At 40.1% G+C, this 72,089-nt stretch overlaps 1 pseudogene; it reads left to right on the top strand.

The window, feature by feature from the left end:
• The first annotated feature begins 36,754 nt into the window (after window positions 1-36,754).
• Window positions 36,755-38,408, top strand: LOC122886048 (annotated as a pseudogene).
• The last annotated feature ends 33,681 nt before the right edge of the window (window positions 38,409-72,089 follow it).

The following is a 72,089-nucleotide window of genomic DNA, read 5'->3' as shown; positions in this document are numbered from 1 at the left end:
GTTAAAACACATGATGGAGTGAGAAAATATGGAAGGAGAAAGTTCATCTCTGTCCTCAACTACAGCAAAGGTGAATGTGTGTAACTGTTAAGTTTCAGATACAACACAAACCGAGGCAAATGCGTTGCAAAACGTTTAAAACATCTCAACTGGAGTGAAACATTAGCATGATGATTCAAATCACACAGAGATAATGGTGAGACTTTTGGGCCTAGAAGGACTTCCAGTTCAAGTAAGGAATGTTTTTGTTTTTATTTTTTTATTTGTTTAGTTTATTAAAAATTATTATTGTTATCAGTATATTGTTTATCAGGTAACTTTTGGCTCCACCTACTGAATTTAAATTGACCAATGAGATTATTTCTGCCTCCAGAGCAGCTCTGCTTTCCAGAAACCAAGGCTCTATACAAAATCTCTCCCTCGTTCCCTCATTCACTATCTCCTACTACGTGATAAACACCCAATTTACCCTACAGTGAGTAGTAAATAGAGAATTGTGAGTTCTTCATTATTTTACACAATCCCTGTCAGGCGAATTGTAACATAAAGGTAATTTACATATGCATTGTGGGATTTTCAGCAAAAACCAGTGCACATGCTGTTGACATTACATTCAGTCTATCTTTTGGTGGGCACTATAGTCTCTATATATAAGGCATACATTTTACAGCTAAAATTCATACCCTCAAATAAAATAATGTAAAGTAAAAATAGTGCACTAAAGGGAACAGATAATACATTATCTCAGACACATTTTATAATCTGTTGATAAATGATTATATTAAATATGTGAACTATAACCAGATTATTTGCTTGTCTCTGTTTTGGAGTAATTTGAGCCATTGAGTTTATCCCCACAAACCTGTAATTTAATTGATTGATTGATTGGTTGATTGATTTTGCACAATGGAGTTGACTCACTGGAAATTCAAAGACAATATTCCAAGTCCCTAGTTGCCCTGTGCGGCTACACCATTCACACCCATTTTGCAAGAGTTCTGCTTATATAACACCGCTGTCGCCATATTCTGAGCCACATCAAAATCCGGCTGTGACCCACTTCAGGTCTTCACCCACATTTTCACAAACATCGCAACAATCAGGAATCCCAAATAATCAGGAAACTAAAGTCGAATATGGAATCACCTCATAAAACCTGTTACAAGCCAGATGAATGTAATGTTAAACTATATTAGAGCCTTCGTTGATTTCAGTGGCTGAATGTTTGAAATATTCTTCAATAATGGACTCACAGTCATGCAGGGTCGTCTGCGACTCTAGAGTGAACCATGTTGAAATCTGTCATAATATCCCAAGCAGGGAAAGGGTCTGAAATCTTTAAAGAGAGCAGAGTTTCTCTTAAAGGGAGTTAGATTCAGTGTCGAACATGTCAGAATCGCCTTTGAGGCCGAGGAACAGACACATGACGTGGGTAATGTGGCTATTCTCTTTAAAGTTTTTTGTGGGGAAAATCGAGGGTTGAAAAATAGCTGAGAGGGTAACATAGAGCCTGTCAACCCCCTCACCCCCACTTCTAGCACCACTACCACCACCCGGAGACCACCCAGAATGAATAGTGAGCTGTCAGTCATTTCATTTAGGAGGTAAACATTGCAGTATTTTGTTTCTTAGTGACGTATTGCTCTATATTCCTCTTTAACTCATATAAGGGGTACTGATATATTGCTGCGGTGTACACAGATTTTTTTTATATGTCTGTGAGTGCAGGGGTTCACTTTTTGTGGTTGTCAACATTTTTTCTAAAGATCTCGTTCTAGAAACAGTCAACTAAATGCAACTTGAATCCCACAGGCTTTTATAGACTTTTTCTTGTAAAGAGATTACATTTAGATTTAGAGACTTTAGATAAAAAATTCCTTCTGAAGATTTTTTAGGATCCATTTTGATACCATACAGACTGGCCTTTGAAACCTGGCCCAATGCTGAAAAACACCCCTCTGTGCATGTCTATAACATGAATAACAGGCAAATCTTGATATTAAATTCATAGACATGGTGCACATCTCCAGCGGCCTGTTGCAGGAGCGCTACAGATTTATAGGCGATGTAAATCAAAATACAAAGAAGTTCTCAGAATAAAGGGAGATTAATAAACTTGATAAAGACAGCTTTGAAGTGCTGCCCAATCATCACCGTGATAGAAACACACAAATCAGTCAGGCGAGGGCATAGGCGGAGTGTGTCTCCAGGGTGTGTGTTGACTCTCAGGGGCAAGTTGTCTGTCAGCGCAGAGGCTTGAACTTCGAGCTCCCCGTAATCCCTCTGTCAATAACTGGACCTCATGCCAGTAACACACACACACACACACACACACACACACACACACACACACACACACACACACATAAACCACTGACCAACCAATCGACACACCAACCCAGTCTTTTAGCATCAGTCCAAACATAACCTGCTGCCTCACCCCAGACCGCCACACAGCCTTCTGGCATCTGGCTAATCTAGGCAGATTTAAGAGAAGTCGATGTAAATGGTGTTCCTTTCATGTAATGACAGACAAAGTGATATACGGTTACATATTGAAAAACATGGAGGACCACTCATGATTGAGTTGTGAGACAGGCACTATGTGAAGCTGATAGGCGCTATTGTCAAAGTGGCAGCAGATGCTGAAACCCCTACATGATGCACCATGCTGAAGCGTTATCTGAGCAAATTCAACAAGGAATGGATAAACGGTGCAGCAACAGAAAGTTATGCGGGAGACTGGATGTCCAGTGAAAACACAGCCTCTTCTGGTGCTAAATACAACACATCCAAGATCAACCAGTTTAAAGGACCATAACTGTGGTTTTGTAATCCACAAATCACACACACTTCACATCATCAGCAATTTATCGACAGTATATCATGTCTCTACAAGTTGATTTTCATACTCTACTGACATGAACTAATACCAGTGGCTGCTTGGGAGGTATGAAAAACACATTTATAAGTCTGCAAAACCTTCAGCCCTAAAGTCTGCATGGATTGTAGCTAATGGACTAAAACATTCAAAACCACTGGTATGGTACTTTTAAGAGACGTTAGCAGATCATGCTTGCAGTTACCTGTGACCTTATAACTCAACTTCTAGTGGTTAGAAATTTTGTAACTATATAGTCCTGGTGAGAAATTGCTGAAATTCTGCAATTTGATACTGAAATATGCACACGAAAGGGAAAAAACTGAGCTAAAGGACCCAATAATATTATGTGTGTGAGGTGTAAGCAGAGGTGCACTCAGCAGGATCACAGTAATAGATGTAAAACACTTGGTTTTGATACTGTATTTATGGCAGATTTATGTATTTCTGGCTAGAAATGTACTACTCAGTTTGTACCTTTTCTGATTCCAATCAGGCAGTGAGACTGTATATAATACATCCCACAGAGTGCTAAGTTACTTGGCCACAAATATGTGGACATGTAACATGTGATCATGCGTAAGTGATTGTTAAACATCTAATTCCAAAGTTTTCAATTCAGTTTTATTTATATAGCATCAATTCATGACAGAAGGTTTCTCATTGCACTTTTCCTATAGAACAGGTCTAGACCGTATTCTTTATAATATTAGTAATGGGCATTATTGTGCTGCTATAACAGCCTTCAGTCTTCTGGAAGGGCTTTCCACAAAATTGTGTAACATGGATGCAGGGACTTGTTCTCATTCAGCCACAAGACTATTAGTGAGGTATAACACTGATGGTTGGAGATAAGTTCTGGCTCACAGTTGGAGTTCCACTTCATCCTAAAAGGTGTTGGAGGGGTTGAGGTCAGGGTTCTGCACAGGCCAGTTAAAACTAAAACCGTTTCTTTAAGGACCTTGCTTTGTGCACGGGGGCATTGTGTTATGGTATGATAGCCACCACATGTCCACATACTTTTGGACATATAGTGTGTGTCTTTGTTTATGAGAGAGTCAGCCCCCTCGGAGTTTCACAGTCAATGTATAATCGGTTTTAAGCCGAAGTGAAAATGTCAAATATCAAAAATATGTTTAAAAAAAAAATTCCTCATAAAACACATTTTCTTGACTTAAGGGCTCAGCTACACACAAACACACACACACACACACACACACACACACACACACACACACACACACACACACACACACACACACAACCCTGTGGCCTCTGACTAATCCTATCAGGCTAATGCTATCAAAACACACGCTCCCACACCGTGCCACAAGCGCACACACACACACACACACACACACACACTAATCTTTCTATCCTCATCTAATAACACCTCTGACTTGGCCAGTATTGGAGACTCCAGGGGGGTCCAAGCTCACTGACTGCTTCATATTAGTGTTTAATTAAGTTAAAACCGCTCTCGCTCTGCAGTCCAATAACTCAATTGAAGTTGTCTATTCTTTCATGGCTCTGAGCTGGCGTTCCTGCAGCTTGGGATCACAGGCCATAAAAAGCAGATTGTGGCATCACCGCTGCAGCCCTAACAGACGCCTCTGGCCAAAGCTGATGTCTCACTCATGTGATTAACTCAATAAAACTATTACACAGACCTCCCTCTATCCACAAATCTTTGTCTCACTTTGTCTTTGGTGCCCCTTCTTTTTGTTTTCTTTTCATACTACCTGCTCTCATCTCCGATCAGCCCTCTCTTCTCAAGTGTCCAAACCCGACTTTCTAAGGTTCAGGTTTTACCCTCCGGCCAAAAGTTCAGCTTCACTGCTGCCAAGACAAGCAGGTAGGACTCTTTTATCTCTACTGCCCTCCTAAATATTGAAGGAGCAAGCAGGCAGCCAGAAAATCTGATTTGTTTTTCAAATCGGATCTTTAAGGCTGACTGTCCAAATTTTAACATAGAGAACAATATACAGTGGAATATCTGGCAGTTATTTCATAGGCCATAGCTATCTTTAGCTGTTCAGCAGCTGACAAAAAAATCATGCATGACACAATGGGTTTGATATGAACATTTTTTCAAGATAGTCAAGATAATACTGACACTGATACTGAGTTTTTTACTCTGATGTGTTCATCACTTAAAACAATGTAAGCTATGGCAACAGCTGCTATTTGCCAGGCAGGGCTATACATGCAAGATAGCTCCTTAGTGGCATTCAAAGTTTGATTAAACAGAGGCTTTGCTTTCATGTATATTCACAAAGAGTTTAATGTTTCCCAGTCAGGCACACTTATGTCAAGGAATTAACCATTTATAGCAAATGCTTATACAGTTAGATTGGTGGAAAGGCTCTGCTGTTTAAGGAGCTCTCACAGAGCTAATCCCCCTTAATAAACATACATGAACAGAAATCTTTTACATATCAGTCATGCAAAATACCACATTAGGAGGACGTTGGGGTGGTGGAAGCAGCTGTGGCATTGGCATCAGTGGAGATTGTCCCACCAGAACTATCCTTTTGTTTTGTCAAACTATGAAGAAGTAGCTTATCGATGCTATTGGCTGTCTCCGTCAGGTGTGACCCTCATTTTGCACATCAGTCCGTCGAGAGTCTGCTACTCAGTGGTCAGAGTGAGATGAATCACTTTTTCAAGTTCAAAGCTACATTTCCATCCTTTCACTCCTCTCCTCACCTCACTCCCATGTTTTCCCACCTCCTCTTCCTCTAATTCACTGTGTCTTTTTCACCACCTATCTGCTCCTTTTTCTGCACCATCACTCCCTCCCTTTTCCTCCCGCTCATCAGCTCTTTCCTCCCCATCCTCCTCCACAATGACAGATCTCTGCTTAGCACCTTCATAAATTGCAGATAACCTTTTCTAGGGCCGAATAAACACGGCCAGGCCTCGTCTCCAGAGGCTGCCGCTGGAGTTCCGATCGGATGTCAGGGACGGATAGAAAAACAGACGAAATCTCTTTGAAAAAGCCTCTCTTCCATCCTCCCTTACACACTTGTTTTATCAGCCGTAGGAGAAGAGAGGAGAAGGCTTTTCAGCTGCTGCAGAGATAAGATAAGCTGCATGTGTGAGAGATCATTAGATAGGAAAGCTAGAGATTTGTTTTGGTTCCACTTTCTCTCTTTACCTCAATCCCTTTCTCTGTCATTTTATACCACTTTATGCATCAACATCTTTCAGTCTCGCTATCACACTCCCAGCCGTTTTGAGTCCTGTGTTCATTATTAAACACCTACAGCAGGGGTTTTAACTTCTCTCAAGTAACATTTTATCTGGCCAACATGCTGTTATATGGGCGATAAATCTTCCCCCGTGCTCACAGCGACTCCCACAGTTTGATTACACCGCGTTGGCAGCACGTTTTATTTCATATCCCCAAATTGACAAACGTGTCAAAAAAATCTATGAAGCTGTATAAATCCTTCATTCATCACACTACTGTTAAAGTCCAGTGAAAGTCCATGTTGATTCAAGCCCTCAGTATTTCATCCCTGGCCTTAGCTGAAAAAGCAAAAAGAGCCGACAATATAACTGCTATGTTGAGGGTTATGTTTAGCCTCAGATAAATCAAAGCTTTGGAAATGAAGCGATTTGAGATGAGGCTGCTCCTGAATTCTGGCAGCATGGGGTGTTGAGAGGGTTAAGGACCACTATCCGCTGGTGGTAGAGGTGGTGGGGGTCTCCCGGGCAGAGTGCCATCGACCAGCGGGGGGGCCTCGCACTGAATCTGCCTCATTCCCTGTTTGAATAGAATATAAATTTACACCCGGGGAGATTAACCACCCATATCGCATGAGAGCGTCGTGTGTCCGAATTGTAAAAATAAAGTGCGTGTGACACCACCGCTGCTTTCACTTCCTCTCACTGCACACTTGTGGCACATTTTTGGTAGGTTGGGTAAGAGTATCTTGTTCAGTGCCCCAGAGATACTGGCAATGGATACATCTACTGGTTGCACAAATGGGACGGGAGGCAGGAGGGAGGGAAAGAAAGAGAGAGGGAGAGGCAGAAGGTGAGAGATGGGGATGTCCTAACGAGAGGCAATAACTAATGTCAGGGAAGAGAGCTGTGAGTTATGACCTTTTAAGCCATGGTGGGGGTTAAGTGTTTTCATTCCCAAACCAGCTGACACTCGACCTAAGGAGTGCGTAGACAGCTTGATGTGTCTGCAGCACAATTTACGGCCATGATCATTGTCTTTGTTATTTTTGCCTTCTGACCTCCTCGTTACCGCGAGCCTGCCTTCCACCTCATCTCCAAACTGTGCATTTCTGTCTTGCTGGTCTGTAACTTGATAGTCTCGGATTTTCCTTGATGTGTTCTGGTGTCAGGCAAGAAGTTTAGGTGGCAGGATGAGAGGAGACGGGCAGAGATGGAACTGGAACGACCCAGGCCCTTGGCTGACATTTGGGATTTTAATTAGCCTAAGAGTGACCCTTTGACACTGGAACCCTCATCTGCAGGAGTGGGTTTCGCTTTGACGTAATGAACCGAGTAGTTTGGTTGTTTTTGATTTGACTGATAACACGCTCATGTGTTGCTTGTGAAGCTATTTTTTTATTTCCCTCATCCATCTCCGGCACAGTCAGTCGCACTCCCTGGCTGGGCTTCAGCCATTTGCTTGAGCGACACTTTTTCCATGAGCTGTCAATGTGGCTCGACACTCAGCCAGGACATCCAACTTTCCGCCAGGCTCTCCTACAAAATATTGATCTCATCACCAAGTAAATAAACTTGGTGATGGATGGTAGAGGTAATTTTTTGTGTTGCTTGGACCCTCTACTTTGTGTGAATCCATCTGTCTTTGAAGGCATTATGTGGCAGCTGTCTGACAGACTTGGGCAAAACACAACTTCAAGCCTTTCAAATATGTAGGAAAAACACAAGATTCAGATGATTTGCGCTTAAGTGGCAAGCAGTATTTCCATTAAATGGTGTGGGAGTGGTTGAGATCAAAGATGTTATAGAGGGTAACTCTTTACTGACCTTTTTATTTGTGTCATAAATCTTAAACTTTATATGGTTACCAATGACAGATATTAAATATATTAAGATGACTGGAAAATGTGTATAAAATAATATAATATTTAATATTAATATACAGAAATAATTTTTGGTTTATATTTTTGTCTTTTTTAATGGTGATCCCTGACTGACAGTCATACAGTAGTATACCTACCAATATGCAGTATTCTCCACTGCATCAGTTGCTGCGAAGCTTTGTAACTCACAAACTCACTAATTCCTGTAAAGCAAACTGCAGATTCTATAACTCTCAAAAGTTGTCACAGTTGTGACAATCGCAAGGTAAACTGTAGAAATAAGGTGTTCACATCATGAAGTTATCTACCAGAATGTGCGCTTGCACATATTTGATTAGCCACCCCAGTGTCTTGCCGGATGATGTCACGTTGTGGTCCAGCACCCTTACTGCATTGACGGACTGTCCTCATTGACATGAACTAGGAGGCTACATTTTTTGACACAGGGCTAAAGTTGGTCTGAATGCAGCTTTAGAGCTGCAGTTTCTTTGATTTTTCCTTTTATTTTATATATTTTTGCTGCTTTTTTCTTTCCATGTGTGTTTTGAGGTTTTAAACAAGTGTTCTCATAGCGCTTGTAACTTCTTCATACTCTAATCTACATATTCTTGTTTATTTATTTCCTCTTATCACTCACTCCATCTCTCTCCACCAATTACTGTTCCTCTACATCTCTGTCTCCTCCACTAGCTCCATTCCTCTCTCTCTTCCTACATGTCTTTCTCTGAAGCTCTCTACATCTCAGCAGGAGAGCAGAGATGGTGAGTGCTGAGCTCATAAATTTTGCCTGGTGTGAAACAGAAGATGGCTTCCCAGGACGGCTGGGAGGTTTTTCATCACTGGAGCCTTTTTAGTGCCGTCCACTGCCACCACCACATGTCACCAAACCCATGCTGGGCTACGTGTTTATGTGTATGTATTTGTGACTTGGAGGTCTAAGTGCATGGCAGCGGCGAAGAAGACAGAAGTAAATTGAAGAAGAGAAAAATGCCAGAAAGAAAGGGTGGGATGACGAGGAGTGGAGTGAAGTTCATAAATTTATCAAGTGGTTTAGGTGGTGGTTTGAAAAGAGACAACAACCAAAAATCACAGGGTAATTTACACAAGATTAATATGCAGTTGATGGGAAGGTTTTCACGACAGGGTGCCAACAAATAAACACAATTCAGAGTTGACATCTCCCCCGTGGGGTGGGCACGGCGGAGGGACAGCACCATTCCCCAAATTCCTCACGGGTGATCTGGTGTCAGATGGTCCCAGCCATTCTGTCTTGGCCCCCAAGGGACGGAAAGGTTATCCCGTTCTGCGAGAAACACGAATATGGAGGCACGGTAAGGTTCTCTGGGACAGCTGTGGCCTAATTTCAAATCCACACCAGCCGTTACACGGCGCTGGCAGATCACAGACAGTTATCTGATAGCAGTGTGAAAATGAGACAACTCGTTTTAAGATACATACAAATTGATTTGCTTGCATTTGTGGTGCCTGATTACATCTATCAGGCTTTACAATCTGATTGAACAACAGAAAGAACCTGCAGATGGAAATATCGTATCAAACAACTAACCGACTGCAAAATGAAGCACAAGTGCATGCTTGATAAAATCTTTAATAGAAATGTCTCAAATTCATTCTCCAATGGTGTAAATCAAAATTGTGTTTCATCAAATATATGTTTCCTCATCATGCAGAGAACTTTTTTGATATGAGACATCACTTTATGTTGATAGCGAGATGCCACTGGATTGGGGTGAAAGTGGTTACAGTTAAAAAGCTCTGAACACTCTCATGCCTCTATCCCAGTTCATTTCTGATACTGCCTGCTTATGGGATCCATGTATATAAAGTTGTATAAACCCAGAAGAAAAACCAAAAGGGGGGGGGGGCATTTGTCTGTTTTTTCAGGGAACTGCTAGGCATTCTGGTCCTCCTGATAAAATGCAATACTGACCGCCAAAAAACCCAGTATCAGTATCACAACACCCAGAACACCCTGACAGACCCAGTCTTGCTGGTGCCAATAAAAAGTTCCAATCTCAGGCAGACATAATGCATTGTGCTTTCCGAATTAAATACCACTGGTACCATAAACAAATGTTCCATTTGCACCATCTTCTTTCCTTTCTTTTCAAGTTTGTCTCAAAACAAAGCTCACGAGCCTATATAAGAGTTACTGGCTGCTGTTCATACTGGCCCTGAAAAGATCCTACAGAGTTTTCTGTGTAAGTGATGGATGACAAAATCCACAGTCCTGGTTCTGTGCAAAAATACATTCTAAAGCTCAGCTGATGCTAATATGAGGCTTCAGCAGCCTGAGGTATACAAATCAAGTGGTTCAAGTGGATCTGCCAAAGTTGGTGATTTGGTCTAACACAGACTGTTAGCCTCACATTAGCTTCTGCTGTACTTTGCAATGCATTTTTGCACAGAAAGCAGTGGATTTTGTCCCCCATCACTTCCATTGAAATTGCTTTAGGAATGGATCTCTTCAGGGCCAAAGACAGGAGGAATGATTACAGCCACAGATAACTCTTTCTATATACATATGGCCATACGAGTATTTATGAAGATAGACTCAAAAAAATGTGAAAAATGCAACCTGCAAATGCAAAAAATGAATGCATCTTATCTACAAAGTGTTCATGTGGACAAGACGCAACCAAAAACACTAAGTGAACATAGCACTCAGGTTGGGAACTGTAGATGTTTTCCCTTCACATCTGACTAAATTTAATGAAGGTCAATAATGAACTTTCACCCTGTAGGAAATGTTGTGTCCATTTCCCATAGTCTTCTAATCCTCTTTTGGCTCACATTACAATCCACCAAATGAAAGCTGCATTCCAAAGTTGTGCTTATTTCACATACTATGTATTGCTTTTTCACATATGGAAAACGAGATATTTAAAGCGTGGCCTCCAAAAGCAACTGAAGGCACTAATTCGAGAAACAAGAGGAAGCAGAACTTGATGCAGGCGAAGCTATGATCCCTCCCCAGAGATATAAAGTGTCTCGCTTCATCAGCTTGTTCTGTCCTGCGCCAAGCTAAATCTTTACCCTCTCTTGTCTCGTCTGTTACCATCTCAGCATGCTCTAGGCTTACTAGGTGACTGTGATGGAAATAACGTGCAAGAACAGATGGCGTAAGCACTAGGCACATACTAAGGACTGTATAACAAATGGTTAAGATCCAACTCAGCAAATGTCGAAATCCCTCCCTGTATTTTTTTCATCATGAATGAACTTTGGGACTGGAGGCAGGTGTGCAATTCAACCATTAGCCTCACAAGTCCTCAAGAGACGCTCAACACTATATCATAAAGCCACTCAAACACCCACTTAGCATTTGTGTACATGTGAGTAGGAGTAAAAGATGGACAGAGAGTGAGAGGAGACACAGAGGGAGAAATGCAAACAGACAACTATGGAGAAGAGACAGAAACTAATACCAGCCTGCCACCCCAAGGTGTCTGTGTGAGTCTGTATACGCCAAGTGATTTATGTGTGACTTGACATGTGGGCAGCAGCTGGGGACATAGAGGGTAGAGTCAAGATCCCCGCTGATCCATGAAGGAACGATGAAGTCCATGAGACTGTCACTTCCTGTGGCTTCCTGCACGTTTATGGTCAAATTCACACTGAAATTAAAAGTGTCTTGACTTTCTCATCAATGCGAATGGCAAAAAGCTACATGGATTCACAATTCTGATCTGGGAGGTAGCATGGATGTGCTACAATGTCACAGTCAGATGTGTTACCCCTCAAGTCACCTGTATTCAAACAAATTGTAGTATTGTCAGTTGTATTGTTTCCCTGAACATTACTAAGAGTTAGATATTATAATTATGGTATCTTGACTAACATAAAAGGAATCCAGACACAACAGTGGACAAATAGAGGACAAAGCACTTAGTAAATAAAGTAGCAGATGAGATAAAAACATGCACACGTTTTCATATATTAAGTTCCATAATGTTTGAGAGGATGGACTGTGTACCATCTAAGAGCCAATTCATGGTTGCTGCATCTGCGTGGGTCAGCGTGATATAAATCTGCTCACATTTCAGAACCCTCATAGGGAAAGGATGGTCATATGCATACAGACACACAAGAATGCAGGGTATAGCAGTGACAGGTCTAGGACAGCACACCCAATCATCAGATTTAAATTTATCCGAGAGGCTGAGGGAGTACACAAGGCCTGAAGCTGTCAGAGTTGTCACCGTCCTCCTGCCCTTCGCCCTATCTCTTCTTCATTCCCCTCCTCACTCCTTCCACTCTTCCAATCTTTCAGCAACGTCCGAGTGCCTCCTCCACCTCCTCTTCATCTCCTCACATAGCGATTTCTCTTCTTGTCACATGTGGCATTTGGTGGATACTTTTATCCCAAGTTCCTTGCAGTATCATGGCTGTGTACATTTTTAGCATGGTTTTCCTCAGTAGGAAATGGACCAGTGGGAACATGAGTGCGATGCAAGCATCCTCCTAATTCCAAACCAACCACTAAATCTGAGGTTAGTGTCACACTCTTCTTTACCCTACTGAGATTTAGATTAGCACTGACATTATACCCTTAGCATGTCTCTCCTGCTTCCATCTATTCACGCTTTTGCTACAATAATTTACTAAATAAATAAAAAAACTCTGAAGAACAATTTGTATAATTTCAACCACTTATCATTGAGAATATCTATATTCCAAGATAAAGGAGTGCTGATTATCTACGGCAACACTGTCTATTAGAATTTGAACCCTTTGAATAAAGTTAAGCCACAAAAAACAGAAATGTTTTTAAAATGTATGATCTGTCTTGGCAAACAGAGCGAACAGCACCACATACTGTTGTGCGTAGTTATGTTGTAGGGTCTGACTTTTAGTAATTTGCTTTATTACAAGTGTCAGTATGATTTTGAATTAGGTTTTCTTTCTTCTGGAACTGTAGCCGTAAGTTCTGCTTTCACATCGGCTCTCTATTGCCAACCAATGTTTTGCTGCTGTGGGTGTCCTGCGTGACAGGCTGATGCCGACAGCCTGTCTTCATCAGGGCTTTCGCTGTGAGCAGTCAGGAACAGTGGTACTTCCTGTGCCAAGAACACACCGAGCATGCTGGGAGACATAAATGATCTGCCGCTCAACCTGTCTGCTCTTTGACCTGTGCCCAATAACCCCAAGCAGGCCGCCGCCGACCCCATGACCTCAGCAAACGCTGACATGCATGTACTGAATACAAGTTAATTCAAACTCACACTTTTTAACACACAGGCAGGTGCACTGACGTGTTTATGCTAACATATGCATGTGAGTTAACATACAGACATACAGTATGATTCAGAAACCCATTTAGCTAATTTTGAGCTGGCACATAATATGTTTCAGTAAAAGTGTTTAAGTCTAGTCTCTTTTTCTCTCTCTCTCTCACATACACTCACTCACACACACACACACACATACACACACCCACACACACCTGCTAGTGCAGCAAACCGCTAACAGCCAAGGATCACAGAGTCCTTTTGTCAAACAGGGAAATTAGCACTGACTCTCACTCGTTAGAGACCCATTGTAGCATTAGCACATTGTCATGGCCACTGAGCCTCTTGACTTTAGCACTGTGGCACTTCAGCTCAAGCATTTTTCCCTTGAGAGGAAGCACATTTGAATATAAAATGGAATCTCCAAAAGGCTGTGTGAATTTTTCTTGACTGAATTTCAATGTTTTGGGAAGACTGTTAATAATAAGTAGCCTTCTGCTCTCTGTCATCAACTGAATATTAAGAAAGGAGCGCCACCTATGGAAAATGCATTAACAGAACATCCAGAGTAGAGAAGAACAACGTGACAGTACCATGTGCACCTATAGAGGGTTTCTCACATTAGTCTTTTTCAAAAGCAGAAACATTCTGTGGTTTTCTGTCCATGTTTAAAAAGACAAATATTTAAATATATTACCCTTTACGTGCTTTATGAACTTAATCTGTTTCTGTTTCTCCAAAATGTACTTCTATTACTGCTACTTGACCTGACGTGACCAAACTAGTTTAGAGAGGGGGCTAGCTTGGGCTCTTCTTCTTCTACTAAGAGTACTGGGAAATACACACAGGGTTAAAACCAGAGTGTATCCATCTTGTGCTGCCATCAGTGTCTTCATGGTCTGGCCACACTGTGTGAACACTTCATGATGCAATACAGCACAGCGGTCCAGTGCAGTCAGGTGTACAACAGAAACCACCTGAATTGTCACACTGGGTGAGGTCAGAAGAGCAGTAGAGGCCAATGCAGAAATTATTTTCCTCTATAGCCTACAATATTTACTTTGGAGTTACTCTTAAATAAGAAAGGAACGTGTGGAACATATTTAATCTTCCCAATGCAGTCCTTTGAGATCTTGAAAAACAGGTTGAACTTTCTTATGTGAACTTTGAACTGCAAAACTCCTGAGAGCTTCGAAATTAGCCGACCTGCAAGCTGGGCTGAACTGGGCTTCACTGAAGTTTTGTTAAGACAGAACTAATTTAAAAACTGCATTTACACACACTGAAGTCAAGGATTTGAACATGTGTTAGCAATGTAAAACCAGTAAAAGGGTCAATAGCCTCTGGCTGAGAATACGAGTTAGCTAACTTTTGTGTATGTGTAGATGTGCATGTGGGAAGGTGTTGAGGATAATGTTCAGCGTTAGTTTCAAGGTCACAGGCCCGGGTACCCCCCACCCACCCAGCCACACACACACACACACACACACACACACACACACAGACGATGGTAATAGCAGTGTTGACAGACATGTGCGACCAGCTGAGCTGGAAGCCTCAGTGGCAGTTGAAAGCTCTGAAAAGGCCGTCCGGACACTTTTAAACATCAGCGACTTAAAGCAGCAAAGAGAGAGACATCTGTAAACAAGAGCTAGAACAGACGAGGGATTACTGGAAATGTCGAGGAGTAGCTGCCTATCCATCTCTCTGCCTGACAAATGACCTGTTTATTAAATTCAGTGTAAATATGAAATATGAATTACTTCATAGAAGAAATATATCTTTTTTACCTGATTATAGTAAATATGTGAATAAATGCAAAATATTACAGTCTTCCTCAATCTTCCTGTGAAATATATGTAACATATAAACACATGGACATATGATGATTCTTAAAGATCTTGATTGATTATAATTTATAGATTAATAGATAAGAAAATTTAGTTCTGTGTTTATTTTTCTATTTTTATTTAATGTTTGGAATGAAGTAACATGTTATCAAACCACTATAATACTAATAATATTACACTATAAGTTTGTTTTGGTCAGGGAATGTGGTAAAACTGCATCTCCCACATTTACAAAAAGCAGATGATCTGATTTTGTTTCATTTATTTTATTTTAATTTTTGACAAATGTACACTATCTTTGTTAAATTAATAAATGAAAATATATAGGAATAAATCATAACTTCAGCATTTTTACAATTTATGCAAATAACAATTTCACAAATGTTCTATTTTTATGAATGTTTCTATGAATGGAATTTATACAAAACATTTTATATTATAGCATAAATGTGATTGAACACAGATGATGATAGTTTAAATGTACAATAAAATCAATTTTGAATACATAATAATTGATTGAGGCGTTTGTGTCATTTATGTAAAATATTATATTAATATACAAAAATGTATGAATGAAATACAGATCAATATATTTGATTTAACAAATACATATATAAATAGATTTTAGAATTTGTATATATATGTATCTGTCTATGTGACCCTCAGGAGACCTCACTGCTTCCTTTCAGCATAAACTAGTGTGTTTGGAGAATCCACAGACTCTGCTGGCTCGCTGTCTCGTACCTTGTAAGACGAGCGTCCGGGTTTGTCACGGTCATGCGCCAAATTCCACCTAACATCCAGCACCTGGCTGTTGACAGTCATTACTCTCCTGCCATTTTAATTGGTGCACACACACACACACACCTACACACACACACACACACACACACACACACACCAAACACACACACAACTTAACACAGATGCACACAAATACACACAAACACTGGCAGGGTGTACACACATTCCTATACAGCATACAAACACACACACATTCTTGTACACACATGCACACACAAAGCCCGTTGTAATGAGAGTATTATCATACATCCGCCATGTCTCATGCTATTCACAGTAGGTATTTATAGTGTTGTTCACCACTAGTAAAGACTTTGATCTGCGTGTGTGTGTGTGTGGACGGGTATTACTAATGTTGTGGGGACATAAATCTGTTTACACAGTCACATTGTGGGGACTTGCCTTCCTTATAGGGACAAAATGCATGTCCCCATAACATAATTCATTAAATTTTAGGGTGAAGACTTGGTTTAAAGTTAGGGGTAAGGTTAGGTTTAGGTGAGGGTTAGGGTTACGTTTAGGGAAGTAGTGGTTATGGTTAGGGTAAGTCTCCAGGGAATGAATGTAAGTCAGTGTCCCTGAAAGTGATGGAAACACAACTGTGTGTGTGTGTGTGTGCGTGTGTGTGCGTGCGTGCGTGCGTATGTGACAGAGAGTGTGAGTGTGAAGCCGACAGGTTTCACCACCTCGCTAATCCACGGTCTCAGCTTGATTCTCTCCTCTGGAGAATCCAGTTTCTGGTCTTCAGTTCCTGTAACTGTCACCTCGAAGACAATGGTAAACAACATTTAGGATGTTTATCACACTGCAAGGATTACTTGCTCATCTGAAACTACACTGAAATTACACTGTTTATCCACCACTTCAGACAGACATGATATTTTTCTGACCTGACCAAAAAACATTTTTACTGCATAAATGATGTCAAACAGGTGCAAGTTGGAGATGAAATTAACTTTAAGTTTATTTGTAGCCCTGTCAGTAACTTTCTATAAACAACTGTTCTTTTCATGAGTATTGCTTGTGATAGTTTAGTTTAATTTAGTCTAATTTTAGTAGAGAACCAGCATCTAATGGCACATATGTTGACTATTGGTGCACTTCTGTCACACTGACTCTTTATGAGTACTTATGACAGAAATTGATGAAAAGACAGAAGCACAGACTGTGCTGGAATGTCTATGTGGAAGTTTTCCATATTTCTGAAAATGACAAAAATTTGTGCCGTTTTAAGACAAAACTAATATTTTCTACATTTAAGGTGAAGTAATTAGTGCTCATCTGCTTCTGTGATTATAGATACCTGGAAACAGTTGGAAAAAGTGTGTAGTAATAAATCAGAACAAGCATTACTGTAAAAGTGTTTCTTAGGCATCTCCAGCTGCACCAAGCACCACAGTTAAAATAATGGTTATTAGACTCAGCTATTTACAGTGTAGCAAAAGATTATTTTCAGCAACATTTTACTTGCATACTGCCATTATTTACTAAAATGTACTAAAATTACATTGTCATAAGCTCCAAGGCTTATCTTCATCTCCAACATGTTACTGATTGATGAATTCAATGCCAAGTTTTATGCTTTTCGAGGCTTTGCAAAAATACTGGACCATCTAACTGCTAAAGCCTGCAGAGGCTCTGTCAAATCATTGGAGGTTTTGTATTTGATCCTAATCACTGACTCACTGACTGACTCATTAATGTCACTTTTGGAGAGTTAGTTAGTTGGCTACTAGCATGATAAATCAGGAACAGATTTTCATGAAATGCAATGGACAGATAGGAGCTAAAGCGGGATTTCTATCAGCGTATGACTGTTTTGTCACCATAGGGCAGCATTCACCTATTACAGAGAATTATCAAGACAACCTCTGTGTTCCCAGATTTTTCTCTAAAAGGTTTAATTCTTTGTACCAGTCCCACTACTGTTACCAACAATAATAATCCTAAAAAAAGACAACCAGAAAAAGCAGGGTAAACAGGGTTTGGGCCCGTCCTGCGGGTCTCCTGGCAGAGAGAGCTGCTTGTTCTGATCCGAGAGCAGCTGGAGAAACACAAGGTCACATGGGATCAGGCTTTCCCTCCAAACAGCTGGCCAAACAAACCCAGCCTGGCCAGACACATACACGCATAGACACACACAGACTTAAGAATACACAACACACATAAACACACATATTGTACCCTCATGAAAGTGTACAAAGGGTGTGAACATACTGTATGTGCACATACTCATGCACAAAAATCGTGTCACTTCTCACCAGTCAGTGCACAAAAACCACGTTAGTACCACAAACACCATGTGAAAAAGTTTCCAGAAGGGTAGAAAATGATAAATGGGCATTCATCACTCTTGCATCTCCCAAATGTTAACTTTTCAGGTGCAGAAAGAAAAGCAACCTCCATGCATTTTTGAGTTTTAGGTTCCAAAAGTCTAATTATGACAGCATATGTATTCCATATAAAAACATGAAAAACACAAAGCTTGCCAGGTTTTTTACACAGCAACAGATTCGCTGCAAAGTTTGGACCAATTTGTGTTTTTTTAAGATGTGGCGTTTTTAAAAGAAACTTGCATATTAAGCTGTACTTTGCTTCTGAAAACATTTGGCTTTACCTGACATTCTCTCTATCTGTTTATTGATCTGTGTATCCAACTCTCTCATCCATACATATATCTCAGTTTCTGTGTAGGGCAAACACAGACACCCAGATACACTCTCCCTTCCTGGTTTCTTTCAACTTCGTCCTTGTTTGTCTTTGTTGTCTGCAGTCTGACTAGACTGAATTGCAGCCCAGGCCAACACTGAAACCCCCTGCAGTTTTGACAAAAAAATGACATCTTGTGTGTGAATAAGATTAATGAATGAGAACAACTCTGAATCACATCCATCAGTTCCAAAAAGTTCTATTTCTCTTTGTCTATAAATATGGACACAAATGAGGCAGAAAGTGAGGCATTAACATTTCAACATAATAACCATACATCAGGCATGCATTATGACTGCTGTTTATAGTAATTACCATAATCAATGTACATTTTTCACCAATACAAACCTGTCCAAAATGCATATAATATACGACAAGTTACTGTTTAGCATAAGAGAACTTCCTACAAGTTCTTATTAACAACTGCATGCTAATGTGTTAGCATGGATTTTACCGTCACTCCACATTACTGTATGCTGAAGTGTTAGCACTGAGCATCAAAAAATCATTACATATTATTGACACATTTGTTATTAACTGACCAACAGGCCAATCTCCTGTTAAACCAATTAACATTTATTAAATAACTGTAGTTTATCTGCTAAGTCCAGTTTTAAAAGGAAAACATTGCGTTAGTGGAATATCTTTAATAGTTTACCAAACAGGGATGAGGGGTGGGGCAGTGGCAGCATTTGTTCAATGGCAAATGTATGTGTAGGTGTGTGCATGTGTGTGTGTGTTTGTTGGGGGCATATTTGCCGGATTTATACATCATGCTTCCTTGGCGGGATCATTAACATGTAACGACACTGTTCACAGCTTATCAGAACATTTACGTCTCACCATGAGATGTCTGCGCCCAGACGGATCACTCTGCCGTCCCTGACAAAGATGAATTGAGCCGAAATGCCAGTAGAGAGGGGGGGAACCGAAGAATGGGTAGGAGTGGTTGTCCCAAATACCCAAACTAAATTTAGAGGGGCACAGGGTGCAGAGTAGATGAGTTGGGGGACAAAGGGTGGGGGTGAGAGGGTCATTGGACGTTTTTTTGCATGTAAGCTCCTAGAGCCCTCGGCTTTATTTCTCTCAACTCTTTCTCTCCACCTGATCTCTTACTGGCAGTACCAACAAAGAAAAAAGCTTTTGCAGATGAATGCTGTCTATGTGTGATGTGAAATGTGTCTCCTTCTACAGATTACAGGAGATAAACTGGTGTTGCAGTTATGCAAACGTCTCCCAGAGGCAAGCTAAACAGTCCCACTGAGAGAGCACTGCAGGTGGACCCAAAGAGTTTTTCTGCTGTGAAGGCTTTTAGCTAATGTTATGAAGATTAGTTCTCTGAAAACGTAGCCATAATACACTAAGTATACCTCAGCATAATTCTCCCTTACATATTCCTCAAATGTCCTTGAAAGTGGTTCTACGAAGTCATAGTGCAAGAAACACATTTGAATGTTAACCACAAACGTGACCAAAACCTAAGCAAAATAATGTACCCTAACCGCAAAAGCCCCTATGTGTAGAATTTGTGTGTGAGTTATATATATCTTAAAAAAATATTCTGATATATGTATTTGTTTGTAAAAAAAGAAGAAAATTTATAATTTTAAATTCCTACACATAAGCGTTTAACAAAACTGGGTTACAGAGGATCACCAACAAGAGAATGGCCCAGATTTACCAGGTCACCTCTATAAAACCCTAGAAAACTTGCCTGGGTATGCCCACTGAGGTTAAACTTAGATGATTTCTTTTACCAGAAATCTGTAATGGGGCAGTTAAGTGTTGGTCAAACAATGTGCAGTTGGCGAACACATGAACAACAACCTTCTCAACCTGTACCAAAAGGTTCAGTGGCATTTTCCCGTACACAGGATCTGATGTAACTAGCGCTGTGCCTGGGGAGAGATTACGCTGGGATCCGCTCCATCTACGGTGAACTGTCTGTGCTGACTGATAGAGCGTTTATGCTGTAAAAAGGAGACCTCAAAGAGAGCAGCATGTCAGCATGGCAAGTCAATTTATAGCAATCTGTCCACCAGCTCTTCAGTTGCAGATTCACTGTGTAACCCTATCTGTTACCCCCCCAACACACACACTCATTGCACATACACACTTTACTCTCTATGGAGGATTTAGTGGCCACTGGACTCTATTTGACACAATGGACACATTTCAAGTAACTGAAACCCAAATCTTATATGGTTGACAATAAATAAATAGAAAATCATATGATCCACACATGTTTAAAGTGCTCTCATGTAACAGAAGTACAGACATAATTCACTTTACATTTCAAACAACAATATCTTTGGCTCATTATTAATTTTTTTAAAGCACCCTAAACATGTGATCTAGCTGATTTCCCCCCAAATCATAAGCTCAGCAGCTCATAATGTTAAGTGAGGAATACAGGCTGATGGAGGCTGGCATATTGTTTGATGGTAATATTTCTTTTTGTTGTTTATACCAATGAAAGAGATTATCGACCTAATTATTAGGATTTGTCAGCCATGTTGACTTAAAACTCAAGATGAAGCTCAACTTTTTCAGTCCTAGACAAGCCCTAAAAATGCTCAGTTTCATTACAGCTGAGCAAACCTTATCTGCTGATGATGACTGTGTGATACGGTCAAAAACTACAGAACACGCAAGTAAGTCGACCTTGAGTGGAGATTGTTTTGACAGCTGCTGTTTCCAAGGTCAAAAAACCAATTGTCAAGCTCAAATATGTGTAAACGACAAATGCCAAAAATGAAAGCAATCCTCCAAAATATTAATAAAAATAGCAATGTATTAATGCATATTTACTTACATACTTGCATTTACATATTCAGTTAAGGTTCAAACTGAATATGTGTAACTGCCTTAAACTGGAAGGCAGCTGAGTAATTATACAGGACGAGAAAATTTAATCAAGCCTACAAAATAATACTTAATAAAACTTGATTTTTAATTAAATATCGGCCCTATATCAGTGTTATTATGCACATATAGGACCAAGATTAAAGAAAAATGTATTGTCCAATTACTACTGATCATTGACAGTGCAGTGATTAGTTGCTAATGTCAGGAAGTGACAGTTTGTGGGGTTTTGTTGAAAATTGTCATGAATGGCAGCTTTCTCTCTGCTGTTTTTGCAGCGTATCCCCCTCCTGCTCCCAGGGGCACCAAGAGCTTTCAGCAAGTTTAAATGATTTACATTTTCATTGACACTGACGTTGTGTTTTCTGTCAGTCTGCGCGTTTAAACGTCCAGCGACACCAGGACATGCTTCCTGGGGCAAAGGTCAAAGAGTTTGCAACCCATTACAAGCTGAAGTTCTGGGTCTCATTTTCTCAAAGAGTCAAACACGAGAAAGAACATGTTGATGTGAAAACACATCTGCTAATTTTTACATTCGGACAAGACACAAAAACAAGGAATGTAAACAATAGAACTGAATGCATTTTATTTTACCATTTTACCATCTATGGACTGGATCAATTTTTAGAAAAATACTGTAGATTAAAAAAACCCTGACATTGTCAATTGCCATTTTGCTTCTCTGGTCTCTCATGAAAGCTTTAAAATTTGCTGTTGTCTTGTTGCTCTGTCTCAGGGACACAGGAAGTAATGTGTTTTGCAAAGGTGGTATAAACAAAGGAAGAACTGAGTAATTAGCATGAGCAGTGATGAGCCCCTAATTAACAAATAAGTATATTTATAATACATGACTTTAATGATCAATTTAAGGCGTCGTTAAGGGGCTCAGAGCCTCATCTTTAATTAATCGTCCCTGAAAACAAACACCCTGACCGTTCACCCATGCCATACACCTTAACTCAAATTGTGGTACGGTCATGAGAGCTTCACTGGCAGGAGTTTATAATTCTATCGAGTGGAAACACCAAGAAGCCTGCAGTTTTAACACACAGCTGCACTGTGACTGAGCCGTGGCTGAACTAAGCGAGCTGAAGGTTACTGTAGATGATGTGAGTTGAGGAGCAGCAGAGTGTGAGCTGTGAAAAGGAGGTGGTCTGCTGGACTCTGACTGAGGGTCACTGCTGGCCTCCAGATGTGCCGCAAAGGGAACGTTTCAGCTCTGGAGCTTCCATCTGAGGAGTGATACAGACCCTGACAGGAACCTGACTCACCACACACACACGCAAATGTATACACACACGTATGCAATTTAAAGAGTGACTTTTACAAATGCACATTTTTGTATTTTCTGTACATCATTCATGTACTTCATCATTGACTTCATTGATTATGCATTTACCTTTATTTATTTGCTGCATTACCAAACTACTAATGCATTACTTGCATCACTGCAAATTTACTTCATTATCCGTCCGTAAGAACCATCAACTTCTAAAATGTCTTTGCAGGAAAAACAGCCTTGTTTAAGGCTTGGTGATAATGCATTAAGGGTTTTAAATGTGGTTTATCAGAAAAGCACTCATGCAACATGTGAGACAAGTTCAATAAATTATAATGACTAGACAGTATGCAACAAGAGCAGTTAGATTGAGTGTGGATGTGTGGATGGAGGCAGTTTTTTTTCTGTGAAAAAACAGCAATCAGATGACACAAATCTAACCAAAAAGGGAATATCAGTGATTCAGAAAGTGACTTTTTGATGCCAGATAATTTTAGGGTAATACATAAATTTGTATGCAACTGTTGCATGAAAATTTAACCGTAGCTATGTTATGAAAGTATTCCTAATTATTCCAAATGAAAAAAACTCCCACTGTTTATCAGCAAAATCTCTGGTTTCTATTCAGACTATATCTTTGGTAGAAAGCAGTTTGAGGAAAAACTGTTCATGGTGAGGTCACTGGATTATCTAGGAAACAGGGCACTGTTTCTGGAAAGAAATGTTGTTGAATTTTTTTAATGTAATTTTTCTATGCTGTGAGCAGCACAAACTAAATTCTATTCACCTCCACTGTACTGGGCTGGAGGCAAAAATCTCCACTAAAGGTAAGTGAGAAAATATGTTTTGGTTATTTGGGTTAACCAACGCTTTAAATTGTTACTTATCATGGCATTTATCTCCAGTGCCAGGTTAAATATAAATGTATATGAATAATTTAAACTCCTGGAATATTGTTGATTAATGTATAATGTGAACCTACAAACCATTTTTTGAAGTTGTATGAAAACATTTCACTTGTAACACAGGCCAAAGTGAAGCTCAACAAGCTGTCATCTGAAAGTCATACATTTTCTGTGAACATAGAAGTGATGATAGCCATTACCAGAATTTAATTTTGGAAAATATTGTGAATTTCACTAACCGTGGATGGGATGTTGCAGCCCCACTGTGTGATTCATGCTAAGATGACTGTGTTTTTACACAAAAATGTTTCCCAGCAAAACTTTCTCTCTTTCCACCTCTGTCTCTCACGCTCTCATCTCCCTGTTTCTCCCTCTGGAAGTCAGAGCGCTCAGGGCTCATCCACAAAAGCCAGGGGGTTATATTTACTGCATGTAGACACGTGAAGGTCAGACGCGTAAAGTGCTCCTGATGGCTTTGCCAAATGGCAGCTCGTCGGCCCCGCCAGACTTCTGCAAGGAGCAAATGTCATTTCCACCGTCCGGGGCTTGTATACGCCTCCACAGAAACGGCTACGGTGAGAATTCAGAGCAACTTTGGGAGGTGACAAAGAGTGGTCTGTGCTGACATCTCAGGAGTGATAATAAAACAAGTAAGGCGACAGGATCGAACAGCATTGCATAGACTGTTCTGCAATGCAGGAAAAAAAAATGAACAGGGAGGGAGACGCATTCTGAAGCTGGGAGCCAGGCTGTAAAGGGACGTCTGTGGCCCCAGAGTCATGTCCAGTGAATAATTCACGTTGAAAAGTTTTTTCCTCCTTAATTTTCAGTCTGGCAGCCCTTTTCCCCTTCAAATAATTTAAGGCTTGTTCCTTGGGAGCGGTGGGCACTGGGTATGAATCACCCGCCATCCACCGAAGCCTTGCTCAAGAGCATAAATGTCCAACTATCAGCGACGTCTTGCTGTGTGTGTAAATAGCACCTTCATAACCACCGTGTTCTCATGGAAACACTGTTAACTCGATAGCTTCTTAGAACCCATTTCCACATGGCCTCGAAATGGACGGAAAGTTCCAGAGAAACTGAATGCGTTCGGTTGTTGGCTTTTGCTTCAGATTCTGATTTCTATGTCTAAGTGTTTCTTTTTTATTATTATTATTATCTCTTACTGTAATGGACAGGTGCTGAAAAGGATGGTTAAAATAGCAGGGTGATGACTATCTGTCTCTTTAGCGCCACCTGCCTCCAGACTTGTTAAAGTTATGAGATTCCATAGTTCACACTCACCTGCTGCAAGCGGTGTGTGGTCCGTCTGACCTCAGAGACTAAGGGGTCAAAGGTGAACGACATAAAGCGTGGATATCAGAGAGGCTATGTCTGACTTTGACCTTGGAACAAACTGACCTGACCTGCTGCATGCAGGGGGAGCCATGTTTGCTGTGGAAGAGTCTTCAGCCTTTTTTAAACTTTTTGTAGTAAACAACAAATCTAAAAACAACATCTGTATTTCATTTCGTTGCACTCTTGCCAATGCATTTTGTTTATGGGGGTTTTACATGCGTAACTAGTTTTATATAGGTATTCCAGTCATTTAGTATTGCACTTAAATGAAGCTGGATGACTCATAAAAGACTGACAGAAGAATGGACTGATATTCTGATACTGATATTCTAGTCCCTCCCTAATATGGGTCAAGCTTCCGAAACACTGGATTATACATTGTCTCATGATGCAACTGGTCGAATATTTTCCTTAGACCCTCCCTGATTGGTAAATAACCACATCTCTTAACTATACATCTCCAGTTTTTAATGCAGGCTTTCTGTTGTAAAGCCTGTCTCCAAGCCAAAGCCAAAATAACCCTGATGACATCATCAGGCAGCAGAAATGTCAGAGACAGATATCTCAAAACCTGGACAATTAAAACAAAAACTATGTGCCTGGCTAGATACCACAAGAGGTAAGTGAGAAAATATGTATTAAAGGTGGGGATGGCTTATATAGGGAAAGACAACCCTGATGTTGCTGCAGTTCCTACTGGTCCTGCACAGACCCCAGGTTCCTCAGTACCTCTGTGAGAATGGAAGAGTGCAAGTGTTTCACGGGGAGATCACATCCTTGTAAAGGACGGGCCACAGTGAGCAGAGATGCTCATCACATCTTTTTCCATCACCCACACGGTCTCTGACACCGGCCAGGGATTTTATCACACGGGTGAATTAAGATGATGGAACGGTGAAGCTCCATCGTTTAGCTATGGACTGCAAGTACTGCAGGCATCTGATATGAACAGGCATGTAAGCTCATCTAATGTATGTACACATGCACGTACACATGCACACACGCAGCTGATGGCTTTAACATCTGAAGTCCAGCTTTGGTTTTTACAGTCTTGGCTTGGCCAGCAGGATTCCTGAAATAGATATCACAGAGCTCAGAGGTGGGTGAGGCTACAATGTCAAAGGCAATCTTTCAGCTTCTCCGTTTTGCTTCAATTATTGAATCAGATTTTATTACTGGTGGCTACAAATGTTGGTGAGGCCGTAAGATGCTGAGATATAGCTGTAAATATTTCCTTTCTACCACGGAAAGTCGTTTTGTAATGTATCATGGTCCTGCTTTGCTGTGATTCTCCCCCATCTTTCCTCTGATCTCTGACTGCTGCTTGTTGACCTGTAAATCTATTATTGGGTTGTATTTATAGTAGAAGTGTAGAACTTAAGACTCCCACATCAACAACAAGCTGACGGGCTCAGCCTGCTGCATAATAAAGCCTGTCTGTTTTCATCTGGTTCACAGCGTGACACAAAGTGGTGTCACTCACCAACACTCAGTCCATTTAACAATGTCACAGGATCGGCCACAGCATCACACTTTAGTTATTTAATACAGCCGCTGGGGTGACACCGTTTCACCTTTTTGATTGTCTCACATTGTGGCAGCGATGACCACGTAGCACCCTGTCTGCTCAGTGTTGTCTCCTCCTGCTTCCTGTTCTGACAGCATCACACCCTGCAGACTGCAGCAGCTGTCTCCTGCCTGAAGATTTGAGGAGGAGAGCCTGGCATTGCCAGATTATGCTGCAGATTATGCGTGTATCACCGCTGCACTATTCAGTGTTCATAACAGCTCAGGGCATTTTAGCTTCCACAGTTAATAGCAAAATGTTACTCTGCCACATAATGACAAAAGTCAGAAGTTGCTCAGTATAAAACTGAAATAGAAATAGATGGTCCATTACATCCCATTTTGTTGCTTCAAGCTTGTTACTGCTGTTTCTTCTTGTCAATGCAATTCTTATCTTTGACATATGAGGTTGTGATTATCCAGACTGTTCCAATAATTGCATACTTTAAAAACTGCAGTTTTATTTATTTATTTATTTTTTACAGCTGCACCTGCAGTGGTCGCTAAGTGCTGATCGCCAGACCTCTTTTACACATGACAGAATGCTCCTAATTAGCATCAAACCAGCACAGAGAGCCTTTATATCAGTGTTTGTGTGCTCTAATGCCCCTGCTGTTAGAAAACATACATCATGGGAACATACTGATCAAAACATTGTTCAACAGCACCACTAGTGGTCACAAACTTCACAGATTACCTAATATACAACACATGACCTTTCTTGTATATACAGATTCAGACTTGCTTTTTTTTTTTGGGGGGGGGTGGTGGTGGTGGGGGGGTGGAAAAGTTATGCAAAAGTTACCCTTGCAAATTTGTGTAGAATTTAGTAAATCCAGTGAAATGTGCAGTTTCTCCTGTGATTTTTGCAATCCTTCCAAACGGTGGACCCTTCTGTAGAGACTACCGATGAAAATTAGCTGTTAAGTAACCTAGGCACATTTACATTATTTTGTCCCTATTGCATAAACAAATAAATAAAGAATGACAAAATGCATGTTTAGAAAGGAGGGAGGAGCACTTCACTAACTACTTGCGAGATGGCTGTTTTTTTTTTTCTACTTGCATGTTGACTATAACATTTACTTTATTTTTCCATTTCAAACCCACCACCCAACAGTTAGATCAACCAATCAGCTTGCTTGACGCTCAGGTCCACATGACGTGTGGTTGAAATTTGAGAGATTTCTGGGTCGGCTCCTCTCCTCTGTGACCTACGATTACCAATAACACCCTTCTCTGCGTAGACCTACAGAGATGTTTACGTGTATCTTCAGAGAACCATAATTCCAGTCTTGGATGACACTTCCAGGATGGTACATCTGCTTGATAAATGACACACATGTCTCTAGTTGCAAAATGTGCCTAAAACAAAGTGCAAAAGCTTAGTTAATCTGTTCCTCTGTATCCACTGGCTCAGCAGGCGTGATAAAAGCTTCACAATAGACTCACAATAGAGCCACTGTATTATCTGCCAGCACAGAGACACACAGCACAGCTGCACCCACTGCGCTGTATGGAATGGCCTTAACAGGGCTGACTCATGCAAAATACACTCTGCCTCCTCAAAAACACACATGTAAGCACACACATTCTCTTTCTTACAAACACACACACTCTTCCAAACCTCATTTGCCCAGCTGCAGCATTTTGCTCTGAGCAAACACTTATTTCACCTGGGCAGAAACATGAAAAGTATTGATCGCATAAGCATCTAGGTATGAGGACAAACATGATAAAAACACACACATGCTTGAGCAAACTTCAAAAACTGACTAAACAACTCACACACAGACACACACACACACACAAATATTCATTGATGCAAGTGGTTGTGCATGCAAACAGACACACATAGACATAGACCATGCAGCATTGATTACCCCTGCTGCATTAAAGCCAGACATTAAGCCCTGAGCTCCACAGCATCCAGAAGCGACACCTTAGCCCGGGATTTAATTTTGTGTGGCGGTGGGCGTTAGAAAAACACATGATGTAGCCAGTTGTTTTGGAGGGCAAATGGAGCAGCCATCATAAAGGCCGGTTTTATTAGCTGTTGCTTGATTTGTTCCTGCAGCCTGCAGAGTGAGCCGCTAAATCAATGCGTCCAGCTGTTCTCCGAGCTTGCCGGGGCTCTCTGGACGCGCAGCAGGTGTATGGCCCCCTCAGCCCAGTCACACACACCCGCTCACATAACAAATAATAACGGCCTCCACACACGGCCCATCCATCACTGTTATGGCCCGGCCCGGGAGACCGCCGCTCACACACTCATGCATGCTGAGGGACGGCAAGTGTGTGTGTGTGTGTAACACAGTGCACTCGCACATGCTTATACACAGTTGTGGAAACCCACATTGACAGGAATTCCTGCACATATAGCACATATTGTGTACACACATATGTTGGTGTTTCTATAATTGTGAGGGCCCTTGTTGCTTATAATGGATTCCTTAGCGTCTAACTTTTACCTCACGACTACATGCCTAACCTCAACTCTTACCCTAACCCAATACCAAACTTAACCCTTAAACCAAGTCGTAACCCTCAGCCTTTTGAAAAAGTGACTAAACAAAATGATGTGACTTTCTAGAAATGTCCTCATAGGTCTAAAACTCCTCACAAAGATAAAAGAGCTGACATGCAGTACACAGGAGTTACACACATACTTCCAAAGTATTAGACAAGACACAAACACTCCAGCTACACACACACATACACAGGGGGGCGATCTATCATAGTTATGGCTCAGCTCCACTCAGAACCCTTTTTTTTAAAAGCAACTCAGTGAAGGGCTCGAGTTGATGAAGAAAAATGTTCCATGTGTTTCTGTCACCAAATTGTCCTCTGCTGCTGCCACTTAATGTTACACAGTATGTTGAGTTTAGAGGGTCGGTTCACCCAAGTTACAAGAAATATGTTTTCTCTCTTTTTTCTTTGGTCAAAATACTTTCAATGAAAACCGTTCACAGTGTTGTCTGTGGAACCTCTAAGATAAACAGGAAAGACACATTGCTGCTGAATTTTTCAAATGTCACCTTGCACATTTACATTTACAATGCTGTGAGCACCACCAATGAAATTCCATTCGCCTTCATTGTATAGGGGTGGAGGCAGAGATCTGCAGTGGTAGGTAGGTAAGAGAGCCTCATTTGCCAGTGGCTCACGAATACAACAGCTGGATTGCGGTGAGGCCTAAAATCAATCAGTCTTCCAAAAAGCGAAGGTCCACATCTGGTGTAACTCAAAACTAGAGGGGCAGGAGGAGAGGTGATTTAGCAGGTGATGGCAGCAAACTTCACTAAAGAGTGAAACCAAGAGGAAAGGAGAGGCAGGAGGAGAGGGAAAGAATGGAAAGGAAAGGACAGGAAAAGAGAGGAAAGCTGGGAGAAGGAGAGGGTAGCAGAAGGAGAGAAGAGAAAAGGAAAGGAAAGCAGGAGACAAGATGAGAGGTGAGGTGAGGAAAGCAGAGGAAAGGAAAGGAAAGGAAAGGAGATGAGTGGAATAGAGAGGAGAGGAGAGAAAAGTAGTGGAAAGGAAAGCAAAGAAAAGAACTGAAAGATTAGGAGAGGGTAGTGCAGGAGGAAATGAGAAGAGGAGGTACAGCCGGAGACAAAGTGATCCTGTGATTTGAGTTATTGTCTTATTCATTTTCAGATATTGCTCTTTATGAAACTGTAGACACATTGAGTCTCCTTCCTGCCCAACCAGAAGCTCTCCAGGGTGAATGGCAGTCAACACTACGTCAAATCTAATGACATAATGGTAAGGGAATGTGTGTGTGTCTGTGTATACATTTATGTGTGTGTGTGTCTATACATAAATGTATGTGTGTGTGAGCTAGCTGCAGAAAAGCAACTGCTCTGGGGAAAGGGGCATATCTGCTTAACTTCTTAACAGCTGGTCCCTGCAGTTGCCCCTTTTCCACACATGAAAGGGCAACAGTCACAGTGTTTGTACATGCATGTGTGTGTGTGCGCGTGTGTGTGTGTGTAAGACATGAAAGACAAAGGCAGCAACAGGCATCACTAAGAAATATTCAGTGCCTCATAAATCGGTGCTACACTAGTGCATGAACAATTTGTGTGTGTGCTGAGAGAGAGTGTGTGGGAAAGTGTGATTTATACATGCCTGTTTCTAAGCTGCTGTAATCGATTACATTTATGGATGTTTGCTCATATGTTCATGTCATGTATGGGAAAAGCTGCATTCACTCTTCAGAACAAGTTTATGTTGTTTCATTTAGCCATTTTTTTATGCATTTGTTTTGTTCAGCATCTAATAAACTGTATTTACCCTATATACATGATTATATCACTTACATGCTGCTATTCTCATTTTAAAATATATATGAGTATCCATGATTGTATGTAGGTAAGTGTTTCTGACTCAGTGTTATTGTAAGTATAAGATACGTCTTGAATGATTGGCATGTGTTGATTTTAGGTGCTGAAGATACATTTTCATTACAAGACATGTAGTGGAGAATAAGATCATGTAGTCCCGAGAATAACTTCGGGCCTTAGGCAGGGCACACCCTGGACAGTGGCCAACCTTAAAGTTGTATGTTATGTTATTTTTCGACAAACTATATGGCTGCCAGGACCTCAAAATACAAGCTAGACAGGAAATCTTTACCAATAATCATTCAGTATATAACTGTGGAAGTGGGGACACATCTTCATCTATATTGTTTCATCCCTCATGTGTTAGGGACAAAATCAATCCCAACTTGTTTGGTGAGGTTGTCCCTTTATTTCACCTACAGTTCCCGATTGGTTGAAATATCTTGATAGGTAAATGTTTTTCATGTGTTTCTTCATCATACAAAATTAACAAAAATGTAGTGTATAACATAAAATAATGTTGAATGCAAAACAAACATTTAAGCATGAACACAATTTGTATCATATTGGAGTAATGACATAAATAAGATATACTGTAAGTGATTAACTACACAAGGTTCTTGTGCCATACGACCAGGGCTCTTGCATCAGTGTTCCCTAACAAATCAACCCTTGACCCTGGCAGAAGCACCGACTGACATGTATTCTGTCATGACAGCTACACTGGACTGGACAAAGACTGCAAGAATCAAGACTATTGGTTTTTGTAAATATGCATTCTCAAGCATCTGATGTTTTATTCCAGAAGAAAAAAATGGGATAGTGCATTGATACACATCCTGGAAGTTTACTTTCCAAGTAAAGATGCATCAAACAGGAACACAAGACCTAACAGGAAAACACAAAGATTTATTTTTCAAGTGTCATCCAGCAGCTGATGGTATAGAGGCTGGTGACTGACGGTGCACATCAAAGCATCAAATCTCACAATTATCAGCTCGTCCTTCATGGATTCAAAATTCACTCTCCTGTAATGTTCTTGATTTCTTGCAGTAATGCTGTTCAGCGCTGTGTTACATTCACACCTCTGTAAAAAGACAGGTTGATCAGAATGAAAGGAGTTCTGGTTTCAGCACAGACGAAGTCTCAAATTACCACCAAGAAAAGCTGACTGTATTGTCACTGCTGTCTTGACCTTGTTCAGTTTATGGTGTATACATAGAACATAAAAGCTCCATTTCACTGCTCAGGAAGTTGTGGTCTCAGTTACTAAGCTAAGCAACTTCATTAACTCTGGCACACCCAAAAAAACTTGAATTTGGCTCTGAGGTGTATTACTGCTGCATAGTCTACATCTCAGAATTGTGTTCATGCCAACTTTCTCTCTGCAGGGAAATCCTTGGTGAGCCTGTCAACCAGCTCTGCACTCCAGTAGATTTGGGATGTCATGCGGCCTCTCATTTCATTTTATTCTTTTATGTAACTTTTCCAAATAACTGTATTTTCCGGATTATTGTGCTATTAAAGGTGCAGCATGTTGTACCACTGAGCATTAACACATTTCATACGTGACATTTCATTTCCTTAGCATAACAATTGGGTGCTGGGTCGACTTCTATGGCTGCTCGCTTTACAGGATGATATATTATCTAGTGTGAACCAGGTCAGCGGCTATAATGGCAAAGCAGCAGCCAGCCGGCAGAGGAGGAAATGGCCGAGAAAAGTATGAAACAGACAAGCTCTCCATTTGCACAGGGCCATAGAAGGGGAGAAGAGGTGTGTGTGTATGTGAGTAGGGTAGGGCAGCATCTTTGTGTGTTTGTACACCAAACCTCTACCTGAAATTCCTTACTTTTTTGTAAATGCAAACTTTTTTGTCGTTCCTGTGTCCTGGAACGTTAGATTGTTTTCAGTTTTACTTCTACAAAGTTGTAAGCTAATTCTGACATGTTGTATTCTGCTATGTTCACCAGAGCTGTAGACTTGATCTCTCGTCAGACTTAAGCCACAGAAATAAGGATTTGAAACTTGACTTGGACTTAACTGCTCTGAGACTTGACCTGCGAGAGACTTGATCGGACTTTAGACTTGAAGCCAAAAACATTGGGTGTCAAGTCTCAAGTTTTGTAACCTTGTAACAATGACAAATAATTAAGGGCCTTGAACACAACTTGGATATTTCATTATTAGGACTATGTGTATTTAAATGACCTGGTCAAAAAAAAAAACAAACAAACAAAAAAAAACTTTGAAAGGAAAATGTTCCAGCCTTTTCCTGTTCATACAGACTTAATATGTACACATGCTGCTGCGTTATGGACCGAGAAGAATCCACCAGAGCAACACATTTTATTTGGTAACACACACACACAATTTAAACTGACTAGTTTATAAGGTAGATAAGAAAGTAACGGGCACATTCACTAAACACTGACCAGGAGTAATATGTAATGGGTGAATTGGTTGGCTAAAAGAACACATGGGTTTATCTGACAGAAATGTAAGGTGGCCCTGTCTGTTTGAGGTCTGACTTGTATCCTGTAACAGCTCAGACTACAGTTCAAAACAATAGAAGCTCTGGTCAGAGCAACAGATTAACACTCATCTTGTGTTCTCTGTGCAGCCTTGCTGATAGAACGTCACATCACTTCACTTCCTCTTTCTCAGAAGCTATCATCACCTCGCTGCTGCTAGCCGCTAGACAAAATAACCCATAAGGCCCAATCATAACAGAGAGCCATTTGGTCATGACCTGTGCAGTAAAAAAGCGACAGACGGTTGTATTTTTCCTCCATACAGAATTCCCACCTCGTTTTTCTTCTTTTTCTGTGTTTCCAACCTCTGCAACTCCTCAACACTGCTGACCCTCTGGCTGATTTGGAGGCTCTGACCATTAATCACACAGCAAGAACGGAGGTGAGCACACAGGAGAGAAGGTGACCCTCCCTCACCACCCTCGTGACCCCATCATCCCCCAAATACCAGCCCCGTACCCCAATAAATTCACAGCAGGACTTTGACAGAGTCTGTTTGTCGTCCTTCCTCTCACTTCCTGCCTGATGTCATCTCCACAGACAAGAGGTGTCATTAATAAAGGACAACAAGGGGAATGGGACTGACAGGAGATGTGTGTGTGTGTGTGAGAGAGAGAGAGAGGGAGAGAGAAAAAGAGACTGATAAAGACTCAGTGCATAAGAGTTCAAATTACATTTTATACTCCATGCAAATGTGATTACTTATTTGTTCATTTGGCTAATTGTGTAATTTTCCATCAGTGTTTGTTTTGTGATTGCTGTTTGTTCATATATATGTTTATTTTGTTTTTTTTATGTTTTACCTTTTGTCCCGTCACACATATCACCATCTGGTATAATGGTACTTTATTCCAGCTCAGATGGTAGGAACTATCAAACCGGACATACATACAGTATCTGTTCTGCTGAAGTAGGTTTGTACGTTTCTGTGGCATTATATCCTGTCAGTGTCTGCTACTGCACTTACACAAAGGCAGAAGGTGTCCTATTTTAGTGGGGACATTAAAAAACTGGGTCATAATGCAACGATTGAATTCTGACCAAAATCAAGTGAGCAATCAATATGCTGAAAAATAGATTTGAGTGGGTTAATTGGCTGCATAGGTCTGTGTAATGTAGTGAGATAATAGTACTACAGTACAGTATTGGTGTTTACTACCCATCATGTGATGTACACTCAAAGTGGCCATAATGGGAATAAGACAAAATTTTGATCAAAATCGATGATGGACACAAATGAAGAAAAGGGCCAGGTACAGTTTGCTTTTTGACAAAGCCTTTTAAAAGCCATAAAAAGTATCTGTAGTATCATGTATTGTTGTATATATTTTTGTATGTATTTTTAACGTGGCTGGTCCAGTGGGAAACCTTGACTGTGTTGGTATTTTGCTGTCTTCATTACATTCAACAGCTCAACATAATGGGCTAATGGTACTAAGTTCTACCATAGTGAGTAATATTTACAGTAATTTGACAATATTTAATTATTTTGAAAGTGAAATGTTAAAATGACAAGTCACGTATTGAGGTTTGGGTACATTTGTGTTTGTCAAGAGACAAATAGATGTTCCTTGAGGATTTGGACAGAAATACAATAAAATCTGAGTGATGTTTCAAGGTAATGTATGGGCTTTACTTCTGTTTATCTATAGTTTGGTCTAGTCTGGTTTGTTTGTTTATGTAAGTTTCATTTATTTGACTGTTATAGATTGTTTATAGTTCTCTGCACTGTTATTGAAACCCTGCCTGGTCTCTGTCATAATTCAGCAAGAACTGTCCACACTGACACTGCTTAGATTCAGTTACATTCATTATACACTGCAGGATCATCCTTTCATCACTAGTCTCTGAATATATGCTAGCAACAATAGCAGACCAATATATGCTTTGCAGCAATATAATATATAATATAAGGCTGCTGTGCCTCCCATATGTGACAATAACATGAGGCAAAAATCTGCCCTATATCCTCCTCCCACACACAGTGGATATGACTTCTAATGTATACGGCAGATTATTATTTTTTATGGTGGCACTGAGAGCTCAACGCACTGCAATTTAAGAAAACACATGCAAATAGACAAACCACAAGCAAATTAAGAAAACATCTTCACCAATTTGACAACACATGCTCAGCATTTAGAAAAAATGCTTCAAAGTGAGAAAACAACCAAATACAGAAACGTGCTGCAAATACAGAAAACAGAAACTTTTTCCATGGGACACTAAAAAGTGATGAACAAGCCCCAACACGGCTTGAACACGCTAAGTATTTTCTAGTTCATTTTCCAACACCACTTACAGATAGCCGACTTTAGTGACTTCATGAGTCACAAACCACAGCAACAACAAGCGTGTCGCAGCCGTGCTCATCACTTTCCACACTATTTTGCCAGGATTGTGGTATTTTTAGCCACAATCACAATCTCAATCAGAATCAGGTTTATTGCCAAGTAGGTTTTCACATATAGGAATTTGCCTTGGTATGTTGGTGCATAACAATAAACATAGTAAGTAGAAAATACAAAGAAAAGATAAAGCAAGTACTGCAAGTCAAGAAGCATAAATAGAAAACTGACCAAAAAATATTATCAAAAATACCTAAATATGTACAATATGACTGTTATTTAAATGAAAGAGCTGTACAGTTTTGTGCAGGCATGTGCAAAATATTGACCAGGGAATGTGCAAAAGTGTCAGTGGGGGTCATTGTTGATGAAACTGTTTTTGTGGCGCGAGGGGGAGGGGAGTGTCTGAAACAGTTTGTGTCCGGGGTGGGAGGGGTCTTTCCTGCTCGCCACAGGGTCCTGGAGGCGTACAGGTCCTGGAGGGATGGCAGATTGCAGCCAATCACTTTCTCACAAAAACACCAGTGCAAACCAAAATAATGGCTAACTGCTAAAGTATTGTATAAATGCATTGAGTAAAAAAAGAGCGCCAACAAGCAACTAAAGCCTCTGAATGTTTTTAAGAGTTGCATTATTAGCTGCAACCTCTCATCACAGGTGTCTATGAATTGTGAGAAGTTCAAACAAAGACCGATTTTCTCTTCTCATATTGTTTTAGTTGAATGAAACACAATCTGAAATAACTGGTATTGTGAGTTTCATTTGAAGAAGAAAGCCATCCAGTGTTTACCAAAAGAAAAAAGATTAGAGAAAAAGCTGAAAATGAACACAGTTATGTGTTTATCTCACAACCCCCCCATCGTGATCTCTTTGAGTCTGACCATTAAGTAACCACTCAAGTATCATTCGATTTCACACAGAGGATGTTTGGTTTAACTCCAAATTCTCTTTCCTCTATATGTTGTTTATGACTATTATTATTACTGTCAAAGAAAAGTCAGGATGAATAAGCAGCACAGCGACTGCCCGCTCCACTGGATCCCAACTAGGTCATTACTGAAGCTGCTGGGCCTCAAACCGGATAGAAGAACCTTCGCAGCATTGTATGTGTTACACAGAAATTCATCTCGTGCAGTGTTATGTTCACTTACTTCTTGAAGGCTTGGTTATAGGGGGCATGGAAATGTAAGGCCATTGTCTCTGTTTTTCAAGACAGCAAGATGCTTCAGGTTTCAGTTGTTGCCCTTAGGATATGGTCCAGACTGGAGCTCTCCTACTTAATACAACACAGTTGAAAAAAAAGTGCTTGACCTTGTTTTGGACCAATCCCAGAGGATGCACTTACCTATAAAGACCCCTGAATACAGGCCAAAGACTTCAAACAAACTGAGAAGATCTACCAGCCTTCAGCAGCAGAGTCAAGATTTTAGCAGAGATTAACAAATCCAAGGCAAAGCTGAAGAATAACGATGAAGATTATTTTACTTTTACTCTCCATGACAGTCAGAAGTAGTCAGCTGATGCTGAATGAGTGTGGAACAGAAGCAAGACGGCCACAGGTCAATGACATCGCAGTGCAGTGTGGTAGATTGAAATCAGATTGAAATCTGCCCCGTAATGTACACTGGCTACAATGAGACTCTACTTATCCTGAACCATAAGTTGGACCCGGCCTGTAGAGCAACCCTCGATGATTCTGTGACTCCACCTGTTGCTCGCTTTAACTTAACCCACTAAACATGACCCACGCCTGTGGAAGCACATTCAGGACCACCAGTGCTGCCGGGACAGGGATATTCTCTGACGGTCAACATCAGTGGTGTTGTTCGGTCCATCGATCCTACAACAGGCACAGTCACTTACAATGCTGAGCTGAAGTACTACTACTCCTGCGCCTATCCCTTAGAATATCTGATCAACAACACCCAGATCACTGTGTCTGCCTCCTCCATTGCAATCAAGGACAACAATGGGAGTTTCATCAGCACCTTAAGCATGGAGCTGTTCAGTGACGCCAAGTACACACAACCAATGGTCATTCCACAGCAGGGGATTGAATTGAGGACCAGTGTGTATGTCGAGGTCAAGGCCACCAACTTGACAGGGCAGTACCACGTTCTGCTGGACCGGTGGTATGCCTCTATCTCCCCACTGCCTTCTAACTCCAGCTTCCAGCTTTGTCCCCTGTTCAAAGCATCAGTTCACTACCATGATCGAGAATGGAGACAGCCAGAAGGCCCGCTTCCGCTTCCCGGCCTTTCGCTTCATCAAGCAGCAGAATGAGACCGTGTCCACCTACCTTCACTGCATCACCCAGCTGTGTGAAATAAGCACTTGCAGCACCTTCAGGCAGTGCAGCACCAGAAGGAAGAGGAGCACCCTGGACACATCTGCAGCAGGTATAACCAAGACTTACACCATCACCTCTTTAGAGATCGTCACCAAAGCCGATAGCACAGAGTCCAAAGAGAAGCCCCTTGTCGCCAAAGAAGAAGACAACACTGCTGTCGGGCTTGGTGTGGCTGTTGGCGTCCTTGCCTTTGCTTGCCTTATTGCCTTTAGTGTTGCAGCAGTGTTGCAGCAAAAGGCTCAGGAACTAAGGAGGCATCCATGTGCTGAAATGCAGAATACTAGCCTATGGCCAAACACTGGTTGAGGTGTATTGAATCTGCTAGCTCATTTTACTTTTCTGGTGGAGGACACTGTTGGGAGGGTTTTGTATGTCTTTTACTGTAGCCCTAACTGTGTATCAGGAGAATATCAAAAAACATTACAGAAATCCCAGTCTTTATATGTGGAATGTTAGGTGTGTGCTTTGAAAGTGGTAATTTATTGAAAAATATAATACTGAAGTGTAGGATCAATGTGTGTTGTACAATTTAAGAAAGTGACTGTAGATCAAACTATTTTCCTCGTTTGTTAACTATTATTGATTTGTCTTAATTTCTCTGCATTCATCTACTGCAATATATAATAAACTAGTAAAAATGAATATAAAAGTAAAAATAAATTGATCAAATCTAAGAGTCTGTGTTCTTCATTAATGTGGTACATGCATATAACTGTCAATACAGGAGAGATATGTCACAGAGCCTGTTTAAAAAAAAAGGGCTACCCAAATATATACAATGAAAACTGTATTAACTGTTGAATCTAAACTGTTCAAAGATTATAAATCTTTGAATCTTTCACTTTCATAAAACTGCTAATTTAATCCAAAAATGACAAAAGAGAAGCAGCTTGAGCCTCTGGTTGCATGTCCCTGCACCCATCCATCCATCCATCCATCCATCCATCCATCCATCCATCCATCCATCCATCCATCCATCCATCCATCCCTTTTATCCCATAATTGAACTAATCCTTTTCAGGGTTACAGGTGGCTGGAGCCTAGCAAGGTACATTCTTTGCAGGTCACCAGCATATTACAGGGCTAACCACATGTGGGCAGATAAACACATTCACACATTCATAATTCAGAGACGCCAGTTCATTAAACTGTGGACTGTGGGAAGAAACCACGGAACCTGGAAGAAACCCATGCAGATACAGAAAGAACATGAAATCTATATATTTAAACTATAAACTATGCATTTATTTATATGTTTATAAAATCCCATATAAGCTTCTGCTGGTATGTCAAACTCCAGAAAATATTCCCTCCTCATCCTCCTGTGTGAAAGAGTTTTACCGGCTGGCCTCAGGCCCCGTAAGGCCAGTGTATATGTCAGAGGAGGAAGTTGCCTGCCTATCTGGATACACAGGGCAGTATATCTCTGACCCCACTGGGCCACAACTGCCACGTCTCTTTGTGATGTGCTCCTGAGGTGTAGGCTGATAAATGGAAAGAAGATGCTGAGCCCCCTCATGAGGGTTGTTTGACCAGAAAAGTTTTCTTCTTTGTGCTTGTTTTAGTCTTTTTGTAGAACTACGTAGACAGGTAGTTTCCTGCTTCAGGTAATTGTCAAATGCAGAAAAGTATACTAAAACTAAAAACTGCATGCCTGCTTCCAGACATAAAATAGTTTGAGATCCATTTTTTTAAAGTCAAATTTTACATGACTATAATTACAAGCAGGGATTATTTTAAAATGTCTTCTTTGGGGAATGAGTTCAAAGTAGTGAAGACATCTGAAAGGTCACAGTTTGCTGCCAAAAAGCAATTCATTCACAAATTATGCTGTCATATCATATCCACGTAATAAGCAAACATAGATATCATGAACAGGATAATGGGAATTCTATAATTCCTTGCATTGGAAAGGTTGCTACTATTACAGCTGGTGCTCAGGTACACTACTGTGGCTTTGAAGTGCAAAACACAACAACATTATGAAAACAAATTAGTAAAAAGAAAACACAATAAAAAACACAACATTTGACAATTAAATTCCCATCATTGATCTTTCTGATACTCATTGAGCTGTCTGGTGCAAATCCCGTTCATCTTGTTCTTCAAAACAGACTTCAAGAATTATTTGCAGATACTATACAGTATAACCCAGGACTATAGTGAATAAGTCATCCCACACCTCACACTTTAAAAGAGTTGTAAGGCTAGTCACTACTGTATATGTCTACTGCAAGTAAAGAGATACAGGACAAAGCGAGGTGGAAAATATAGAGTTTCAGAAGAAACATTTGGCATTGTTGAACCTACCCACACATATGGGTTACTTTCACACACACCACATGGAGCATGTTATGCACGGGTTTTATATTAAACCCAAAACCTGATCAGATCATTAGTTGCTGTAGAGACGGGCGAATCTGGAATTGAACCGTTTCCAGAGTCATGCAGGATTTGATCTATGGCAGTTTAGCATCCAGTGAGGTTTGGCGAAGCAATGATAAGAGCTGAAGAGGAGAGCAAGAAGAAAGAGGGAGATAGAGATAGAGGCAGTAGGAAGGAGGCCCATTTTTTTATTGCTCTCCTGTGTGTAAGCATTATATATTCTATGAGATTTATTCTCTAAGGCTTTTTTGGGGGGAGTTTAGTTTCCTGAGAAGTCTATTTGTCTGCCCGACTGTCCCTGACTCCAGCTGGCATGTGCATGTATGTATGTAGCAGATTGAATTTCATTTATGCACAGATTGGAACTTTAGTCCAATCTGTGCAGGCAGAGCTGCTCTGGAGGCAGAAAATCTAATTTGAGCTAAACCTCAAAGAACTGAGATAGTCTCGTAACGCATTATAGTAATGCTTAACAGTAATGTTATTATGTTTTTCGGTAATAGGGAGGGCAAGGGGTTACAATTTCAAATGACATTACAGTTATCAATGTTAACTGTAATTATTATCAGCATTATCAATGCCACTAATGCTGTGTTACTCTGGCATTTTGGGAGGTGGGCTTGTTTTCTGTCTTGTAAGGAGTTGGACAGGAGGATAAGCATGACTTTCATGGACAGCCTGGTGTGGGACATGTTAGCTCTTAACTTGGCCTGAGATTGGGTGCGGTGGCTAACCGCCGCCAAAAGAGGAGGAATAGGCCGCTTTCGTTTGACAGGTTGCTTGTTAAACCACAATATTTCGTTTAATATTTCTAAACGTGTAGCAGAGGATGCAAAGTCTGGATGTGGCGGCTTTGGAGTTGTTGGAAGGCAAGGTGCATTATTTCATTAGTATTTATTCTCCAGTACTATACAATACATATTTTGTTAGTGATTTCTGAATTTTGTTTTAGACATGAAGGTCTATGAATGTGATTGACTGAAATTTTGAAGTATTGTTTGAAAATGTATATGCATCATTCTGAGGTTTCAGTCAACCGATATGATTAATTCTGCCTCATCAACAACAGTTGAATGTGTGTATGTATAAATGAATGTGTACAGTAGATAGTTTCCGCCACAGGAAATTTGAGAGCGAGTAAACAACATAAGATATAAAATAAAATGCTATAATAAAAGCCAGTGATGAAATCAGAAACCCCTGGCTTTCCTGACATTTCAGTACAGATACTTTATATCAGTGTTATGTATCCTGTGATGGCATATGATAGCAGCCAGCGGCCTTGAGCAGCAGGAGTATGACGATTGCGGAGCATGCTAAACATATTACATGAGTTTACGACTAAGCAGCAGGAGGCAGGCAGGCTGGAAGACAGAGGAAACAGGAGAGGGACCTGCTGTCCTTAAACAAAGGAGTGTGTGCATGTGTGAGAGACTTTGTGTATGTATGAGAATGTGTGTGAATGTGTCTGTGTGGGAAAACCCCAAACTAACCTACCTTGTCAGATGCAGTTTTTTTTAACATAACTGTTAAGCTTTCACATTTTTTACCCACATTTCAATCGCTAGTTTTTTCAGGCATTTGTTAGTTGATTTAAACATTAAGATCTGATTGTAAGAGGAAGAAGAGAAAAAATATTATTTTCTGTTCTTCTACGGTATCATCTGTTTATTTGCGCTGTATTAAGCAGAATTTCCTCTTCATGTTGCTTGAGCTCTCTGCTTTTCAATTATTAACCTTCCTCATTGGGTGCAAATTGGTAAGAGTTGGAAAAGCATATCTACAGGCGTACAGTTTCAGCGCCATAAATCTGGTCTTCCCTGCAGAGAGAGTTGAAACTGCCTCCTATAGAGCTGGCATGGGCGGACAGAGAGAGACTCATATATCATATCAACAGCACATGGACTCCTGCAGGTCAAGTTAGAGGTGGACAACCTTACAACTCCATCTCTCTATGTTCATTTGTTTCTGTCTCTCTGTTAGTTTCCACATGTACTCCCTGTCGCTCTGGCCTTTGGTCCAAGGGAGTGTACTATATTGATGCAAATGTTAAGTAGCAGTATTGTCAAATGTGTGATTAAACTGATCTGTTTTATAAATATATATTTGATCATCTTAATCAGTTGAGAAGATCAAAGTCAGTTTCATCTCTGTGTATCCAGAGCAGAGGTGGGTGTGGGATAACAGAGAGGAATGCCTTGACCACACTCACACAGTTGCACACACCCACGCCTGGAAGCTGCCCGGTACAACCACAGTCTGATCTGCTGACGTTTGAGCAGCTTCATTGGAGTTGGGGGTTAAGGGATTTGCTCAGTGGTGATAATGAGCAAGGAGCAATGTTTTCATTGTGGTGTGTATGTATGCATATTTTCAAGCAAAATCCGTTGTGTTGTGTTTTTATGTGATTTCAATGTTTGAGATTTTATCTTTTTTTATTAGCCAAGCTAGTGACGTGGCTCTATGAATGGCAATGTCGGTCTGTCTGTCTTTTGGTCAGTCAGTCCACCATTTTGGTCCAGACTGAAATATCTCAACAAATATGTGCTGGATTGCCATGAAATTTTGTACAGACATTCATGGTTATCAGAGGATGAATCCTAATAACACTGGTGATCCTCTGACTTTTCCTCTAGCGCCACCATGATGTTGGCATTTGGTTTTGAGTGGAATGTTTTAACAACCATTGGATGGATTGCCATGAAATTTGGTACAGACATTCATGTTCCCCTCAGGCTGAATTGTAATAACTTTGGTGATCACCTGACTTTTAACCTAGCGCCACCATCAGGTCAAATTTTTAATTTGTCAAATACTTACTTTTTGATTTACAACCAAATACCTGCAAAACGAATCAGCCTCAGCTATACTTTAGTGCTAATTAGCAAATAATAGCATGCTAACATGCTAAACTAAGATGGTAAACATGGTAAACATTATTGTCATTGTGAGCATGTTAGCATGCTGACATTAGCATTTAGCTCAAAGCACCTCACAGCTCAAGTAAAGCCTCACAGAGCCACTATAGCTGCAGAGTTTGAGTCTTGTATAAATATGGACTCCTGGTCACAAATAAAATAATAAATTGATTGAATTGAATGTGTTCACACATATGTATACAGTGTATGTATGTATATGTAGAACACACATACACTGCAGTAGTAGGAGGAGTATATAAAAATACTCACAAGAAAATACAGAATTTATAAATGCATCAAACCCACATGGCACTGATTGAGCCAAGCTGTCTGTTGGTCTCACTGTCTGATGCCAAGTCATCAAGCATCTCAGTTAGACTGTGGACTTCATAAACGTGACCTTCCAAACTGGAGAGAGATTTATGGTTCGGTTAACAGCTTAGATCTGGGATCATGTGTTTTGGATTTGAATCTGAAAGAGGTTTTCATTATTTTCATCATTAAAAGAAAATGGGAAACATTTCAACATTAAATGCTGCTAACCCCCAACCTTGATCATGCACCAAACAGAACGCGTTGAAGGGAATCAGGCCTGGGGTCTGAAATTTCACCCACTGGTGTTTTCCAGCAGTGGCATTGTGTGTATGTGTGTGTGTGTGTGTGTGTGTGCGCGCCAAAGGTCCCCTTTATTTCTGAACAGCTGTGTAAATGTGTTCCAAGATGTTTGAGACACTCAGCAAAATAAATGAGCTTCAGAGCAATTAGCTGCTCATCCCTCACCTGGCCTCACTCACAAACTTTCTCCAAGTACTGATTGAACAAATGTTTGAACTCACTGTTGGGCTACATTATTGCTTCAACATATTCCCTATGTATGATCCCTGCAACAAGCCATGCCCTGTTGAGCTTAAAATGCTGTGCATTTTGAGTTCTGACAGATCATTACAAATCGAATATTACATTTTTTGACACTTTGAAGAGTAGTTAAAATTTAGAATGCAGCTGTCTGAAGAGCAAGATGCTACTGATCACTGTCTAAATACTTATGGACTGCACTGTAAAACAGTTAAGCAGTGCTGTCTCAGAATTTCTGACAATATTTTACACACTTCAAGGCCTGACTTCTGTTTACACAACTAAACTGTAAGCTACACAAATAATCCAAAACATATGTAAACCTCAGTGGGAATTTCCTGATTTGGATCCAGACACAATAAGTCTGGGACATTTCTCCGCGAAATTATGAATCAATACTTAGCCAAGATTTTTATTAAATATACTGTCCTGTTTTACTGTGCAGCAATGAATCCCACTGCCACATGTATCTTGCCACAATACCAGTTTTGTAGGATTGTTTATAAAATGCAGATGTTCCCGAAATCCAGGATTACTTAAAGTGCTTAGTCACCACTCTGTTTCTCTGAATACATAACAAAAACAACAACACCAAGGTCATGGGTGGCATGCATGTGTTAGGTGAGGTTTGCTTTGGAATGTCAATGGATGTCAGGAAAGCCCCAGGATCTTTCACATCATGTCAATCTCATACCAACAGGGAATACAGAATAATAGTTGTCTCACAGATCTATCAACCAAGTCTGGCAACACAGAGGACTATGTGAGGATTAAAGCAACAATACAAAACAAAAAGTCTAGAAAAACAGTGATACCATGATAGAATAAAAAAATGTTTCCACATCATTTCGACTACGATGCTAGCATTAACCTGTGAATACCAGCCAAAATTAGACTAGCTTTTACTAGTTAATTAAGCTGTTGTGCAAGGTAGATATGTGTTAATGACACAGTGATGACAGTATGTTTGTTAACTGAGCAGAAGCTGCTATGGTTAGTTTGTAATAAACTAACCTTCTCTAAAGGATCCATCAGATGGATAAAATATGAAAAGATCTGTAACCAATTTAAACTAACACAACAATTACTTGTCTATTCAATTTTCTCAGCACTGCCTTGTTGTATGATGTGAAATTAGCAGTTCACAGCCGCTGTTGTCCAAGAACTGAGGACCTCTATCATGAATGTCAGAGGTCATTTTATATTTCCCAGTGGACTTTTTTGCCCTGAGTTGTGACTTAAACTCCTCGAACAAATCCTGCCTCCCATGCTAGGATTGTTAAGGGTTTTTTTAGGTTTTAACACCAACACCAATGTGGAAAGGTAGAATTGCAATCCTAGTACAGTTTTGTATGCTCTAAGTATTGATGTGTCTGTTTTTATGCTTCATAGTTTTCCAGACAGAAAGGCAGTAAGACTCTGCAAAGACACTGGTGCTGGCTGAGATTGCTGCACCAGAGTCTGCAGGGAGCTAGTATTAGGAAGGAAGTAATAGGAATAGTAGGAATAGTATAGTATCACAGCTATTAAAACAAGAGCAGTACACAGTAGGTAATGAAGTTCCACCTGGGAGGCTCACTTCACGGAAAAACAGTCCTTTCCCTCTGGATTACTCAACAAGTCTTTATAGAAGACAGACCACAACTCACAATCTCCAGTGCACTGTTTCTTGCCTATGTTGAGGTGAATAAACACTGTTATATGAAAGTGTCTTGAAAATATATTAAACAGTTGACATGAGACAACAGAGGTGATTTGGGTGTGTGCAGGGATTTTAAGTCATTTGTTTTTGAAGATCGATTTATGGGGATCTAAAATCTTTCCCAGCTCCAAAAGGAAAATAAAAAGGAACTCTAAATCTGTGAGAAACTCCAAGCCGACCAAAATCAAAACATGCGAAAGGACAGACAATACAGTTTGACCCCAAAATTGCCACTTTAACTTCCTGTACTGTATTTACCATAAACATACCTACTCCTGTCAGCACACACCTTGAGCAACGCTGATATCTGTATGTTGAAGAGAGCAGATGTGTCAGAGCTGAGGGTGAAGAAGTGTGAGCGGAGAGCGACGTGGTGAGTGAGGACTCCATGTTTATTCCTCCATGGGGAGAGGGCTGTCATTGCTGAATTCCTGTGAATGAAGTATGGTGGCCAGTTCCTGTGAGCCAGATAATTCACCGTTATAGGTCCAATATAGGATGTATCCAACGTGAACGTGACACTTCCAAAATAGTGTGGAGAATTCACACAAGCACGCAGACTCCTGTGGAGCCACTAATACTGGCAGTTTTAAGAGGAACAATCACCAGCAAATATGACAGGCAGGCTGCGAAGGTGTCGAGTTATTTAGATGCCTAATCCGAGCTGTAACAATAGCAGAGAAGGCTGAGGATGAATTGTCTCACTGGGGAGCCTTCAGTAACAAATTAAACAGGATGAATATAAAATAGCACCTGAGTTGGTATCTGTGCACAACTGCCATAAAACAAATGTTGACGATATACAAGCCCATGAGGGTTAGGTAATGTTAATTAGATATTATTATTATTATTACTATTATTTATAACAAAACCCCATTTCTTGTATTCCCTGGATAACAGGTAAGTGAGCCATGTGTTGTAAATGTTCTACAAGTCAGATTAATGTCTTTTAAGTGATAATGTGGAAATGCACTAGAAGTTGTTTTTCAGAGAAAATACAGTTGCTTGACAATATTTATCTAGCTAGCAGGATACAGTATCTACACTGTATCCTGCTAGCTAGGTAAATATTGTCCTTATTACAGAAATATATCAGCAAGGAAGAAGAGGGTTTTCTGTTTTCTCACAATCTGTATCACTGATGGATTTTAATACTCATTTTGCTGTTGAGGCCTTAAGTAATGACCACAGTGAAGGATGCTCGCCATCGCTTCTCATATCGAATCCACTGATACATTTCTGCACCAATGTAATTGTTTAATGTTATTAGAGAGACATTTCTGCTGCTTGTTTTATAATATCTGACAGCATAGAATGACAGGACATTAAGTAGGGATCCTTTTTTAATTCCTATTAGCTCACATGTTGTATGTAAAGTGTTTTTCTGGATATTTATTGATTTGTCCAAGCAGACACTATTACTGTGGTTGTATGAGGGATTTTTATCCACTTTTGCCCCGGTCGCAACGCGAGGGGAAAATTGTTTTTATAGCCTGATCTAAAATGAGAAGAATCTTCTCAACAACTTAAAATTGGCTCTTTCACTGTGTTTCATAGTTTATTAAACTGATTTTATTTTCTTTGTGCATAAGAGATGAAGATTGAGATAATACATTTATTACACTGCCATTAGAACATGCGCATTTAATCTCTCTCTGTGTGAATGTTTAACCTTGTGCTGATGCAGCCTTTACATTAACCTGACGGCATTCAGTTGAAAATGATACAGAAATGTTACTAGGTCCGACCTACTAAGATTGCCATTGCGACTTTTACGTAAAAGTGACTCAGGCACTTATTCAAACACGAGACCCACAAATTAGATTGCCATCAGATTAACGTAAAGTGTGCATGTCTGAAAGGGGCTTTAGAACGTGTATGTAGTATGGATTTAGGATACAACTACATGAGAGACACAAACTCCCCATGCCCAAAACACACCCAAAGACATTGTAATGTTAGATTGATGGACTGTTGAAAGACTGATGATTGAGTGATGACTCCATTAACTGAACCAGGTAATTGTTGGGATGAGTGCTTGTTCTGAAGAGGCAGACTAAACTGTAAGTAAACTAAAAGTGGTTAAAATTCACATTTTGACACAATTTACCAGTAAAGGCCTGATTTATGTCTGAATCAGTTATTATAAAGAACAAACATTACAGAGGAGGAGAGTCAGGGAGACTGCTCGACACATGCAACTTCCTCTTTATTTACTGTCTGCTGACAGCCAAGGTCGTCTCAAAGTCACCCAGGCAGCCTTTGTAAGCCCAAAACAAACACCTTTCCCATTAAAGATTTGTTATTGCTGTTGTAACACAGGTCAGACTCACTGTCTTTAGTTCTCCTGTGTGTGGAAAAAAATATTTTAAGCCAAAGACTTATGTCTCTAAATGAAATACTTTACTTGAAACTAAAAATGTTTGTCTATGCTGAGTTTTCTAAAAATCACTGCTGGGATTAATCGCTCCTTTAAGTATTGTGCCATAAATGTAATGCAACAATTGATGTGATTTGTTTTATTCCAGCGTTTTCACAGAATGTCAGAAAAGTGTACTTTAAGATTAGGAAACAAAACCTAGACTTAGAAACATATGCTTTGTGGATTCTGTGTTGCTAGAGCCTCTTTGGGAAATTCCTTCTGTGTCTCATTGACATTATCTACTGCTTATGAAATTTCATACATGTAGTTATCATGTCCCAAGGAACCATCTGAGGCTTGGGTGAGTATCCTGCCTGCTTGGGTTTGTTTTAAATCCTGACAAACGGCTTCCCTCATCTCACTAAGATATTCCATATCAGATATCACACTCAGTTATCTCTGCTGGGTTTCCTGGAGTTTCCTTGGCTTGGAGGCTGAGCGGAGGCTGAATTCCTCCATGCTCCAGCCCCCTCCTGAAGGCCAACCCTGGGGTTTCAACCGCCCTGCTCCCCTACTCTCACTTCTCCTAAGTGATTGTAAACCTGTTCAGGTTTTCAACTGCTGTGGCCATAATACCAAAATTGGCTCTAAAAGTAAAAAAAAAAAAGAAAAAAAAAGAGAAAAATTATTTTGCCTATGTCTCCCTCTTTGCTTGGAGAGCAGATTAGAGGCTGGTTCTGAGTGATATACTGTACACTCTAAAACACACTCCAGAAATCCTTCCTCTGCACTCTGCTCATGTGTGGGAGGCCGTTTGGACCGGAAGTGAAGGCGGCGTTCTGGACTTTACTGCTGCATGAGCATGTTTCCTGGAATCTTCCTCTGCCTCACTGTATCTCTGCATATCTATCAGTGTTATTCTGTTTTACGAGGAGAGAAAAGGATAGAGCTGTACTCTATGAAAGTTATTTGAAAGGTGTACACCCCCACCTCCCACACACACACACCCCTTCATCCCTGGCATGTCGGACCTGCAGTGGAGCGTGTAATCGTAACACCATGTCCAATGTTGGAGAGAACTCACAGGCCAAATTGTCCATGTCATCGCCCGCTTCTGGCTGTGAAATACTGGATCTGACATCATCGCCCCTCATGGAGGGGCACGGAGGGACTGAAAGATGGGTGGGTTGTATAGAATACAACAAGATGGGGGGTGAAGTTGCTTGGAATGTTGTATCTGTGGAAGTCGTTACATCAAATTCCCCAGGTAGACATCTAAAATTATTACCTGGTTCCTTTTACCATTTAAATGTTGCTTCCGCTCTCTTTTTCTTTTTCTGTCTTCCCATTACTCTGCTTCCCTTCATCATCCTACCCCTCTTTTTTCATTTGTCACTTCCTTACTCTTGGGTTTCTTAACATGGCAGGAGGACGCATCTGGACCATCTTGTCAAGCACTGGGGCGAGGAGTGAACAAAGTCATTTGCACTTCACCAGGTAACTTAAACTTCCTGTTCCTGACACTTTTGTCTAAAATGTACATCATGAGCAATTTGGGGTTTGTTTTTCGTCACTTGCACATGGACAGCCAGAGATATTGCTTAAACAACAGTAAGTTTCAGATATTGCCAAAGTTTCACTAAAGCTAGACCTTTTAGACACTTCAGTTTTTTAAATAATTGAAACAAATGAAACAACGAACAAACAAATGAAAAAATTGCAAAACTGTCAAAGATGATGTGTCCAAGAGTTTTTTTTCACTTAATTGCCAGTTCTCCTGGATCTCTATTGTTCACCTTCAAACTCCTAGTATTCCTTGTGTTTTTGGGGAGTTTGTACATTGCCTTTATCTACTACAACATAGGCACTGTGCAAACCACAGTCCCATCTAGGGAGAACAGTTGAGGAGCTTGATTGCATCTAAAATTTGTTTCGTTGTCCATGGCTTCACTGAAGTTGACTTTTTGTGGATGCAGACTCTGCAAAGAATTCACAGCGTGCAGAGAGAAGTTGACTTACAGACAGCCTGCTGGACTGGAATCAGATCTGTCACGCTCTGAAATTTCACAAATGTTGAAGGTGTTGCCAAAACCGGTGGCAGAACCAAAAGTTAATGACATCCAATCTGATGCTAAGGAGCTGCTTTACTTGTCTTTGCTCAGGTCATACCCTTACCCTACCAACCCGTTCTCATCCCCAGGGCATCAAATGCAGACGTTGTCACGGCCGTCGATGTTGTATTAAGACGCACATGGTACCCTTTAGCAGCTGTAGGAGACGCTTTCAGAAACTACTTGGTTAGGCAGTAGGACGTCATGTGACGTAAGTGACGTATGTACGTATGTACATTTAAGTCACGTGAGGTGACTTGTAACGTAACGTAACTTTAAATAACTCAACGTTAACTTGACCAATCCATCCATCCACCCCGACAGGCGGACTTTCTCGCTTTCTATGTCGCTCGTTATACTACGTAACCTGACTTCCTTTAGGCTTTCTGGCAGCCCTGTATGTCCCATACAAACGCTAAAGGGTACCTTGTGCATCTGTATACAAAGCAGAGGGGCATGACAAAACGTCGGTATTTGAAGCCCTGGGAATGAGAAGTGGCTGAGCCTACCCTACAATAGTTCGATACTGCTAGCTCACCTAGCATCACTGAGCTAGATAATGTTACAGCTCAGCCGAGGAGGACGCCATAATGTTTACAGCCTGCGCTGTCACAAGCCTCTCATACATGAGTAGATGCACGCTTCCTTCTGGGCAGTGATATGGTTGGCGGGTGTAGTTCGGTAGAAAGAAAATAGTTCCTACATGAAACTGCTCACAACAAATCTGTGGATTATCTTAAGTAACCGGCTCATAAATTCTGAAATGAGACATTGCTGTTAAATTTTTTAAAAGTGTCATATAGTCACACTATATTCAAGAAATGCAGACATCTCTACAGCCAATATCTCCAACACATCATACCAAAACAATCTAGATGGATAAATAGCACTACAGGTAAGAGGAAGCAGGATGTACTTTTGATTTTGGGATGAACTGTCCCTTTAAATGTAAAAAATAAAAAGTAGTTATTGTCTCTCACACAATATGCTAATTAAGGTATAAAGGTCTCTTGTAGCATTTAAACTATCATCAGACACTAAAACCGGATTAATGACATTGACTGTTCCCGTCACTTTAGTACAGAGGTGTTTGGCTGGCAGGTAAAACTATCAACATTCATCTTTGTCTCTCTTCAAACAGAGCTGAAGCTTCATGAACTTTGAGCTGTGAATGTTGCAAACACACTTGACCTACAGATGTGCTCACCTGAAATGGCTGAAATCAAACACAGTGAAGTGGCGATCTCATTCATGATTAATGAAATAAGAAACCAAAAGAAAAGTGTCATGGTTTGCTCTGTTGAAATATATTGAGGCAGATGATATACCTATACTGTTAACAGTAGAAACTCCTACTAGTTTCTATGTTGGGAGACTGGTTAGCAAGCACTAAAACATCATTTACACTGTATGTCAATTCAGTCGAAAATGACAATCATTTAATTTAATTTATTTGGCAATAAACAGTAAGCTTTACACTTGAAGGGTACTTAAAGAGAACTTAACACCAGGCTGTAAAGCAGTGTTTCACTGTCCTCTCCAGTTGAACGTTTCAAGTCTGTTTCACCTCTGACCACACCCAGCAAGTGTGGTTGGGTGTGGTCAGAAGTGTGCTTTGTTGATCCTGTAACCACACCTAACAGTGATGTCACCAGGTCCTGAAAAACACCTGTTCATCACTGCAGTAAGAAGTTAAATCACTGTAGGTCAGCAAAAACAAAGTTTGGGGTATTAAATTAATCTTTAATCTATGGTGAAGTGGTGTCTCAACAAACACACCAGTTTCAGTGTCAAACTGCTTTTTACTCAAGAAACTATTGGCACGCACAGGTGGCACAGGGGAAAATTCTTGCTCACTGCATACAGGAGGGGTTCAATTCCACGTATTTGACCTGCACCCACAACCGAGCTGAGGCTGGGTTTGCCGGTGTTAACGAGTGGGAAGCCAGTGAGGGCCATGTCTTTGATGCTGCACTAACGACTCTTACTGTTTGGTCAGGATGCCTTCACTGTGGATGCACAGTCAAATAAATGTTATAAGAATATCAGCTGACATTGCCGGCTTGCTCAAAAGGTCAGTCTGTTTTATATCGGTTTTATAAGGTGGTGTCATGGTGTACTTCTACCTAGCCCACTCCACCATGCCCTTCCTTTGGGGTTTCTGTGACAGCGGTTGTGGATGGGCAGCTGCGACCTCTGGGGACCCATTGGCTCACAAGCAACTCTGACAGGCTCTCACAGGTCCTTTTTAAGTGTTTGACAGGTGAAATACGACAAGCTAATCTCTCTGCCCCCCTCAGGGACACGGCCAGAGAAAAAAACATTAGTCCTGACCTTGGAGTTTCAGATACAAATACATTCTAGAGGAGACAACCAGTCGACCTCCCAGTAACCCCCATAGTTTATTATGGACATGCACATACACACTCATGCATGCTACATGCTCACACAGAGGCAGTTTCTCACAAGCAAACAATCACTCATTTCTGTTGAGAAAAAGCATGCACACACACACACCCATAAAACATGGGCACAAACACACACACACACACACACACACACAGGTAACTGCACACATGTTAATACTCATTCATGCCTGTTAAGAAGATGCATGTTCACGAACCATTACAAAAGAAACCACACTGCTTCTCATTAATCCTACAAAATAATAAAACAAATGTCACATACTACATGTAGAAATGCCATCCAAATTTAGTTTATGTGGTATATTTCGAAGTGAAGCCTTGTCTACACATAAACACCTGAAATATGAAACCAGCCAAGATCATGTTGATGAACAAATGCATCTCTCTTCTATTTATAAGGTGTTTGCTTTATTTTAATGTGACAGAGTATGACTCACAAAAGACTTTCTTAGCTTGCAGGTTTATATTCAGCCAGTGTGAGACAGCTCACACCAGACAGTCACAGACAGTCTCCGTTACATTTTGGCCAATTCGCTTGGAAACCCGTAAAGAGGCTGTTCCATATTTCTGTCCCGAAGTTCTCATTAAATTATATCTGCTCTCCATTTAAGTGAAGCGATTAATCATTTTCTCGTACAAACCGTTCCAAAGTGCTTCACAAAGACAGACATATATGTATACACATACAAGAATAAAGGCATATATGTGCATAACAGAAAATAGAAACAAATTAAACACAATTTAAAACCCAAAGAATCAGATAAAAATAAAAACAGGTTAAACACATATAAAAGCCAGAGAATAGAAGTGGGTCTTAAGGTGCCTCTTAAAAGCCTCAACAGACTCAGCATGTCAAATGGTCTCTGGCAGGTTATTCCAGAGCCAAGGATCCGCTACAGAAAAATCTCTGTCCCCGGCCTTTTTTTCCCCACGAATGGGGCATAGCCAGCATGCCGCTTTGGGAGGATCTGAGGGGGCTGGTGGTGCTGTAAGGGGTGAGAAGTTGTGAGATATATGTAGGGACAAGACCACGGAGAAATTTGTAGACAGTTAAAAGGATTTTGAAGTTTATCCTGAAATGAACGGGGATCCAGTGTAAGGATGCAAGGATGATTTTTTTCTTCCTATCCAGGTCATAGGATATATAAATTTACAATGTCAGTTGGAGCTAAACATGCTTTTGGTCCTGAAGATGTTTCTTCACTGTGTCAACGTGTCAGGCATTTTAATCTGTGTGGGTTTCACACACATGAATTAGGGTGCAAATTGTTATGAAATTGCATGGGAAAGGGTGTCAGGACAGCATTGTGAGTAGCGCATAAGTGATGCAGCAGTTTCTCTCCTCTGTTCAGACCATTGCCTCTGTTTACTTTGAGATACACGACTTGTGATACCTTCTCAAAATATTGTATATAACCAAATAAGATTATAACTGGGATCATTTGTGACCTCTGTTTAAAGGTTATATTGATAACATTTTTATGTAGACGAAAAAAAGAAACATCCACTGAGCTTTTAGAAAAGTATCACTTTTCCTAAAAAAGACATTATGATTGTGAAATAATCATTGAAAATTTTTGACGGGTCCACAATGAATGTTTTATTTATTTCTGTGTGAGATGTCTGACGTTTGGTTCCTGCTTCTAACAAGGCTTTTGAGCCAATAGTATAACTACTACTTGGTATCACTTGGTATTGTTGCCAGCGCCAGAGGAGCCACGTTAGCGTTAGTGATGGTTGCGTCCAGTTACCTAACGTTATAGTTCCCTCAAACAATGTAACGTTACAAGGAAGATGTGTATCAGAGGGGATTTAGAAGCGGGCCAGGGTCCGAAATAACCGATGGCCCAGGGCCAGTACAAGTTTATACAGGGCAAGTTGATTGACCAGTCACCAGTGGCGGACTGGTCCCCTTATGAAAAACGGTCACTCTTCTTTAAGAATGGAGTGGACGGGTGATCCCAGTATATTATCGATGTGTCATGTCGAAGGTAAATTAAAGTTCTGAACTACTGTAAATTCGCTCATTATTGTTTTTAGACGCAAAACGTGACTGTTATTGGAGGGTGTCATCTCATTTAGCAGTCTAACGTTAGCCCTATTATGAGACACTTTGCGGAGGTACTATAGCCATATAGCCAGATGCGTTGAGTTCAACAGCTATGGTACTCACGTTAACATGAAAATACTGACATCATCATACAGTCATCCTTTCTCCCAGTAGCCATTGTTGCTGTGTGGTGCTCAGCTGTTTTTTATAATCCACTATGAGATTTGTTTTCAGCAAGAGAACACGACCAATGTTAGGTCAACACTACGCTAACACTTACGCTAGCTAACGTCAACTTTTACTGTAGCTGTCTGTCTAAGAAACCTAAATTTATAGCTAATGTATAGCTATATGTTGCAAAATTAATTCATTACAATTCATCACTTGATATGACTTGTCCGAGTCTCACTCCACTCGATAACGAAATATGCAGGTTGTGCAACGAACTGGCAACCACTGGAATGTAATGGAAGGGGGAAGGGGTGTGTGTCATCTAGTGGCTGGCTGTTATCAATGTTATCAATAGCACTTTTAATTTTGTTAGGGTAAAAAGTATATTATATTTTAATCCACCTCACAAGTGGTGTTAGGTTTCTCAAAATTAAGATTATATTTCCCTTAAACCTCAGTTCTTCCTATTGGAACGGATGTTGGAAGAACAGTTTTGTTTTGTACTATTAACATTTTCTCTATGGGGTCTGGGCTGAAGAAAGATGAAGTAGTTAACAATATCGTTGCTAAAGATTTTACAAGTTACATTTAAAAAGGAAGTTACACACATTTCACTTGTAGTGTTGCTGCAATGTTAATCATAACCATATCTGACAAAGGTAACAGGATCATAGTGGTAATGTGTTATTTTAACTGCAGGTAAGAGATGTTGTGAAAGATTATTTTAGCATCCAAACATACACCTACTGTTTGAAGACTGATGTTTGATAGTGCCACATGGTGAAAGGGTGGAACATTTTCATTGGAGGAATATAAGGGCTGCTTCCATGCATTAAACCCCCTACCACTAGATCTGCCTCACTAAAATCCCACACAGATTAGTTTTTGTGGGTCTGTAAAGTCCATTGACACGAGCTGAGGGATAGAAGGCCGGCTGGCTTAGTCAGCTCGGGGCTTGTTAACACAATTTTCCTTCAACTCATAACATGAAAATCGAGCAAAAAAAGGCCAGGTACATGACCTCTAATTGACATTTAAGAAATGTAGCTGACACTGTAAAAAAGCCTACACAATAAGAAGGCAGGACTATTCTTTTCTGTATAGCTCTGATTGGTTGTTTCATTGTTTGTTTGGTTGATGGTTTTTCAACCATAATGTCAGACTATGGTCAGCACAGATAGTACATCCCTTCCTTTCATTTAAAATAAGATAGTATTAGAGAACAATTGGCCCCCACCAGGTGCAGGTAGAAAAAAACCTTTGTTTGTGGGCTCTTCAGTTGCCTTATGTTGTCATAACAAACACAGATGGATTTTCCTGTGCTACTGAGTCAACAACCAAAGATACAGTTATTGTTTAAATTGTCTTTGGAAATAAAATCATGCAGCATCATATCTGCAAATCAGTATTTGCCTTGGCACTTATTTTCCTAGTTGAAGAAGCTGGTTTGGTCTCTCTATTTGTTACAGTACATGCACAATAGGAGTAATTTGACTGAGAAGATAATGATTAAGCACCACACCGTCCTATTTATATTCTAGTTTAACAAACACTACACTTTTATGTGTAATGCATGTTCTGTGGATGGAAATGGAAAAAGCAGGTGCATTTGGTTACACTGTCACTGGGCCTCATGCAAGATCATTTTCGTATTCTAAACTTCTTACTTTGAGGTGTTCCCAGTCGGATTCACCAAACTCTCCTAACTAGACAAACTTGTCATAAATCGCTCGTTTCAGCCTGATGAGTGCCACCTGTTCACGAGGAGTTGCACGTTCATGAGATTCGATCATTAGTACAATCAACACCCCTAATATTGCCATATAAGGCTAACCATTCCGCTCCATTTGTGGGCAAGTTTCCTTCACAAAAACATCACACAAGAGTAAAAAGAAAAATGTCACACCGGGGAGCTTCAAGTCCTGCACTCCGAAATCAGCAGACAAAAACATAACAAATTTAGCAGTGTCAGTAGTTGTATTAGAGGGCCACTTTGTTGTTTAGATTATGTTCTAAATCAGTGGTTTATGGTATGTTTTCAAACATATCAAAACAGAGGAGAAAAAGCAATGAATATCATCACTGGATTTGCTGGTTGTCAGTGTAACACAACATGCTTTCCGGCTTGGAAGTTTTCCAAGAGCTCAGCAGTCAGAAAAATAGTGACCGTCACAGCAAGCGATGGAAAGATATGACACGGTGAACAGAATATTGATTTTGTTTTATATATATTTTTAAAAATACATTTCAGTTTCATATTTAAACTCCAAATTCATTCAGATTAAGGCATTACAATTCTTCAGTCAAACAAGTATGTTTTACCTCTGTGGAGAAAGGCAGACTATCTGTACATGGCCCATACGACAGTGTGAGTCATGAATTAAATTCGTACCTAAGAGAAAAGTACGAGAAAAGTGGTGATTGCCACCAATTTTTTTAAAACACTTGTATGTGCCACTTAAGAACAAATCTGTTTGTATGACTATTGTTATTATGACTGCAATGTCAAAATAGGGATATAAAAATTTCATGCCACACCTGCCAAGCAAATAAATGGACTACATTGCCCACAACAATAAATTGGACAACATTTGCTGTCAGTGATTCAACCTTTGGCCAGAACATTAAAACTTTTTAAATTGCTTTCCCAACAGCTCAGAAAGTGATGTGTTTTGTTTTTGGTTTCTTTGGAAAGAACAGAAGAAGAACTGGGTCGTTAACATGAGCAGAGCTAGCCACTATGGCTGAGAAGCTACTGAAAAGGGTGCCAGAAACTCCATTTTATCATTAAGAAACGCTGTTTCACCGCCATTAGCAAAAAAAAAGACAATCATGCTGCCTTTGTTGCACTTTTCTTCATTGGTGCAAATTGTCAGCACCAAATAGAAATGTAATGCATTATAGGCTAAAAGAATACAGATATAATATATTTGACAGTGCGGGGTGTGATTGTGTTATACAGTATTAGGTCTGCTGCTCTATCTGCCTGATCTGACACAAAGGGGCCTTTTAGAAAAGAGTATGTGGCTTCAGGTTAGGTCTGTTAAAGAGAACAGGTGGTGGACACATGCTGCAGCGAGTCTCAGATGCTCACATTCCTTATTACAAGTACATCTCTGTCATCAAAGGACTTTTTATAAATCAGGGAGTTTCCTTTTTTGTTACAGGAAAAACCTGGATGGGCGGAGGAGCCAAAGGAAGTTCTGCTATCAAATTTCTTCTTCTCATCCTCTTTGAAAAGTACAATGTGTCAAGATGAATATTGGAAACATGTCTGTTTTGTCTAGATAAAATGGAACAAGAGTTAAGGAGGTACAAAGAGAAAAAGAGAATAAAATGAAAAGGGAGAACATGAGAACACGGGGAAGCTGCGCAACGAGACAGATAGAGGAAAAGAACAAAAGAATATCCAGAGAGACGCAGAAAATGATGATGAACACATCTCCACTCTCCACTTATTCTAACAAGAGAGAAAAGACTGTTATCTGAGAGGAGAGAAAGAGAGAAATAACGGTAAAAGGTTAGGACCACACAAAACCTGCATACAACTCATGCTTCCTCTGAATCTCAAGGGAACCCTAAGCCATACAGTGAGGTAATTTGGACCATCTGCAGGGAGACTAGGCTAAAGAGGGGCCCTCCATTTTAGCAGGGCTCTATAAAACAGGTTTGGTGGGTGGATTCGATTCATACAGTGACTCTCAGCTGTGATATTTACACACCAGCTTCATCCAGAATGAAACCTCCAAAACTTCAGTGCTCCTTTGTATTCCTAAAGTAGCACCAGAGAAGATTTCATCAATGGGAAGCACAAATTGAAGATTCAAGAGGGAAGACCACCTCATCTCCAGTGACTGAAACACGACTGATTTCTACAGTTTCTACATTTCTTGAGTTAGGTTTGGTCACTGAAGGGAAACTGTGCTGACACACAGGTTTTCAAAAAAGCCGGAGCAAAATACGACAGTGGACAAGCACTCAGAAGCTGATCCCATGGATTTTACAACCTGTTACAAAGAGTTTCTTTTTCACTATCTTCAGTGTCATCTGCAGTTTTGGAAGGCACTGATAAATGATGCTGAAAGGGATCAGAAAATGCTCATATGTGTCGTTATGGAGGGCAGCTACAAATCTTGTATTTTGCCATTTAATGTGGAGGACTTGTTGGGGAAGTAACCTTACAAATTATAATTCTTACAATTTGGGAAGTGGTCCAGATTTATTTGTTAGAAACTCTTGAGACAAAAGGTATTTTTGACTATGTGTGTGATGCTGGTTTTGGTGTCAAGCTATAGATGAATTACTTTTTTTCTCATGTTGTTGAAGGTGAAACCTCTCAAACATAGGATGAATCTCCTTTAGTTAATGATGGTTATCTTGTCTCTTGGAATTGTATAATATCTTATTGATTTTTTTTAAATTTTCTCATGTTGTGTATAGGTGAGGCTTCTGTACCCCTTCCTGAGTTATTCTTTATTCATTCTTTATTTGGATGCCCATTAGCTTCCACAATGTGGTTGCTAGTCTTCCTGGGGTCCACACAAAGGGATCTTCTTTTGAGGATCGTTATCTTGTTCCTTTGATCATTTATTGTGATAGCATTTTGATTCTCCTATGATGATATTTCAAGCAATATTTACCTGTTTTTATTGTCTATTTAATTCACACATTTCACATTGTTTTGATAAACTGAAGGATTAAGTTTTCCTTTATGGGTTGAGAAAATCCAAACCTATTTGATATGAAAAAAGGTTTTCAAAATTAGATTTGTTTTCAACAGGAAGAGCTCATTAACCTTAATTTACATGTTTGCTATGAGGTGTTTCTGATATCCTCTCTGAGCTGTTAGTAAGTCTGTACAGAAAACCTAACCCCTAACCCTGTCTGACCTTATGTACCCATCAGCCACAAGAAATTCTCATTAGCATAAAAAAAATATTGGTCATAGTGGCTCAAGTATAAACATGACATGATTTCTAATTTATTTAGTCCTGTAAGTTTCAAGAACATCATTTAGTCATATCTCTGTATCTTCCCTCTCTGTCTCTCTTTTTAATTGTGCACACACACACACACACACACACACACACACACACACACACACACACACACACACACACACAGAGAGAGAGAGAGGTTTTGAGAGAGAGAGCAGGAGGTAAAAGAGCATGCAGTAGCACAATGCAAATTCCACATAAGATTTTAAAATAATAATAATGAAATGGTAGTGGTAATATTAATATTAATAAAATCATAATAGTAATAATAATGATAGGAATAGTAATGATAATAGTAATGTGGTTGTAGAGCAGAAACATGGGGGTAGTAGGTGGCTCACAATCATAGATCCAGTCTCTGCAGCTCTGGGGCAGAAATACCTGCTGAAAGTGACAGAAGGAGAGAGGAGAGAAACGAGAAGGCACAGAACTACGTGACAGAGAAGATGTTGAGTTAGTAACATGCAGTAATGGGATAAAAATGCATACAGATGGCGAGGGAGAGGAGGAGAGAGGTGCATCATGGGAAGTCTCCCGGCAGTCTAGGCCTATAGCAGCATAACTGAGGGATGGTTCAGGACTCACCAATATTTTGTGCAGATTAGTTCCTTTATGTGAGTAAAACTTGAATTAATTGAGTAAAACTGAATATATATATATATATATATATATATATATAACATATTATATATTATATATATATATATATAACAATAAAATATGTTGAACAATAAAATATGTGAACACATTAGTTTTCCAGCATTCAAAATATACATTATTTTATATTTTTTTTACATAGTATATCATTTTATTCATTGTTTTTTAAAATGAAAAATGAAAACTCAAATGCATGCTGTCCACCCCAGTGGACATGTGAAAAACTCCTTGAAAAATGCACGTTTAAACAAAATGAAGTTAAAAAGCCTAAAGAGCAATAAAAACACACACACAAAAAATCCTGACTAAGGTTGTCATAATTCAAGCATGAGAGGGTTTAGAAATGATGGTGCCTGGCCAGTAAGAGTTTTGTTGGTAAGGAGAAGGATTTTAAATTCTATTCTGCATTTTACTGGGAGCCAATACACACACACACACACACACACACACACACAAGCAGCTGTACAGGAGAGTACAGAGACACATACAGTCATGCTCACTTGATCTCAGAGCCTATCAGTGCACCTCATATAGAATGTCCCTCACCGCAGCCAGAAGTCACATTCAATTTGGTAATGATCTGCTGGTGGATATTCTTGGAAAAGAACATATAGTGAACATGTGCATACCAAGTGAAATGCAAGAAGAAGCATTAATCTCATTTTCAGGGGGGGGATTAGTGGTAAGGTTAGCCATGTTGAATTATCAGTCAGCCTTTCAGAGCATCACTTCAGAGTAATGACGTACTGTGAGGATGCTGTATCAGGAAAGCAGAGGGACAGAAAGTACATGCTCTCCTCAGGAGTCAGGAGGAAGTAAACGCTGCTTCTGTCTGGGTCAAACAAACAGACAAATATACAGTGCAATACAAAGTACAAACTCTTCCAAAACTCAAAACAAACTGTTTTTGACATCAGAAAGTACATTTAATCCTCATTTCACCATGGAGCAGCTCTGGATTATGACATGAATTCTAAACTGGCTGGAAGGTGTTTTGTATGATGATGCAAAAGGATAAAAACTGATCTGCTGTTTGCTTTTGTTTCAGGCCGTGATGCAAATGTGTAAATAGCACTGACTGGTATTTGATACGTATTTTATTTTAGTGTCTTGTGCTTTAGCAACCAGCCCCTGGGGCTTTAATAAGCAACCCAACAAGACACATTCACACAGGATGATGTACAGGTGCATAACAGTCACACACACTGTGGCACAAAGAATTCCAGACTGTCCCCCCAAGACGAACGACAGCAGCCAGTGCCCCAAAACAACATCTGTTTACGTTTAAATGACAAAGCTGTCTAGCGTCTATTGGAATTATGACATGGGCGAAGGAGGAAGTCTGGTGTCAAAGTCTGCATATGGAGGAGGTCGGGGTGGATGAATGGGTCAACAAACATCGGACTTTTACACAGGAGACTGCTGTTCGTTTCTCGTTTCAACCGTGAATCAACCTTGTTTTATTTAAAGCGTGACCACAATCGTCCCCAAACCTTAACCAAGTGTTGTTGTAACCATGACGACAAAGCTTGTCTAATGAAGTAGGCATTTTAATCCAAAACATTGATGTTTCCCTAAACCTAACCTAGTAGAAATGTAGGCCTGTTTCTAGTTCTATAACTAACCTGTCATTGTGTGTAAAAATTGTTATGGGAGGGTGTTTCCTACATCCATTCTACTCCAAAATTTTGTTTTTGTGGCTGACGTAAAGGAGAAACCTGCTTCACAAAGGTGGGTGATTGGGAAGAGCAGTAAAGTCTGATACTGAGCTCTAATGCGCGACAGAAATTATGAGAGAGGCCGCTGAACTGAACTCGCTGTGTGAAACTTGAAATTTTGTTGCTTCCTCAGGTCTCTTTTGGAGGAGCTAAGCCCCCCCCAGCTCCCCTGTAATTTGAAGACTGCACTGAAGTCACTTCTTACTCTCAGTTCCCACACTGGCTCACATAATCTCAACAATCCACCTCAGAAGTTACTGAACTCTTTCATAACAACAATGAATAAAGACAAAAGCATCAAGAGCCAAATACTTTAGCACCTGAACCCTAGCGAGTACAATAAACGTCACAGATAGAGAATGTCCAATTCCCCTCTCCACAATAACGCATAATGCATCTGCTAACGGCATCAGAGCAAAAACCCTTTTGCTCCATCCGAGAGGTTGGTGGGGGGGTTTGGGAAGTGAAAATGGAAAAGTACATCGCGTCAGCTCATCTCTGTGCCACTGAACACTTTCTATTAACTTACACTTTAAGCCCCTCGTAACCCAAACCCCAGCCAACTGCAGGCCACGCTGCCCTGCTATATATATCTAACACTCACCTTTACAACAGCCAAGAGAGCACACCACACAACACGCTGCAACTCCATCACACCATACATGAGCTGGACAGAGATCTTTGCCCTCAGCAAAACAACTGCTATAAACTGCACATACACAAACACTGACTTTACAATATAAAGTACTATATATCTGTTTAGTTCTCTTAAAAAGTTCAGAACCAACAATCACAGAGGGAAGAATGTCAACAAAAGGAGGACAGACATAAAGGCATTACATTAAAACACACAAAAACTAAAGTTATCTCTCATATGTTTGCACGTCCTTTTAACGTCCCTGACTTGACTGCATTTGAAATCAGAGGTGTAGACTTGACGTAGACTCATAACTTCAAAAGAACTTGGTATCCTCCCCAAGCCCATAGATAAAAACAAAGGCAGCTGGGAGGGAAAGGTATGTTTGGCAGTGCAGACTAGCAGACGGACAACAGACGATACCTCGAATTATCACACTTGAAGACGGACTCTACTATGGCCAACAAAAAACAGCAACATGCAAAACTTTCAGCTCAGAAATGAGAAATTATTTGTATCAAATTATGTAAAATTTTTTAAAACATTCACTACTTCTCTCTTCTCTCTTACTCTTTAAGAAAGTATAATAGCATTGAATGTGGGTGCAAAATTCCTTGTTTAGGACTCAAAACACAAATTTTAGGACTCATGGTAGCCAAGATTTATTTGTGGCTTACAATGACTTTGTCCCACCTCCATTTGAAATCTTCTAGGATTTGTTTGGTGACCCACAGAAATCAAGGCACTGCAACTTGTAAAACACAATCAATGAAGAGAACAACTTCACACCTTTGCCAAAACACATATTACATTTAGAAAAAATGTAATTTTTTGGCTGGTTGTCACCAATTTGATGACACAAATTTAGCATAAAGAAGCGAGCCGTAAATACAGAAACGTACAGAACACAACAGAAGTTTCCGGGGGACATTAAAAATGGATATGTGGTTAAATAGTTTATTGTGTTTCTCAAATTGGCCTGTGTTTTATTTATCTGCTGCAGTTTTGTTAAGATGTTTTCTTTATTTGCTTATGTTTTCTTAATTTGCAGTGTGTTGAGCTCTGTCGGACACCAGCTTATTTCTTATAAACAGAGCTGTTAACACCAGAAAATGAGTTTTACTGACGCTGTCTTCAAGAGTAATTCACAATGAGTCCAACATTAATATATGCAAAAATGAGCCTTGACGTCACGATCCCTACCTGACAATATAACAGAAAAAATATTTTCTGTGACTCTAAAATGATCCTATATGAAATGCGTGAGACAGAAAGATTTTTTTTTTATTTAAAGAGAGTTGAGGACAACAGTGTGTAAGAGGAAAAATCATGGGGACAAGGACTCAACAGCTTTAAGAAGAAGACCCTCATAACCAGCATAAATGAATGGTTTATTGTTTGTATTTAGAAAAACTAACTTAAACCAACATAAGAACTTTTTAAAAACATATTTGAGGGAATGTAGACATTTGTAGGCACATCCTGATTGAGGCCAGGTAATCACCTAATGTGAGGCAGCTGCTTCTAGTTGGATGCCACCAATTACCTGAATTAGAAGGAGAGTTAGAGAGGGTGTTTGTGTGGTTGTTTTGTTTAGATTTTTATATTGGTCTCACACCTATCATTAGCAGAGTTTGCTAGTTTATTGACTGTTGTAGATTGAGGAGAAATGTTATCAGTGGCTGTCGTAATGAAGTTAGGCTTGAAATGTACATTCACATTTATCTTTGGTTGATTAAATCCCCTGTGTAGCTAAAGTTAATGGTACCTTCCAAATAATATTTAAGCTCAGGTCAAATTTATAGCAACTGTCCACTGTAGCACAATGATGTTTCCCTGCTTTGCTCTGTGTTTGCTGACCAGGTATCCAGTACAGATAATTATATTGAGCCTAACTCTGCCCATTAGTTGTCAGTCATGACAGTATTTCCAAAACACATTAGTCAAGAGCCTTTTCTCCAACATGAGGGAAAAGAGGATAATTAAGGAATTGCTTTAGTGCCCCCCAAAATTCATCCAACACACCTGATACTGCAATATAGGGTTTTCTTTTTTGCCACTTTGCTTTGTATTCTGTACTACTTTAATGCCCAGAGACTGCAGGGAAAACAAAATGTTCCAATACGTTGAAGTGGACGGCTACTGTGGATTTAGGGTAATGGTCTCTCTTATGTTTACCAACTCTCATTTTAAGTTCACTTTGTTTTTTTATGAATTCTATTGATCTGTTCCTGGCTGGTACCAACCCAAAGACATCAAGAGATTTAAGCCTAGATTTCAAGATATTTGATATACAGGCAGTGAGTAGAGTTTGTTCTGTCAGTCATTTTGCATGGTGAAGCAGACTACTGGGAGTGTCTGCGTTAGTGAGCAAGCTGGTGAAAGTCCTCTCACAAAATGGTATCTGAGAAAGTGTGGATGTGGTGTGAAAGTGTTGTGAACGTGACAGATGTCAGTGTGCTGACAGCATCACCGCAGAGATCCATCTGTGGTCTCTTCTGCCAGGAGGACATCAGCCCGGACAGACTAACTGCTGTTCGGACCTTGCATCCTGTGTCCAGACACTGTGTGTCCAAATTGTGTCTAGATCTAGTTAAAAATATGACCTCTGTTAAACTGAAAAAATAATGTGTAAAATCAGACTGATGCAAATGAGGAGCTGTTAGCTAGCAATGGTAGCACAAAGTGTGGAGAGATGTGAATTTGAACTTGAAATTCAGTGAAACTCTCAAAGTCAAAAGAGACATTAAGTTTTCCTTTCATGTTAATAAATGCAAATAAATTGAGTGTCTACAGACATCTTAGTAACCACATTTTGAGTGTCCATGCTGAAGGCAGATATAGACGTGTAAGTTTACTAAGACCCCATTTACACTCATGCATCTTGGGCTAATCGAATCGCTATCCGATCTCAAAAAAGCGTAAAGTGTAAATGCATCCAATAAGCATTCACGACGGGTTGAAATACAATCGCGCATTCTCGCACGATGTCAAAAAGGTGTAAATGCATCCGTCTCTCCAAGTAGCATACGTGATCTTTGCTCCTCCCGTTGGAACTGTCAGTAAGCAGTCTGTGGAAATATCCACTCACCGTCTGATTTTCTTAATACATCCATGGTCTGTCTCCTCTGTCCTTGTGACAACGGCAGCTAAAATGACATTGAAATTAGCCATATCTCTTTCTCATTAAAGCAACAAGGAAAAGCTGCTCTAGCTATTTCTACACACATGATCAAATACAAGACGCACTGAGCTGCTGTAGTGTTTATCTGATCCCTGATCAGTTCAACCACTGAATGATCTGTGTGGGTGAGAGAGCGGAGGGAAGACGATAAAACTTGTCTCACTCATTATATGATGCTGTAGCTTAATTTCCTACATACATGAAAAAGTTGTACCCAAGAGTATGATCATTTTCAGTATTGCTTTTTTCAGCAAATAAATTGGCGTAGCACATTTGGACAAAACACAATTTGAATGTTTAGCACTCAAATAAGCGCCACCTCCTTAGTAACTATACTAAGTATACTCTCTAAGTATAATTTTTAACTTTATTTTTTGTGATAAAGTCAACTTAAATTGGCCTTTGAAATCTTGAGCAGTGAGCATCTGCAGATAAAGAGAGTACAGTAAATGCTTCTTGCCATACTGTGACTAAACAAAGGTAATAATCTACTTACATCATTCACAGTCACAGACAAATGTGCAAATTGATTTTACAGTTAAGTATTCGTGTCATGTGCAATTCTACTGCAATAACATGCACTTGTGTTTCACACACATGCAAACGTCTGTGGTATGGCCTTCAAAAAGTGTGTGTGTGTGTTTCTGCTGATATAAATCATTTCAGCACAGCTGCAGTCTGCCGCTCTATCTATCCTCAGATAAGCCTTCTCAAATCTCCCTCCAACCATCATGTGGCCTCGCAGCGCTCACGGCCTGGCAGCCTCTCAAACCTCTCAAGTTTGTGTGTGAGTGTGTGTCAGCATGTGTTTGCCCCTGTGTTTAAGAGAATGTGCAAGTGTACAGAATGCTTGAGAGCAAATGTGGGTTTGAGAGAACGTGTTAGTGTGAGTGAGTGTGTGATTATGGGCGTAACTAGTACCTACTAATCCCTGCAAGCTGATGAAGAATCATCTGCTCATACTCTCTTAGCATCAGCAGCTGATGTGACGAAACTTTTGCTAACCAATGAGACATTTAAAAGCCTAAATTACAATTTTACGACTTTTGTCAAAGGTTTTCCATCATTTCTATCGGCCATAATAACTCACTCTAAAATTAAGTAATTGCTGAGATCTGGGAAAACAGCAGCATCACGACGAATTTTCACAGAGCAAAAAAGACAAGCAGCCAGACAATCAGACAGGTTGTAAACATGGCAACAGTTTAGTCAGATTACTGTATCTAAACCACTTTATGTGGAGGTAACAAAAGAAGAAACAAGTAATCTGAGCAACTAAAACAGAGTACTAGACTAAAAGAAGTGTGAAAAACTGAGGAGGGGGGTTGAGAGAGGGAGAGAGGAAGGAAGGAAGGAACTGGATGGTAGAGAACTGGTGAGAAATGAGAGTGGTGAGAGAAGATGTGTGTGTGTGTGTGTGTGTGTGTGTGTGTGTGTGTGTGTGTGTGTGTGTGTGTGCGCACAGAGGCCACAGAGGCAGATGGAGTTTGGATTTAGGCTTGCGGATGGACCCGTCACATTTCATTCTTCACTACTGCTGAGTGGCTCTTTGGGTGCAGTTAAGTGCCTAACACACTCACATGCATGTACTAAAATTATTAAGCAAACTTATGTATTCAGATACAATCTACCACTTAAGACTTGTCTTGCAGGTTTAAAGATTTTTGCAAGTAAACATCCAAAAGTTTTTTTGTTGTCACTTTTGAGGACAAACTGGTGATTATGCAACATTTTAGGTAGTGAGATGAAGAATGATGTCTTTGTTTGGGGAAAAGTGAAACAAACTACATTTCTTTAACTCAGGGGCTAATACATACATGTGTGCATTATATTCAATGAGGTAACAAAGAATTGGAGACATGTTGTAATCATGAAAATAAAATTATGTTGGACCTGTAACTCATAATTAATACAATTTAAGAATTATTGAAAAGAGATTTCATAATTAGATGCCAGTATCTCCTGATTGTGAGATGTGGATGTCATAATTTATGAGATAAAGATTTTGTAATTAAGTTTGATAATGATTAAACATATGGATCTCAGTAACAATTCTCCTAATTACAAGATGTTAAGTCAAAATTATAGGAAAATGTCTCAATTATTTTTGTCTTGTGAAGACAATGGGCTTCTGTAAATAACAATAACAAAAAAATGCTAATGGTAATTTTTGGCAAAATTTCCCTTTTCTGATTTGAAAACGCTATTCGCAGATCATCAATTTTAAAACCAGTTTCACCTGGCAACTGTTTTCCTTATGAATCAGTCAACATTGTTGGGTGTGCAGAAAACACACACACACACACACACTCATAAACACATATGAAAGCTGCCATATGCTTCTTGTTGAGGCGGCCTGGGTGAGAGCGAGTGGTTTTTGGATGACAGCCTTTTGCACGCGCAATATAGCTCAATGAGGATACATTAGCCGTTACCTTCCCAGCAGAGAGTTCCTAACGAGCTGGGGAGAAGCTCAGCACCTCTCACTCACACACAGGCACACACACACATACACAGAGAAACACAAGCCCATTTTCACAAATACAATGTACATGCGTAGTATCACACTCTCGCACAATTGCAACACACACGTATACACACACATTTAGGAATACATTGCTTTACTCCTGTGGGATTTTGCGAGGCAGTAAGTGGAAACATGCTATCGGCAGGGAAACAGATTCCACCCTCATTCTTTTGGTAAAATATATTGATGTAATTCTCTGTAATCTAATAATCTAATCGACAGCAAGGGGTCCCGTATATTCAGGCTGTAATAACACCAGTAACTCAGTGAAGAAGAAAACCAGACACATAATAAAATATGGGATACTGTTTAAGATAAAGCCTCATAAGGCAATGTGGTGGTTTGGATGACAATATTCAGTTTGATGATCCTGCAGTTTATGTGTATTTGTAAAAGGGTACCCGACTGCTTTAGTATAACACTTCCATAAAGTTGGTTGCCTCAAGACAGATTAAACAAAGAATCATCAAAATCCATCCAGCAGAGGGGAAGATATTCTGACTTTCAGTCCCTAGTAAGGGTCAAGCACTAAAAATACTAGATCCTACATTTGCCATAATTTAACTTTAATAGGATCTTTCATTAGACCTCCCTTGTCTGGTTAATACCCACAACTCCATGCATCCAGTTTCTAGCTCAGGCTTTCTGTTAAACATTTGTAGTCTTCTATCCCAACCCTCATTAGGGTTATTTTCTCAGACTTTAAAAAGCTTCGCCAGAACCACAGAAGACATACAAAGGTGTTCACTGGCGTGAGTAGCCATAGCCAACACTTCTGTAGTTCTTTGGGCTAAGTGGAAGATATCATAGCTGCTTTTACTAGAAAACCCATGACAGTGAATATAGCTTGTTTCATTTAACTTACATGATTGTTGAAAGTGCAGCCTCATTTGAAAAGTCTACCACTGACCTATGGTGCATTAAACCTGCAGAGAGGCTCTGCAGACATGAGAGTTGACAACCTTTGCATTCATACCTTGAAGACACACACTAAGCAAACATGGACATTGTGAAAAAGAGATTGTGAATTCAGTTATCTTTCCACTGAAGTAGTGCATCAATATCAGTCAATACAGTTTCTGGAAAAGAAACATTGCTTTTGACTTAAAAAAAAACAAATTCAGTGCATTGAGCAGCATAAGCTAAATTCCATTCACCTCCATTGTATTGAGATGGAGGAAGGATTCTTCACTAGGGGTAACCGAAAAAATAGGTTTTATTGTAATTTGGGTGAACTAACCCTTTGACTTTCCTAATGGTACATTCCCTACAGGGCTCCACCATTAACATGTTAGAGACCGACCGCCCTACTGCTTTGTCACGTTTCACTGCAGCTCTGAATTTCTCTTGTGACTTACGAGACATGCCAGACTACATGACCAATTACAGTTTGTGGTCTTTCACAACTGGCATGATGTGCATCATCAGAGCACATCACGCACAATGTCAAATTGGCAGGGGAAGGCAAAAAATATTTGGATGTACTTGTCTTTCATAGAGGATTTGTGAGAGGACTTGGATGCAGAATCAGATGTCTCCAACACACTACATGGGACTAAACACCAAATTCTCCTGCTCATTTTCATTTGCGACACCCCACATCTGTCAGATTGGGACATTAGGCACAACACCATACAGTCTAATCTAAGTCTAAGATTTTAAACCCTTTAAAATATTCACCCTCTTTTTAGTTTTTATAATACAACATCACACAACACAAGAATGATGTAAGAGGCAGGGAATGTCACTGATCAGCACAAAGTCACAAGACTTATCGCCCCTCATATTTAACCGCTGCGAGCTGTGAGGCTATTTTGTTCCTTTCCACAGGTGTTAGGAAGGAGTTAATGCCGCCAGTCATGTGATGGTCGCTCGGCTTTGGTCCCTCAGGATGCCGCAAGGCTTCAGGGCTGTGAACAACCAGCCCCGCGGCCTTCATCTGAGTTAGGAATAACGGTGTTAACAACTTCTCACACAGCACAGCCATACAGCAGCGCTGGCTGCACACAACAAGGGAGATGGTGAAGCTGGATGTATTTAAAAAAAGAAACTTGAAACATACCGTAGTGTTTCAAATAAGACTGAAGGCATGTAACGTGTCAGAGTTTTGTGGCGTGTCACTCAATAAATAAGTGAAATGTGAGGACTGCATCCAGTAATGTTTACCTCAGATAACAAAGTCAGAAGAAGGTTTTGTTTTTGTTTCTGTCAAAAATAAAAGAAACAAAAAAAAAAACCCTAATGAGTGGACTACAGATCTTTGATTTCCACAATTAGATTTCTTTTGTCTGAGCTCTAACAATTTTACACGTCAGAAAATCAAATAGGAAAAATATTTCCTTTGTTCTTTTTGCTTTCAGAAAAGTAACATAAACAAGAATATTGTACATACAAGCAAATGCAATGTATTGTATTGTATTATAAACAGTGTTAACAACCTCACAGAGCTGCAGAGCAGTGCTGATGACAAACGATACATGACAAGGCTGCAAGGCAAGAGATTCAGAGTAAGTGAAATACAGCATGGGACAACATCTTTCCCCTGAAGTCTTTATAACTCGGAAGCCTGTCAACAGCGTTAAAGGGTCAGTTCACCCAAATCATAAACCTTCCCAGTGACTGCTCGGAGTGACCTGCAGGTGGATTTGTGTTAATCAGTAATTCACAAATGTAGGGAATCCCAAACTGAAAGCTGGTTGAGGAAAAGTGGCTAACTTTATCTAAAATAACTTCTAAAATACAGTGCACTGTGACGGTAGCATTTTTTTTATATAACTTCACACCGTATTAATGAGTGCTTTTACACTATTTGACTGAATAAATAGGAAAAAATGACAGTGGAGAGAACAGTAGGGTGAGAGTGGATTTCAGTCCACAGCATGCTGCAGCATCAGTTAGGCAACAAGAGTGTGTGCCTCGAAGGCAGCATTATATCTTATAAATGTATTTCTATAATTTGGTTAAATGAAACTCTGGCCATGGAGAATCAAAATCCCCACACATACGCACACTCATATAGATAGACACTCACAGACACGCAATACACACACTCATATGTAAGTGCACACGTACTGATGCACACGAAGACACACACTTGCAGATGCTTTCTCTTACTGTCAGTCAGCGCGAAAAAAATATCCGCATCTGGATCAGCATCAAAATATAAAATGATGGACATAGATGGGATACATGTGCCAGATTTTTTTCCGCATGAGAAAATAAAAAAATCTTCAAACAATATTAAGAAGGTTTCCTGGATCTGCACTAAGAACTAATTGTTTGTTTCT

This window comes from Siniperca chuatsi, linkage group LG12 (assembly GCF_020085105.1).
Source record: "Siniperca chuatsi isolate FFG_IHB_CAS linkage group LG12, ASM2008510v1, whole genome shotgun sequence".
Lineage (NCBI taxonomy): Eukaryota > Metazoa > Chordata > Actinopteri > Centrarchiformes > Sinipercidae > Siniperca > Siniperca chuatsi.
The sequence above is the reverse complement of the archived record's forward strand: the minus strand, read 5'-3'. Positions and strand labels throughout refer to the sequence as shown.